Below are 70,334 nucleotides of genomic sequence, written 5' to 3'. Positions count from 1 at the left end.
AAACTTATGCAAATTGTATATATTGACTTTTGAAAATATATATATATATATATAAAGTCAAGAAACTGAATTTAGACCATATACTCTCATACTTTGGATGTATTAAAGAAATTAATTATAGTTTTTTTCAAAAAAAAAAAAAAAGATATCAAGATTAATACAAAAATCATTTGATAAAAGAGAGTTTAATTTAGAATTATATATGTGTGTGTGTGTGTGTCCAAACTTGCTCCACCTCTCATACAACCTTAAAGAAATGAAATGGAATGGTAGTGTGTGTGTGTGTATATATCATAAAAGATCTATATTGAAAGGAAAAAATGAAGTAAATTAAACCATCAATTTGTGTAATTGAAATTTGAGAGAGAATCATTTTGTACATAGAAATAATGGAATGAAATTTAAAGTGCTTTAGAATCCAAATACTTGATCAGTAGAAGCATTCAAAAAAAGAAAATATTTTTTCTAGTAACTCTTGAGTATACACTAAATATAAATATAAGTTAAACTTGGTCTTACTTAGCAAGTGAATTAGTAGAAAATGAGGGAGAAATGTCATGTGAAAGGAAGAAAACTCAAATTTCTACAAAATGACATGTTTTTCTTTCAAAATACATGTTATTCATTAAGTATTAAATTGTTGAGGTCAAATATATTAATAGAGTGTTTGTGTTAAGGAGTTGCATAGTTATAAGAAGTAAGGATTTAAGAAATCTAGTAAAATGTGATCTCTTCGAATCTGCAGTGTAAGGAGTAGATAAGTTATGTAATTGATTTTTTATAATGATGAGACTAACAAACATTTTAGGCCGAAGAAGAAGAAGAAGTTACAAATCATTACTTCTCAACTACTACTTTCAAAATTCTTGAACCAAATACATTTCGAGAATTTGAATTTAAATATATATCAACGTAATGTCAACAAAAGTGGTAAGGATCGAAACAAACAAACAGAAGTAAACAAAAACATGAATATATATATATAAATGAATAAAGATTGATTTCACATGATGTAGGGAGTACTGGTCAACAATGTTGTGCCTAGATGGAGATGGGAAAACAAAAATGTACAATTGTATAGTAGATAGTACATTTGTACGTGCATGATGGTGTGATGATATATATGGCCATAGATTTCATTTCACAGCCCAAAAAAGTACAGTGCCAAACTCCAAAGAAAAGGTTTTAACCAATCAATCAATCACAGCAACCACTTTTCTACCTTCTTCCTACACACCCTATCTTTCACCTCCTTTCTCTCTCTCTCTCTCTCTCAAATCTTAATGCTATGTGACATCAACTTGCTCCTTACCACCAAAGCTTGACCAAACCTGTCAACTCCAACAAAAGAAATCATTCATAGAAAGATTAACTTATAAAATAGTTTGACAATAATGGTTTCCAAAAATCAATGCCAATATTATTATAGACCTTTCATAAACGTTTCCTAAACGTAGAAATACTGTTAAAATATTTAAACACAGTCTACGTATTTCTATGTCAATCTTGTTTTTTCAAACCTAATCCAAGCATCTTAGTCACTATCCGACGTTTCATGATACAGACACGATGTTGATTTTTTGTTGGACATTTTTAGAATTATTTCTACTGTGAAGGCAATTTGAAGGTGTTTATGAAAGGTTGGGGATATGCAACTTTTAGAAGAAAAAAAAAATTAACCATAGGCAAAACTCATCTCTGACCCCTTTTTGCATGGTTTGTTAATTAAACACTTGTTCTAACTCTATAAAGACATCAATCATTTAATTTAATAGTGATAAAGAAACTGATAGAACCATCATATATATTTACACTATCATTTCAGCTATAGTTACTATTTAATTAAGCAAAGTAATTAAAACATAGAAAAAGGCATAGAAACAGATGAATGAAGGTAAACAAAACCAAATTGTTAATGAAAAGTTCAGTTTTTTTCCCTGAGTAATGCAGAAAGGAAAATAAGGAAGTAGTGATGAGAATGATGTGGGAATCTTAAATTGAAAGGCACAAAGACAACCACATGGTCTCCAAACAAGTACTTTGAACCTTGAATTCAAGTGGGGAGCAAAAAATTTGTAGCACTAAGGATTGTGGGGTGTCCTATTTTAAGTATTAAAGCTGTTTTCCACATCTCATTTATAACCCTTTTGGTAGAGGCAAAATGGATCATTGCATCTTCATTGAATGGTGGTTGCTTTTCTTTCATTATTAAATGTCATCTCCAATTCACCCTTTCCAAAACCATGATCACACTCTAATTAGAAAATTTGTATGCAACTCTAACAAAAGTTTAGTCTTATACACATTTTTTGTTCTTGGTTTAATGCATTTTTAGCTAGATTTAGTTGAATAACTTAATTTTTTTTAGTGTTTTTAAGAATGAATTTGGTAGGGATTGGTAGGGTTTGTTCCACTTTTTTACTTTTATTACCTATTATTCAAGCTCGTTAGAATTTAAAATGGACTTACTAAGAGCCTCTCGAAAATGTCTAAGTAAACCTTAAAAAAATCATTCCGAACATGTTCTAATCTAATAACTATGTAAAATATTTTTTTTAAAGAAAAATCCTTTTACATTATTTTTTAACCTACGTAAGTGTTATGATTAACTTATGTACATCTACACGACAAACCTTCAGATCCTACTATATTTGGTGTCAAGAAAATTAAATTTTAGGTAGATACAACTTGACTGACCATACCCTTCTAGCCAATCCATGATGGATTTCATAATCTTATTATCAAAATAGTAAAATCAAACTGGACCACCAAAAAAATATAAGGGGGGCCATGTGTCTGAAAAAGGTGTAGAACAAAGGATTCCTAGTCACTCAATCTTTGAGAACAAAAACAAGAAAAATAGGGAAAGTAATGATGAAATAAGCTACACTAACCATCCAACTAAAACCTTTTTAATAACCAAAGAAATAAATGGTCACATTCGGTTTAGTGGAGCAACAAGGACACTAAATTCTAAAGAAACCACCACAACCAAAAGCAATAGTTGTTGTGCTATTTCTTTAGCCAAATCGTGGGGGCATTTCAAAATGTCAATTTAGTACAAAAACATTCAAAGTCAACGAATCCCGACCAAAATATCTATTAAAGAAATACTAATCAATAATCATTAATTCATTTAAGACTGACCTTCTTTTCCTTTCCTTCCAATCACACGATCATTTCTTTAACCTCTCCTTTGAACAATACTTTCATGGGCTAAAGCCCAAATGATGTACCTTCGTCAAAGCTAGCCCTTTCCCTTCCAAAGGCTGTTAAAAGAAATTTTAATTATTTATTTTAATACGATAGTTAACTAAACCCCTAATTTCAAGGGAAAAAATATATTTATCATTGAGTTATGTTCATTTGTTCAATCTACTAACATATTTTAATTCTAAACACCTTTTAGGCTATAATAATTAAATGTTTCATACTTTTAAAAGTCATTTCCTAAATACTACATGCCTACTTGTAATATCTATTTCAAAAACACTTTCATGGTACTATCAACATACCTCATTACCTAAGAGCTAGAGTGATAAATTACTTTCTAGTTTCTATGTAGTATCTTTAGAGGAGAGCTTCTTGATTAAATTTTCAGCGCGGGTCTAAATATCTTTTAAAGTTTTTATAACTGCTTTTAATCATATAACTAAACTTTGAAATTTCTTGAGTTCTAAAAAGTATTATCATCGGGAGTGAACATGAAGACCAAAATATCGAGCTGATCGATCAAACTGAAGTCGGTCGGTTGGTGTCAGTTTGAAAAAACTCGTTGATGATCAAGGTTAGTTTAAACATTTACTAAACTGGTCATAGTTGGTTTAGTGGCGATTTGGTCAGAAAACCAGACCAACAAAGCGAATGCACACCTCCACTAACCCACCAAGGTCCAACTACAAACAGTTACTAATTTACTCGTATGATTTCCATCAAAGGCGGAAAAACCAGCCAGGTTATTTAAGCAAGATTCAACTTTATATTTTATATATTTTATTTCTGTTATTTTTAATGATACTTTTCTTTTCTGATATCAACCACACGTGAGGCTGAAAATTTGAGCCTTTCATCTTTATGTCTAAGTTGGCTAATATTCAACTTTATACAAATATATAAAAAAAATAGGAAGAAAACAATGAACATTTTACCTTCTCTTCCACCTTCATTTTATAATGTCGACAACTTTCGGTGCACCTATCGTCTTTCCCTCCTAAGGATTTTGCTTTCGGTTCCTTCGCGTTATCCAATTGTCCATAAACAGCACGTCCTCCTGTAAAATTTTCTCGACAAACAAATCATTTCAAGAGAGACACACAACGTGTTCATAAACCATAGTCATGGATACATTTGATTATTTTAGCCCTTCCCTATGAAATCTAAAGAAAGTCAACAATAACATAACCATTCTTTAAGTCTGAGCAAAATCTCTTCCCTTGTTCAAAAAGTTGCTATATTACTCCCTCAGCTTTCATGAATGTTCCAAAACTACCATTGGTATAAAAGTCCTTGGGAGTTGCACATGGAAAGACTTGGAACTATGTACCACCAAGACCTAAATGATGAAGTAATTTAAATTTTCGTTCTAAGTCATTAACACTATTTCATGTCTCAATCTCCGTCCGAAATTCTAAAAAATTATACTCCTAACACATTTCTTAGATGCTTTAGAAAGTTTTAGAAAGTTCAAGTGCGATATTGCAACTTTCGAAAGCATAGGTATTTTTTTAAACAAGTGACAGAATTCAATGGTTTTTTTTAAATATAATTTGAACCTTTTTCCCCAAGTACTAGTCAAATATATCTCACTTCACTATGAAAATCGGGTTTGTGACCCTTAATCAAAACTAGAACTACGACTATTTGGTTAGGATATTCTATAGCTTGGGTACATTCTCTTGTCAATCAGCTCTCTTAAGTAAATGCCACTGCTAACAAGCTGTAGAGGGCAGTTGACTATCCTTCATGAGTGAAATGATCCCTGGTTCGAAGTCCTAAATTATGTATTTATATTTGAAGAGCGAAAGTGTCTAGCCCAAACGAAATGATGGAAACTTCTAGTATTAACTGGGACCAACAATTTTTCTCTCCAAAACAAGGTCACTGTGATGATAGGGTGATAATAACTACAACAATCAACAAAAATACTGGTCTTAAACGAAGGACCAACATCTATGGTATTGTCTGCTTAAAAAAAAACATTTATGGTATTGTGGGACTGGGACATGAAGAAAGAAAAGACCTTTGTAGGGAAATGAAAGATGTCTATGACTACTGATATGGTTCTTGCTTCTTGGTGTTTTGGAAAGAAGATATATTTCATACAATTGGGTAGGCTTTTGAAAAATCTAATGGGAGAGGGAAAGGAAACGAGAAGAAATTATGATTTGATGAATTACTTGAAGTTCCATTGACACGAGGGTGTGGTTTATCCTATTGTCCAGAGAATAAAAAGATATACACATAAAGACACTAGAGGGGTGTTTGGAGAGGTAGGATGTAATCAGGATTACTAGGAAGAGAGATGTTGGAATACCTGTCGAATCAAGGGTGGTAAAAAAATGTGATGGTAAAGTGTGAAAATGATGGAAAATGGGGTTTAGTTGAAAACTGCAGAAACAGAATTGAATTTTTAATAACAATTCGAGTTCAAAAGGCCCAATCCAAACATAAATCTTTTATTACATTACATTATATTCCAATACAATTATGGATGTCCAAACATCCTGTAGAACTGTCAAAAAAGTAAGAATGGAGCTCAACTACTCCCTTGTGCTTGAAACAGGTAATGATATGAACAGAGGGATGTCCATTTCTAGAAATTGAGAGCTTCTCTGGCTGGACAGTAAAGGGGTAAGGAAATCCGATCCCAAAAACTAGCCTAATGATGTTTATACAGAAATGTTACTTCCGAACTTAGAGGGGAAAAAGTGCATGTATTTAAGAAATCCAAACAAATTAAAAGCCATGCATAACTGTAATCCCAAAAGAGACACTTGGATCTCACTTACCTCTTATTCTGCAAACCAGCTGTTAATATTTTCCACATAGCAGCTCTATTAAACAAAGATTTTGACATTTCCAATGCCAACTTTCACTCTTCAGTGCAGATGAGATCATCCCTTCAGCAAGAGTACAGCACAATTCACAGTCCAAGGCTAACCTGTAAAATGTGGAAGGATGGAAAAGAAATTCAATAGTTGATCATTACAAAATCTACACGCACAAAATCAGGTTTGAAGAAAGGAATTACAGAGAGAACGTCGCACTTCTTCCACAAGCTTGACTTGCACCTTCTTCAACAGACATGAGATAAATGGCCTAAAAAATTTATATGAGAATACAACAATGGACCAATGGCCATATGACAGAATAATATCACCTCTTCCACCAAATGTACCAGTGTCAAGTGTCAAGAAAACATGAGAACCATTTCAAACGAAGATTTTATTAGATTAAGTTTCTACTAGATACCTGCCAATTCGAAGTTCAAGAGTTTCTGGAATAACACTTGGCGAAGGATTGCAGCCACACTTTTATCAAATTTGCTAGCCAATTCTATCATTCAAATAAAATTATTTTTCTCACTTGCAAGTTTGTCTAATTCTATTGTTCGAACAGATATAGAACTTGTTTAGTTAGTGTAACCTTGAGAGGTTTAGGACGTGATACAATATAGATAGCAGTTCAAAGAGATGAATCATTTAATGATTCAACTTCAATGCACTCACATCATTAAGATTAAACAATGAACCACATCCGTCGAAACAAACTTCAACACTGGAGATTGTTGCATGAGAGTTTTTAGTAAACATTTTACTTACGAAATCCCCCCCCCCCCCCCCTCCCAAAAAAAAAAAAAAAAAAAAAAGAGGTGATTTGAAGCTGTCAGTCAAAAATAATTATAAACTTTTTTGGGGGCAAAAATAAAATCATTATCCTATATATACCTTGCGTATGAGGGAATTATGGGATCAAACATGAAGATAAGGAATAACTAGGGGCTTCACTGGATTTGACAAACGTTAATTTCAAATATCTTCACTGCAAAGCAAGAGTATCGGTGACCGTCTCATATATACAACAAATATCGCTTTCATTTCGTTTAATGGAAATTTTTACTTCTCATGCCCATAGTGGACACACCTACGAACCTCCTAACTGTGTAGCTGAAACATGACAAAATTTGCCAGCGTTATTATCCTTTCTGACAAAAAAACAAACAGTAGAAATTATCCTTTTCAATTGTGTAGAGGTGTCTTGTTGTACTCCAAAAGAAGTAGGAAGATGATGATCTTCGGCAGAGCAAATGGGGGAATGTCTTGGCAAGTGACAAACCCCTTCATGTTCCTCAGTGAAAGCTTCAAGAATAAAACCCAAAGCAGCTATCTCCGTGCAAAAATCAAAGCTGGTGAATGGACCAACTCCATATAAAAAAGAATAGGTTTAGAGAAGACAATCCTATCTTCTTAAAGGTTCTAACTGAACTTCCATAGTTCCTGAAGGATGAGATTCTTTTCCTTCAATTGAAATAGTCGGACCCAAAAGATCAACAGAATCTTCATCATTACCTAGCACCCAATTGCTTCTGCCAATTGTTCTGTCCCTCCTCCGCTGCCTCTCCCGGTATTCCAAATAAATAGCCATCAATGCAATTATCATAAACCAACTAATCAGAGCCCAAATAAGCCCATGGACGTTTTCACTATCGTATCGATCACCTAGATGCTTCATTCCAGTGAACTGTGCTGCAATACCAATCCCAATCGCACATCTGCCTATAATGGCATGTGAATACTCCCATAAAATCCTTTTGGAGGAAGCCACCTCCCCATTGGCTGGTTTGTTAGGTCTGATGTATGCATTTACTGACTGCATACATGCTAAAAGTATAGCAGCAATCCCGAATTTAACATGTACTGAGCTGACATAAAAACCCCGAAGCTCAGCAACAGCAAAAAGAAGGCCAAGTAGGACAATTGACAAACCTGAATACTGCAAGTAAACGTGAATCTGAAACCATCCATCACCCTTCACGTGTTTCAAGTATCTAGCAGCCAATATCCCGCCAGGTAACAAAATACCCCAAGCAAGGAACATCATGAAACCATGAACAGCTAATACTGGTTGTAGATCCTGTTCGGCCTCTGCAGAACCACGCATAAGCAGCACCCGCATAGGCCTACTGCTCCGAGAAGAGTGCATATTTCTTTCGCTTAAATGTTCATCAACCCATTTAGCACCCATTGCCCATACAACCTTAAGTGGAGTGGTGGGATCGATTACATTTTTACACTCCGGTCCGTGACCTTGAGTACAGGATGGCTTTAAGGGACGGGTAAACTCCAGAGTAATGATACCACTCTCTGACTTGCATCTCACAAAAGTCAAATTCTCTTTTGTCGGATGTACATTTAAAGCTTCCCTTCCATCAATCCAGTAAGTACTGACTCTACCTTTACCAGTTTCATCCATCCAACCCACATAAGCGTAGCTATTAATCATTCCACTTCCAAATCCAATAGCAAGATAACCACTCTTTTTCTCACCACGAGCCGCAATAGTTATAGAATCCTCTGACAGCGTCCAAAAAAATGTAACTTGCTGGTCATCCAAAAGAACACTGTTGTTATACATGTCTGACAAACCACCATCCACAACCTGCACTTTCCAACCCATTTTTGGTTGGTAAATTGAGTGGTAAAAAACTTGGTCTGGAGTATTCCTATCAGGCTGCCAAGTTAATTCCATGGGGCTGGCTTGTACTCCTTCAGCTTCGGGTCCTCCTGCATAGATAGTCTCAGACATGTTCCTCAACGTTGCATTTCCACCGAGCAGGTCAGAAGTAATGTAGAGTGCAACATCATGTCCGGCTTGTATTGAGAACTTCACTGGCACTCCCCTCTCAACTCTCAGTAGAGGAGCCTCCTTCTTATTGATGTAGAGAACTTTTGCAGGGTTGGGAGGATTTGGATAATACAAAGCCGGACCACTTGTTACAACAAGAGGTGCATTTGCATCTGCTATTACAACATCTTGATCCTCGTTGTCTTCTGCAGCAAGCGGACCCAAGCAATCATTCACATGCTCTGAAACATTGAGAACCAGATGCCCATAAGTCCCGCCGTGATTCTGAGGAAGATAGAATGGCCGAATTGCATCAGGTGGTTTCATTGGTCCCATAGCCCAAATGACAGTCATATTTTCAGTATGATTAATAGGCATATCATACTTCCTATCAATAGTAACCAGAGGCCTTTGATACCGAAGGAACGATACCCCATCTCTCCTGTGCCCATAAATCAACTTAGTATTGTTCACCACAACAGGATCTGAACCTTCAAAAATTGTATCTGGGCAAACACCATGCACCGTACCATCCTTATTTATCATACACTCGCTGAGCTTTGTGATGTAGAAATCATCCACAAGCGGCACTCCGTCCTCCTTGAACCCCATCACAGCAACATCCGCCCCAATCATGAGATTAGAACTCTCACTCTGATTTGCCCACCCAAATGCCATGTAGTTTGTCATCGGTATTGCCGCCTCCAGCCCGATGTCAATCAACTTATCCTTGGTGTTCAATGTCCATCTAACCCTGTAGTTATCAGCCAAAACTTTGCAATTCTCAAACGTGGTGGGCTCAATATAAACAGGTTTCATCTCTTCCCCTGAATTACCACCTTCCGACGGAGATGGAGCCATGTTAGGACTACCCGCGGATCCATTTTCCGGTCTCTGTAGAACAACATGTCCAAAATCCGAAGCAGCAGGAAGGTCCCAGGCGGCAATAACTTGGATCTGATCCCATTTAACATTCTTCTTCAAACGCACAACGAATGAAGCATTTTTGTAAGTCTCATTAAGCTTTTGATCAGACACAACAAACCCAGACGTGAAATTAGTGAAATCAAGAGCGATCGCACCCCACCAGTGCACGTCGGTACCAGAAAGCATATCAAAATTCGAAACCCTAAAAGAACAATCATCAATTATCCTAAAGGAACCTCTAAGTTGATGCTGTACCATTTTAAATTCGGACTCAAAATCGACGAGAGGACTTGTTTTAGAACAACCAGATCCAGCATCCGCATAGCAACAAATAATCGAACATAAAAAGATAAAACACCCAACGAAAATGGGTGTGTGATGCATGAGGACGAGATTGGGATCCAAATCACCTTCTCTATCTCGCTAGGATCAGAAACACCACCCAGAATCTAGATTATACAATGTTTTTCTTTGTCGAAGTTGTGAAATAAAATGAATCAAAATTGTAGCATTACCAGAGATCTTGGGCGGTGATTAATGGAGTCCCGATCGGAAATTGAATTGAATTGACAAATTGGAAGAACTGAAGAATCAAGGACGGTTTCTTAGAGTGGGCATTGGACGGCTTTTTGCTGGACACGTTGATTTGGGTTAGTGCGTTAAGCAATAGCTACAAACTCAAGGATTGTGTACAAATAAATAAACAAATGGGAAATTTTTCCATTCATAGATCTTAGGCTTTATTTTATTTTGTTCGTCTAAGTTCAAGGAATTCTTTGTGGAATACAAAATGAGAATTTAATTTCACACTTTCTTCAAATAAGTTTTCTTAAAGCGATATCGTTAGATATAACTTCGTCAATATTGATCGATAGTATCATATCCCACTAGAAACGTGTTCCTTCCTCACGCGATAGTCCTAACGCTCTTAAATTCAGAACTTTAACTTAACTTCGTGTGAACATGCTATGCGATAGGAACATAATACTTCAAGTTAGAAATAACTTAACAAACTTAATTCGTTTCTTAACCTAATTTATTTCAGATGCAAAGCAAAAATTTTAGTAAATAATTTTAAAAATTTTGTTATTTACGGTAATTTTATGTTTTTAGAACAATTAAATGTGACTTTGAAAAAAAAAAATTGTTATAACTATTTTAGAATAGTTTCTCTCAGATTGTTTTGAAGAATTTGGTATTTATTGGTTAATTTTCAAACTTGGTGATTATACAATTCGAACATAATTTCATCGAGGAAGATTAAAACACTCAATTATGTTTAAAGTTTAAATGGATCGATACTACTAATCGAGTTTAGGATAAAATATGAACTTTGTATTAGTCGGTTTTTGTATTGTAGTGGAATTTTTGGTAGGTTTTTTTTTTTTTTTTTTTGTCTTAAAGAAAGAAATGTTAATTTTTAGGTTAAAGACGAATTTGGAATAAAATATATTTTAATTGTTGTTGAAATAAATTGATGAAAATATAACTTGTATTAATTAAAATATCATATGAGTTTCATACTTCAATTAGCTTCATGAGTTTGATGTATATGTTGAGTATACAATTGTTGGGTGGGAGATCGAGATTTTCAACTCTAAGATATAAATTTGTATAAAAAAATTGCTAAAACTAGACTAAATTTGGCTATATTTAATTTACCTATGTCATCAGTTGTTATTAAATTCTCGATTGACAAATAAGTCCATATAGAAAATTGTCAACCTATTTACAATTTTCGTGTAACTTGTTTTTCGTTTTCAGTACAATAATGATAGACGGAGGATTGAACCTTCGATCTTTAAAGACAGAGGTCATGCTAATACCATTAAATCAATTTTAATTTGACCTACGTATATTTTATCGATACTTGCATTGGAACTGCACATGTTAAATCGACACAGACAACCTTATGACATAAATTTAAAATTTGAGAATGCAATTTAAAATTTTGAAAGTTACGTTGAACAAATTAAGAATATATTGAACTCTAAATCACCGTTTAGATCGCAAACATTGTTTCATAGGTGATGCATTAAATATTTAAGATTCAAATGTCTTGGATATAAATATTTTGGATGATCAATGTTTGAAACTGAATTGGAACATTTTCAAATATAATAAAAAAAATAAAATTATTTATAAAATATAAGAAAATTCATCCATTTTTTAAAAATTCACTTAAGGCTGTTTTTTATTTTGCTACATTTGACATTATCTAATTATCTAAGTTACTATTAATATTAATTAATTATTTAATCGATAAAATAATATTTTTTAACTAAACATAATTAAATTAAAGTAAATTGTAAAAAGTATAACATTTTACAAAACCCATTGGATTTTATTGGTTTGTTGTATGAAATTTAAATAAATCGTCAATTATTCTTAGTTTTTAAGAAATAATTAATTAAATTAATATAAATTTATTAAAATATTGATAATTAAGCATGATAATTTATATTAATTAATTAAAGTATCATAAATCATCAATCATAAAGATATGAGTTGAAACTTATTAAATGTGGATAACATATTTAATATTTATATTCAATGAGTAAACTTAATAATAATAAATAATCGATGTTATTAGATTATAAATTACTTAACCTATAGTTAATTTTACTGTTCATCTTATATACACAAAAATTTCACAGTTTTGCATAATATTAAAAAACTTACATCGGGTGAATTTTAAACTTCATTGGATAATAACAACCCTAATTTTAAAATATAAAATTATTTGAAATAAACAAATATAAAAAACGCATGGGTGTTCGCAGTTTGGTTCGGTTTGAAGCTAAAACTGTATCGAACCGAAAAATGAAAAAAAAACTTATTTGAAATCGAACCGAATGAAAATCAAACCACCTATTCATAAATAAAATCGAATCAAAATTGAACCACTTATGCATAAACATAATTAAATAAATAAATTAAAGTAATTCCTACAAATTTACAAACACGAAAGGGAGGGAGCATTTGATTTGCCAAAGGAAGCATGCTTTTTCGCCAGAAGGAGAGCACGCTTGCGTGTTGTGTCGCACATTTTTTTGCCGGAAGGAGAGTTCGTTTGCGTCGTCGGAGGGAGAAGCACACTTACGTTGCACGTTTTTTCGCCAAAAAGAGAGTGCACTTGCATATACATTTCTTCGTTTTTTCGTTTGGCTCGTCTATGTGATATCGTTACGTCTTCCAAACTTCCAAACTTTTTACCCTAAGTTAACTTAATTTATATATATATATATATAATTATTTTAAATAAAACGGTTCGATTCAATTTTAAAATTGATTTTAACATCTTAAATCAAATCGAACCGCATATGAATCAATTTATTTAAAATAGAAATCGAATTGAACTGCATGCATTTGATTTTGATTCGATTAGCGAATCGGTTCAGTTTTTAACTTTATCTTGAACCCCCTCTAATTGTTATAATAATTTAATTTGTATTTGACGTAAATTATTTTAATTTTGATTATAATATTATACACTCAAAATAATTTTAGTTAGAAAAAAATAATAAATAAATACCGAAAAGAAATCGTGGAATGATTTATATTCTTACAGTCATTGTCCCAAATAACAAAAACTGATATATGTATGTTTGTATGTTACCGAATTTTCTAGAAACTATTATAGAATGTGTTCAAGAACAGAGACGAGCATTCTCCAAGCTTCCATTACTTTCATCGTCAGGCTCTTTTTATCATTTTTGTCCCTCTGGCCTCTCTAACTGCTTCTCTTTGATCGGAAAAAATGGCGACCAGAAGAGTTTCGAAGCTCACTAGGTGTGCTTTAGCCGCCATTGACGCGCCCAAGCTTCCCCATTCTCGCTTCCTTCTATCTCGTTCGTGTTCTTCATCTTCTTCTCTCGGTAATTTCATCGCCCCTCTTTCTGTTGCCAAGATCTTTGGTTCCAGACCCGTCGATGGTTCTTCCATGGCGTCGGCCAAGTATTTGGCTACGATTTTCACTCGGAATTTCCACTCTACGCTTCCTTCTCGTTACTCTGCTACGGCTTCTTCTCAGGTTTGATTTTGATCATTTTTTGAATTTTTTGAATTCTTTTTTTTTTTTCTTTTTTTTGCTTTTGGGGTTTGATTGAGGGTGGAGTAAAGAAGATGACCTATTGATTGATTTATCATCCATATTTGCTGGCGGTGTCTATTTATTCGACGTTTGTTTTAGCTTTTTTGGTACTGGAAGTATTGAAGAGGGTAGAAATTGACTGAAATTTTCTAAACATTGATTTAATTGATGGCGTGGTCTTGTAAATTGATGGAAAAAGTAAATGTCAATGTTTAACGAGTGGGTTCTTTTTGGAGAGATTACACCCTTCTCGGTCATCATTTGATAACCATTAACTTGTTCCTAACTTGTTTCCATTAATTACCTAAGATCAAACATCTAGCTTGATAAGATGAAAATCATTCAAAAACATTATTAGAAAATAACTCAATTTTCAAAAATGGTAATCAAACAAGGCTTTAACAATTCAAAATTACGGCGTTTCTGTTTATTCTCAGCATCCACTAATGAGATCGACTGAATTTCACTCTTTGCTGAGAAAACCCATCCTCCAGTGGTAATTGAAATCTAGTAGGGGATTTTTTTCAATCCATTTCTATGATTGATCGGAAAATATCAATGTCAGTTGTATGCTAAGTATAAGTTGTTCAACACTTCTTTTTAAGCAGATAAATCAGACAGACTTCACTGAGATGGCATGGGAAGGCATAGTTGGTGCAGTTGATACTGCACGGGCGAACAAACAACATGTTGTGGAGAGTGAACATTTAATGAAAGCACTTCTTGAACAGAAGGATGGTTTAGCAAGAAGAATATTTTCTAAGGCTGGACTTGACAATTCGTCAGTTTTGCAGGCTACAGTTGATTTTATATCTCAACAACCAAAGGTATGTCTAAATAACATAGTTATACGTAATTTTTAAAGTTAAAAAGCGACAAATAACCATGAATCCTATGACAGGTTACGGGTGAAACTAGTGGTCCAATTATAGGCACACATCTAGCTTTGCTTCTAGACAATGCTCGGAAACATAAAAAGGAAATGGGAGACGATTTTCTATCTGTGGAACATTTTGTGTTAGCCTTCCATTCAGATAAGAGATTTGGACAACAATTATTTAAGAATTTGCAACTTAGTGAAAAGGACTTGAAGGATGCTGTTCAGGCCGTTCGTGGAAATCAGAGAGTGACTGATCAAAGTAAAAATTTTAATCGAACTTCATTTGTCAAATACTCTTGTATGCTATCTGTTTGTTCGTTCTTTTCAGTTGATTATATTTTTTTCTTTTGTTTTGAACAAAGATCCTGAGGGAAAATATGAGGCTCTTGACAAGTACGGGTCTGACTTAACTGAACTTGCTAGACGTGGTAAACTCGATCCAGTTATAGGAAGAGATGATGAAATACGACGATGCATCCAAATTCTATCAAGGAGAACTAAAAACAATCCCGTGATCATTGGTGAACCAGGCGTTGGGAAAACTGCAATTGCTGAAGGGTATGTTTTTGCCTTAGTGGATTTATTTTCCATTATTGTCTAATTTCCTGCTCCATACTAAATAGGTGATTTCATTGTTTTGCACCTGAAATCTGTAATTTGAGTTGGCACTTTTTTTATTGATGTGGATGCTGAATTCGTTTGCTTGCAGATTAGCTCAACGCATTGTGCGCGGGGATGTTCCAGAACCATTGCTGAATAGAAAGGTTACAACTTAATTAACCAATGACGCTTTGTGAGACTATTATTAAAACTGAAATTTTCATTTGTTGATCATAAGCATGTTCCTGTCATTGTTGTAACAAAGGGTCCTGTATAATTTTAAAATAAAGGTAAAAGGAGGTTACTGTAAATCTAAAACAAATTTGGGGAATTGCTTTGGATCTCTTACTACCATATTCTACTGTTTTTGTGCGTCTGTGGAAAGGTTATCATTATAAATTTTCTATAAACTTTCACTGCTTTGTCTTGCAATGTTCGCTCAAAGTCCTCTCGAAGCCTTGTTCTTAAATATTAGAATAACAGATAAATATAAAATGTGGCTTAGTTATTTGCTTTTCTTAGGTTTATGGTAGTGTTGTTATTTGTCATTCGATATGTTTTGGCATCTTCATTTAACCATTGTTTTGTACTGTTCCTTAGTCCTTGTTTTCTTTCATTTTTCTCAATGTGTTTATTTTACCCCAAACTAATATATTGCTTTTGGTTGCATTTGCAGTTAATATCTCTGGACATGGGTTCACTGGTTGCTGGTGCAAAATACCGCGGAGATTTCGAGGAAAGATTGAAGGCTGTGCTAAAGGAAGTGACTGCTTCAAATGGACAAATTATCTTGTTCATAGATGAAATTCATACAGTTGTTGGTGCAGGTTTGTTTACCGACTCATTTTGTCAATTATTTATCATTATCCTGGATTCACCTCATTAGTGTGTTTATGAAGTTGTCATCATGATTTTGATGATTGGATATGAATCTACATAAACGGGTAATGATTTTCATGCAGGGGCTACTGGTGGTGCTATGGATGCCAGCAACCTCTTGAAACCGATGCTTGGTCGAGGTGAACTACGATGTATCGGTGCTACTACATTGAATGAGTATAGAAAATACATTGAGAAAGATCCTGCGCTCGAACGTAGATTTCAACAAGTGTTTTGTGGCGAACCATCTGTTGAAGACACAATTTCTATTCTTCGTGGGTTACGAGAGCGATATGAGCTACATCATGGTGTAAAGATATCTGACAGTGCACTTGTTTCAGCAGCGGTTCTAGCAGGCAGATACATCACAGAACGGTTTTTGCCTGACAAAGGTTACTATATGGTTCATACTTAAAATTTTGTGTTTTTCTCAAGTCCCTTTCTCATTGTCTGTACTTTTCTCCATGCATAGTATTGCTCTTTTTTTATGAACATACAACCAATGCAGTCAATCAAGTTTGAATATTTTTATGGACGTACACTTTATTAGAAAAACAGTCAAAAAAATTTTGTTGTCCCTTTGAGCTTTGAGTTCATGAATGTCACTTTTCTTTGCAGCCATTGATCTTGTTGATGAAGCTGCTGCAAAGTTGAAGATGGAGATTACCTCTAAGCCTACTGAGTTGGACGAGATTGACAGAGCTGTTCTGAAATTGGAGATGGAGAAGCTCTCCTTAAAAAATGACTCTGATAAAGCCAGCAAAGAAAGGTTAAGCAAATTAGAGCAAGATCTGAGTTCACTTAAACAAAAGCAGAAAGAGTTGAATGAACAATGGGATCGTGAGAAATCTTTTATGACCCGTATAAGATCTATCAAAGAAGAGGTAGTTTTAAATTACTTAAATTTGATGTGCGTCTCCATACTATATTATTTTCTAATCCGTCCCAAGTTTGAAAGATCTTACTGTTTTTACGTTAGAAAATGGACGGTCATTTTCATTGGGTTCTATTTTGCCTTTGGTAGATTGATAGAGTTAACCTTGAGATGGAAGCGGCTGAAAGAGAATTTGATTTGAATCGTGCTGCTGAACTCAAGTACGGAACTCTAATATCCCTTCGCCGGCAATTAGAAGAGGCTGAAAAGAATCTTGAGGATTTTCGAAAGTCTGGAATTTCTTTGCTTCGTGAAGAGGTCACAGATCTTGATATTGCTGAGATTGTAAGCAAATGGACGGGCATACCTTTGTCCAACCTCCAACAATCCGAGAGAGACAAGCTAGTTTTACTCGAACAAGTCCTCCATCAGAGAGTTGTTGGTCAAGATATTGCAGTAAAATCCGTTGCAGACGCCATTCGACGTTCAAGAGCAGGACTCTCTGATCCAAACCGACCTATAGCCAGCTTCATGTTTATGGGTCCAACTGGTGTGGGGAAAACCGAGCTTGCAAAAGCTTTGGCTGGGTATCTCTTTAACACTGAAAATGCTTTAGTTAGGATTGATATGAGTGAATACATGGAGAAACATGCAGTATCTCGCTTGGTAGGGGCACCACCGGGTTATGTTGGTTATGAAGAAGGTGGCCAATTGACTGAAGTTGTTCGTCGAAGGCCTTATTCTGTGGTACTTTTTGATGAGATTGAAAAAGCACATCATGACGTCTTCAACATTTTGCTACAATTACTGGATGATGGAAGGATAACGGATTCTCAAGGTCGAACCGTTAGTTTCACAAATTGCGTCTTGATAATGACGTCAAATATTGGTTCTCACTACATCCTTGAAACTCTTAGTAACACAAAAGACAGTAAAGATGTAGTTTATGAGTTGATGAAGAAACAAGTTGTCGGATTGGCAAGACAAACTTTTCGGCCAGAGTTCATGAACCGAATCGATGAATATATTGTCTTCCAACCTCTGGATGCCACCCAGATATCCAAAATTGTTGAGTTACAGGTAACCTTTACATTAACGTTTATACTCGATGAATTTTTCACTACTTTAACTATCATCTGATTTTTGTTACGTCATGTTAAATTCTTTCTCACATATCATTTTTGTGTTTCAGATAAAACGGTTAAGCGACAGACTTAAACAGAAGAACATCAATCTTCATTACACTGAAGAAGCTCTTGAGCTTTTGGGGACGCTGGGATTTGACCCTAATTATGGAGCAAGGCCAGTTAAAAGAGTAATACAACAACTAGTAGAAAATGAGATAGCAATGCGAGTTTTGAAAGGTGATTTTCAAGAAGATGATTCCATTATTCTCGACGTCGAAAGATCTTCATCTGCCAAAGACCTGCCTCCCCAAAAAAGATTGTGCATCAAGAAAGCAAACAACGATTCTACCTCGGAGGCTATGGTCGCCAAAGATTGATTTCAAATGCAAGATTGTGTACTATGGTAAATATTAGGTGATGTAGTTTAGATTTTGTTGGTTTCTTCACACTCTAACATGTTGGAATTTTGGGTATGAGAAGTTTCAATTACGATTGAAACTTGAAAGAAGTCCACAAATCATTTCCCCACAACTAACAAAAGTTGTTTTTATTAGAAAAGAAAAAAGGCTTTGTTTCAAATCCAAAGACAGCGAATATGTGAACTGAAATTAGAAATTATACCAATATCGTTGTAGGCTCGAGTTTCACTTCTTACATTTAATGTATGAATCTGTTGTTCATATTGTGTATGATTCTGGGGCATATTAAGAAACAGATAGTAGATACGAATCCAAAATTGATTACTGAAAAAAATTTAGAAAAACTTGTATCCGTACATGATTTACTGGGACAGATGGCCAGAGAGAGAGAAATTTATGAATTTGAAGTGTCCTTTGCTTGTTGGGATATTTTATTTAGTTTGGTGAATAAATTGTCTGTTTGTGGTTGGTGATCCCATTACACCGACACAACAAATTTGACCAAAGTGAATAATTTCAAATTATCTTGTTTTCGTATTCAAATTAATTTAAAAATATTCTTAAGGCATGCATTTTCTTTGTTATTTGAACTATTTTGTTATTAGTTCGTATAGATAATTATTTTGTTTCATTTTGAGTGTAATGTGTTTGGAAGTGAGTATAATTCAACAATAATTAAGAGATATATAAATATATGTAACTATAACTTCCAGAGAGTTAGTATATATTGATGCTATAATCACTTTGGTGAAAGTAAATTAATTGGATTTATATTTACATGGTTTGGGTAAATAGAAGCACAGTAAGTAATGGGTATTGTCATATTCCGTAACAAAGTAGAATATGGTTGGAGAGGACAAGGAATGGACTCCCATTCATGTAGGGCCTCTTCTTTTATTTAATTTTTCTCTTCTTTTTCCTTCCCCTTCTTACAAATTTAAATTTATTTAAAAATGATTTAAGTAATATGATAAAGATTTTAGTCTTTTTTTTTTTTTTTTAAATGATACAAATATTTATAAAATATAGTAAAATTTTATACATATTATTATTGTAGACACATTAATAAACCATGATTAAAGTATCTATCATTATGAAATGTAAATGTTTTTTATTGGTTTTATCTTTCAGTTTTCTTTGATTTGATTTAAGCATACTTTAAAACTATTGTTTTTATCGAGTTCCAATTTATTACGTGGAAATATGGACAACTATGACTTTGAATATTTAGAGTTATAGATATATATAATTATGGATAACCATGATTATTTTGTAAATATATTTTGTGGATATTTAGGAATATTATAAGTATTATGTTTGTTTCATAGTAGAAAAATTTTACTTGGGAATGTATCGAATTTATACAATGTTCCAAGATGCCCTTGCAACTATTTATTGATCTAAAATTAATTTGACAAAGTTTGAAAAGGGCATCCAAAACTTTTTATTTGCTCTCTGCCCTCAAAGCCTAGGAGAATCTTCGAATATCAAAGTATGTTGAGATGTATTACTATACTGCAAAAACAAACACGATAGTTTACATGTCTGCTCTATAAAAATCTACTGCTATAAAGGAGCATATGCTTTATATGATTATCTAAACAATAAAATTAATATCCATCTCTCTCTATATATAAATATATATTACAACTTTTCAAACATCTTTAAAGATGAGTACCGAAAAATAGTGTCTATCGACTAAACTAAAGTCTATTGCACGAGGGAATGAGATATTAGTCTTAGTCGTTGTCGTTTTGGAAAAATTCAAATAATTTTAAAGAAATAAATTGATTGACTGACCAAAACTAAACACTTTTATTTTCAACGATCAAAGTCGACTTAGACATTTACTAAACCAATCACGACCGTTTTCGTGGTGGTGTGGTTGAAAACTACCTCCGCTGATCAATAATCATCCATACATTCTTAATAACTAGAAACTAAAAAAAGTACATTTTAGAAGAACATATTCTAAAAGTTCCGATAATTATAAAAATACATATTCTTCGAAACTCGAGACATAAAAGGGATAATTAATTATTTTTTGTTATTAATTTTATACAAATTAAAGCATAAAAAAATTGAATAATAGTGATTGAAAATAATAAATGAAATATATATAGAAGAGTCCTCCTAAGAGAAAAAGTATAGAGTACTCCATCATTTTTGCCGCTAAACTTGAAAGCATTTCCTCTGCTTTTGAGTTCTTAGTGTGGAGCTTTGTAAAAACCAAAAGAAAATTCCTCTGTTCTAAGAGATTGAAGAACACAGCAGAGACGAATCAATAATGCTTCTCCGTTTTCTTTTTCTTCTTCTTCCTCCGGTGATTCTTTTCCCCGTAATTTAGTTTCCACAATCAGTTCTTTTCAGTTTCCGATATGGCCAAGTGTCAAAGAAACGACGTTGGATCTGTAGTTTTTGACCGAGCTTCCACTTCCTCTCCCGCCGGCAGCCATTTCCGCCTATGCGCTCCCTTCTCCACCGCTTCATTCCGTAGGAAGATTTTTGACGCTGTTAGTTGTGGCGGAAGTTCCCGCTATAACTATCATCACGACGGCAATGTTGGTGGCGGCGATGGTACTGTTTCCACAGCCATTAAGTCTTTGTCCGAGATTGTGAAGGAAAGGGAGGCAGCTGGGCCGAAACGATCCAATGCGAAGTCGGAGAAGTTGTTCGATCTTCTTAAGTTGGAGTCGTCACCAGAATCGAAACCGGAGACGAAGAAGAAGGAGGAGGTGCTGGAAGAGTTCAAAAGCGTGGTGAAGAAGTTGCAGGATGAGGATTTGGAGGAGAGGAGAGCGGCGGCGAGTGGAGTTAGGTTGCTTGCTAAAGAGGATGCAGAAGCGAGAGGAACGCTTGGAATGCTCGGAGCCATTCCGCCGCTGGTTGGAATGCTTGATTTGGAAGACGATGAATCTAAGATCGCTTCGCTTTATGCATTGCTTAATCTTGGAATTGGAAACGATTTGTGAGTTTTTTCTTGCTCTCTCTTTGACCGCTTTGCACAAATGTTTACTTAAGGCGAGTTCTTGGAATCGATTATTTTTTCTAAATCTCCATTTGTTCTTCATTCTGCCCCAGGTTTTTTATTCTCCCGTTTTTATTTTCTTCTCTTTGGTGGGAAGGGAATGGTACTGATGAGTCGCTTTCAGTATTTTCTCTAAATTTTTCATCGACTTTCGATTCATCGATTCTTTTAATATTCCGAGTTCTATTAACTTCTGATTCCATTGTATTCTTTCTGTAGTTTATGTCCATATTTTGTCTGTACCTCCCTACACTGCCATCCCCCCTTCCCTCTCGGAAAACGAGACATAAAAAAGAAGCGTAATAGAAGGATAGTGAAACTATACGAAATGTTCTTGAGGCGTTGAATTGCGTAGTTTGGTAACCCTTTTTCTAAAACTAATTGTGAGGAGAGAGAGTCAAAATTAAAAATAGGTTAAATTACTTCTTATCTTGTTTAAAGAAAAGTTAAAATCATAAAAATTATCCATACTATTTATTTTTACTCATATTCTTTCAAATGTTACTAACAATATTATTCATATGGCACGACTAATTTAGATTAGAAATTTGGATCACATCAACCGATATCCGTAATACATTATCCCAGGTCTTATTTTTCGTCTAAAATTCTAGAGGATCCAAAAGTTAGTCTTCAAACTTTTATAAAATGTTAGTGGTAATTTTGCATCTTTTAAGAGTAGTGAGAAATTGTTTAAACAGCGAGGAAAGTTTGCTACAAATTTTTAATCTGCATCCATTTATTGTGCTTTTTTTACCCACCTCTTCGTTCTGTTGCTCACCTTTTTTTTTCTCCTTGACTACATTTTCTTGAATCTTGTACTGTCTGCTTCCATGACCATCATAGCCTTGTCAAACTCCCCTCCCCTGCCACATTGACGATCCTCTGTTTTTCCTGTCTAATTTACATACATCGATTGACAACTTTATATCCGGAGTTTATTAAATCTTTGGATTTTGCTTAATTTTTAACCCCACTTTCAGGAACAAGGCAGCCATTGCTAAAGCGGGTACTGTTCACAAAATGCTCAAGCTGATCGAATCTGAAAGTTCCCCAAATCCACCGGTTTCAGAAGCCATAGTTGCAAATTTCCTTGGGTTGAGCGCTTTAGATACGAACAAACTGTTAATTGGCTCATCGGGTGCAATTCCATTCTTGGTAAAGAACTTATACGACCCACATCAAGAAAGCAGTTCACAAGTCAAGCAAGACGCTCTCCGTGCGCTTTATAACCTCTCTATTTCCCCATCCAATATTCCGTTCATCTTAGAAACCAAGTTGATCCCGTTTCTTCTAAACGCATTGGGAGATATGGAAATAAGTGAAAGAGCCCTCTCTATTCTAAGCAATGTAGTATCAACACCAGAAGGTCGTAAAGCCATAAGCACTTACCCAAATTCATTTCCAATACTAATTGATGTCTTGAATTGGGCTGATTCACCAGGCTGCCAAGAGAAGATATCCTACATTTTAATGGTAATGGCACACAAATCTTATAGTGATAGACAAGCAATGATTGAAGCTGGGATTTCATCAGCTTTGTTGGAACTAACTCTTTTGGGCAGTACATTGGCTCAAAAGAGGGCCTCGAGGGTTTTGGAGTCTTTGAGAGTTGATAAAGGGAAACAAATCTCGGATCATCTTGGAGGAAATTCTTCTGCTCCAATTTGTGGTTCTTTAACTTCTTTTACTAACCCAATTCTAGGGTCTGCTGAAGCTTTGGAAGGATCGGATGATTTGGTTAGTGAAGAGAAGAAAGCTGTGAAGCAATTGGTGAGGCAAAGTTTGCAAAACAATATGAGGAGAATTGTGAAGAGAGCCAATCTGCCTCAAGATTTTGTGCCTTCTGATCATTTCAAGTCGCTCACATCAAGTTCCACTTCAAAAAGCTTGACATTTTGAGTTCTCAACTACCTGGAATCATGGCGTTATTGAAGATTCTGAAGTTAGTTTCTCTTTATAAATCCATCTATCTTGTGTAGTTTGAACTTTATTGTTATTATTTTTTACCATAGGGGTTGGTCAATTGGCCTTTATTGTTTATCATAAAGTTAAGAAATTAAAAATATATTAAAGATTTGTCTTATAGATTGAGTCAACTACATGTTTTAGTTAGTTCCTATCGAATGCTTTTGCAGTTTAATCGAAGCTTCTATCTAGTCTCTTTTGCTTTAACATTTGCCTATTCAATTAGAGGAGTTAAAATCACCTAAAAATACACTATTAAAATTTCTCTATTTTTAGGTGCCTAATTCCTCCTCTAAACTATGCAAAACCCTTAACTTCTTCCAAGTTCATCATAATTTAGAAAAGGTTAAAAAGATGGGAACTAAATTGAAATTGAAAAGACATCTCTAATAAATTGAAAAGACATCCCTCATCAGAGTTTAAATGCACACGTTATTATCCCAATAAATTCGAATTTATAGCCTCAATTCATTCTAGGCAAAAGCAAATCCAGTGGTGAAGTTAAGTAAAAAAAAAGAGGAAAAAAATGAAGTTATCCAATAAATGTACAAATACTGCTATTGAAGTTAAAGTTGTTTATCCTAACGAAATGATCTCTAATAATATTTTATCATTCTAGCACGCGTATTTATTAGAAAATTACGTGTTCTCCCCTCTACTATCTCCCTCCCTCTAACTTCAACAGTGTTCCACAGATCAGTAGTTCCATTTCTACCCCTGCAGTGATGAAAGAAAAGGTTTTATGTTTATGAAATCAAAAATCCAAGAGAAGAATAAAATTAAATAACCAAAATTCATGGGATCTACCTACGGTCGAATCACCGGTAGTGTTCGTACCATAGGATCTCCAAACCACTATGGATGAATTAGTGATAGAACATAGTGGAAGGCTCTTAGAATTTTTGAGATCCGAAGTATTGTAATAAATTACTGGTACCCTTTGTCTCTCATACAGGTCCCCATAGAATTTAATATTTACACATTACTCACTTATTTCTGTTACAAACACTGTCGGTCTATTTTAATTTATTTATTTTATTTTTTAGTCCTCCTAGAAAGAAGGAAACCTGAGAAAGCTCTATTTTTATTTTTCTTGTTTGAAATTGGAAGTGGAAGATGTCGTTGAAACAGGGACTGCCTTTTCTTGTCTTGGAATATTTTACTTTTTGATTTCATAGCATGTGGCTCTCTAATATTTTACTCTACTTCTTTGGATCTCTCAAATTGAATTGGATAGACTTTAGTTCTTGTAGTTAACTTAGATTTTCCTACTCATGTTCTGTTTATATTTGTATATATATGGTTCCATTACAACTTCATCCGCTGAATCTTATGATTGTATTTAGTCCTTAAATTTTGTTTTCAATGGACTATACAATAAATTTAGTATTAGATTTATGTGGATCAGAATTGTATTAGATAGATGAATTGAAAGTTTAAGAATCTATTAGACATTTTTATTTGAAAAAGGTGAGTATCCGTTAGACATTTCTCTTAGAAAGAAATGAAAGAATGTAGGCTTCATGCAAAATGGAGTCTAACAAAAGAGTAGGAGGAGGAGCAAGAGACCAAGAGAAACTAAAAAGAAAAAGGACTTAAATCCAATAAAATCAAACAATTTAGACTCAATAAGTTATGGACTTAGGAAATATTTTAAATACACCAAAGACAAAACCTGTACTTTTGTTTCATATGGGTGTATTATATTTTAGTTTGTTTCTGCAAAGTTGTAAATTTGAATAAAAAAACTATGTCTACTTTCTTGTCTTGTTTGCAGATCCACACAAGATTTGGAGTATGGAGCTGATAAAACTGGAAGAGATTAAAAGAAGAAAAAGAACAATTTACGTTTTTTGGTCTCTGAGATTTGGTTTGGGTCTGAGTTTTCAAAAAACTCAAAATTTTATTCTTGAGATTTGCATTTGGTAGCATTCGAAGTCCATATCAACTTTTCGTCGTCATTAATTAATAGAAAAACTGAGAGAGATCAAGAATGCTATCAAATACAAACTTTAAGAATGGTTGAGTAAGAAGACTCGAGACTCTAAGTATAACCTAAACCAAACTTCGAAACCATAAATGTAATTTCGACCCAAAAATAAAGCTGAGCAGCACGTATCTGCACTGCACGAGGTTGGTGAATGCATTTATAGCACTAAATTTTACTTTCACCTGCTGACTGCTATGTATTTTGTTATTCAATGCCCTTCCATTTCTTTCTCTCCACTGCTTTTAAAGCTTCTTTTGACTCTTCTGTTTTTCTTTCTTTGTTTCTCACTTTTAGCATTTAGTATCAGGAAATATAGCCCATATCCTTCTTTGAAAAGTATGAGTATAAACCTATCTGATTCTTTGTCAATGTTGGAAAAGTTCTACTACCACAATGGTACATACTCTTTCCACTTTCCATTCATTAAAGAAGTACTTAGAACACATAATCTTAGATAGGTGACTATCATGGATTGAACTTATCTCCTATTAACCTTTAATCAAACTTATATCTTTGATCCATTAAGTGTTCCTTTTTTATGATGGAAGTCAATATTACCGTAATATTCAAATTTTCCCTTAGAATGAACTAATGGGACGTTGACACAGTGTCTTCTCCTTTACCTTCCCTACTCACGTGTCAACAAAGACTTCCTTGTTCCTTGTATTTCTATAGACTGCTTTTATGACTTTATTTATATTATATTTGAAAATAAAGTACAAATTTGGTTCCATGTCAGTATGTTTAAGTTTTAATTTGGCCCATTTTAGTTTTGATTTTTTATTTTTCTCGTTACACCTCTAAATGTTAAAAGTAAACAGCCAAAAAACTTAAAGATGCAAAGACAAAAAGAGAGTTTATGAACTTAATTTTAAAGACCAAATAACTACTAAAAGAGACGAACTTAATTTTAAAGACCAAATAATTACTGGAAGAGATGCGGAAAAGCACTCCCTCCCATTTCTTACTCGGCCTTACCCCATCAGTAATTTGATTGCTACAGCTAGCCAAATTATAGTTTTTTAAAGAAAAAAAAAAACTTGTGAATTGTACTCATGCAAGTATATGTGTTAATATGATTTGTGAGATTTGCTTAAACTATACGGACCATATTAAGAAACTTCAAACCCATGAATTATTTTCTTTTTTTCTTTTTTTGGGGGGGCGGTTAAATGATTATGTGGGCTGGAGAAGAGAACATGTATGGTTGAAGTATAGTATCATAACAGTGCTTCTTTTAATGCAATGAAGTGCTCTTTATAGATTTGGCTGCATCCTATTTAAAGTTGATCTGCCAAAACCCTTCATTCTTTATTTTTCCATTTTAACTTTTGGGGTCTCTTAATTTAGGACTGTCTTTCTATAGTCTATAATACCATAGGGGCCTTTCAGCACAAAATAAAAGCGTCACTCGACTCCCAACTTTACTCAAAAGATTTTGAGTATATTTATTGAAATGAGCTGTAATTTCCACATTGCAAGCTTTTGGTGTTTAGGCCAAAAGTAGATGGGACTTGCAATATTAATCAGTTGAAAGGTGTAGGCAACAAGTATGTTTGGGAATTATATGAAAATGACTCTTTAGAAAGCTAGTGGTATAGAGCAACAACAATAACTATTATTGATTTTCGCAAGCATGTACATATATTATTCCATATTCTTTATATATATATATATATATATACATATAATATTCTTTTAGGATAGGAGTTGTTATATCTTTGGCTAAGAACAACCCATTTGTCTCATTCTTTTGATTGTGAAGTTAACCTGTAAACTAATGAGGATCATGGTTGGTAGTTGAGTTCTTTATGATTGTCTTATCTTGTGCATGGAAAGGAAAAAAGAATGGAACTTTTTAGAATTTGACACTTTGTTTAATTCATTTATATTGGAAGGTTTAATTTCAAAATTGAGTTCTTCACTTTTCAACATTTAAAATAGATTCATAAACTTCCAATTATGTGTTTAATAGGTTCCCTAGACTTTCAAACTTGTCTAGTATATATTATTAATATTCGAGTGTTATTATCACGATGTACGTTAGTTTTGATTGAAAAAGAAACAAAGAGGAAAAGAATTTGCCAAATTGTTGTAGATCGATCTATTTCTCTGTCGTTGAAGAATGCTTTTATTGATTTCTTTACGTTGTTTTGGGTTGAATGTTATGTATGAGAATTTTGAAACAAAGTTAAAAGAAATCCACAAATTTTTTGCAACGGTTGCTTAAAAGGAGAGAAAGTGGGATAAAACATTGATCTAGGAAGAGGAACATTCTTCCATCAGCGGATCGACAAATATTTTGATCGGAGTCTATGAACAGATAAATATATTATCACCATCGGACCATAAGGTATGTAAAGTTTATAACTCAATACTATAATAATCAATGTAGAAATATGCTACTGGCTCTTTCGTACACCTGTTTGCATAAATGATAAATGGGGATACTCTTCTTTTTCTTTTCTTCTTCTTTTTTTTTTTTTTTCTTCTTTTTATAGGCTTTTATTATTTGCTGCATATTCCATATGCATATATATAGACTTTTACTGCATTATCGGATATTCTCTTTTATGGACATTTTACTTTTTGGATAAATGATAAAAAGGGACAAATATGCGTTCGTGTGTTAGGAATGGTTGCGAGAGGAAAGTTGGGTTTACACATTTTTATGGATTAACTGCCGAATTTGAATAGACAGAAGACTTCTGTTTAGATTATTATTGGACCAATCCATTTGCACCATATACATTAGGGAAATTGCTACTAATAGCCAAAATAATTTATTGTTTTTGAAAAAATCTGCATTACAAATTTTCGAAACAATATTGACGATACGGTACTTAGATCGAAAATTTTATCTGATTGTAACCTTTTTGTTTCTAAAAATTAACTTTTCAAGTGTATTTGATAATCAATTCATTTTCTTTTAAAGAAAATTTTGTTTTCAAAATTATGAATGAAAATTCAAAATGAAAAACAACTTTAAAAACATACATTTTGTTTTTCAAAACTAGTAAACAAAATTAAAATTAGTTACCAAATGTATTATTTTTGTTATTAATATATAAAAATTTAAAAACAGAAAAAACAAATATTGAGAATTAAAAATCGTTATCGAACAAAATCTTAATAAATACTCTTTTATTCCTTATTATTATTATTATTATGGTAAATGTATGCTCATGACGGAACCGTAAAATCATATGATCATATGCAAATTTCAAAATAACAAACAAAAATACTCTTGATAACCACTCCCTTTTATTTGATGAAAGTGGAATTTTCTTTAAATAAATATGAAAAGATTTTACAATATATAATATACATATTAATGTATTTATAATAATAAAATACACAATATCGTAAAAAAAACATAATATATAATTTCTATAAAAAAATTTCAAAAATAGAACATTTAACAAAATATTTACACTTTTATAACAAAAATCAAATATAATAAATTTTATGTTTTGTTCCATATAAATAATTGGTCAATTTTTTCTATTTTTGAAAAACTCTTAAACCTATTATAGCTCTTTTGAGGGAAAAAAATCCAATACATTGCACAATCATTTAACTTCTAAAATTAAACTTATATGCATTTATTTGAAAACAATTCAAAAATCAAGTAATTTGCAAAAATTTGCTTTTATTTTCCATTTTTTTTCTAATTTATTTAAGAATTCAAACAATAAAAACTATAATGATAAAATTATTGAGAGGAAAAAAAAACCACAATTAATTGAAAAATAAAAACAAAATCGTAGGTTTAAGGGACCATCTATGATCTATCATCGAGGGGCGAAGCAGAAGTCCAAACCGTAGAAGGAAGCGTTGAGCCATTTGAAAACGGAAAGGCCATTTTCATTAAATTTCAATTTCCCCCCCAAGTAATCGTAACATATTATCAATGAATAGCAACAATCTATAGACTCCATTGACCATTCTTTAGAACTCAAAGACATGATTATACAACCTATAGAACAGATCCTGTCCAAATATCGTCATGACTTCAATGACCGATCTCAAGTTAAGGAACCAGCTCAACTTCATGTAAAACAGGTAACAATCTCTCTCAATATTTCAAAAAACCTAGTAACCTAATTTTGAAAGTTAAGTACACGGTTACCTTACCAAAATGGTTCTACTTCGTCTCCGTAACAGGAAGATAAACACCTTCCGCAGCAAGCCAGACGTTGTCAGCACGCTTCTCCCGGACTCCGCAGACCTGCAAAGGCAAAGAAAATGGTTGGGATTCGAATTGTTGCTTCCAAATGAGTAGCAGACAATGTTTGCATTGAGATAATCATTTGTTATTCACCTCCTGCTGCCCTCCAGCAATACGGCTGTATTTCTTGTCGTGACTATGTAGGTAGCCACCGGTATCAATATGCTGAAGCCGAACTCTCTGTTCTTGCTTCCATGTCTTTCCACTTCCTTCGATCATAAGCCTATACAACTTTTGCAGGTGAGGAACTAATAATGTGTATGTGTAATAATAACAACAATAATAATGTGTTTATAGAGAAAATAATTATCATACCTCCAGTAATCACCAGAGTCGGAGTCGGAATCCCCACCAAAGCAACTAACCTGCACCAAGGAATCCAGAACCATCAGCAAACATAGAGACCGTAATTAGACTTCAAAATTCAAATTTCTCATGTTCTGTAACCATATGACATAGCATACATAACTGGGTTCATGACCCTCTCCTCCACAATTGGACTAGGTTTGTTGACTATGTGTGGCATTCCATTGCCATTACAAAGCCCAGAATTCTCACATATCGTGATCTCTAATACAAGGCTAAAGTCCTCAAATCCCGTAATCATACAGCGAGGCGTGCATATCAAACAAGTCAATTGCCAAAACAAGTCAAACAGTGGACGACAATTCACACCGTTTAAGGAAACTTAGATACCAGTCAAAAAAGTAAAGGTGATGTAGTGTAATTGCCAACGGAAAACCATTGCATGATCTGGAGGAAGAATGAAACGGTTATAAAAACGTGGGAAGAGTGACGAGAAGAGGGATGTCAGATGAAATAGTATCATATCATAAGGTTAATTTTTGAAAAACCAATGTTGTGTAAAATATTATGGCGTCCTTGAACTTGGTTTCTTCGGTAATTACAATAACAACGAATCTAGCCCAGAACAAATATTCCTAATAGCAGAATAGAATACTCAACCAACAATCTTTGAAATCTGTTAAATGCCAGAAATGCAGTACTATACGTACATCTAAATGAACTGAATATTCTGAAGGCAAATTCATATACTAGGAAAGTTCGTGCAAGTAAAAGACGAATGAGAAACCTCGTATTAGTTCTACAATATGAACCACGTATGGTCCACTATGTTTCCTTTGTTAACTTTGATAACTAAATTCTCAGGAATATAATCCCAAGTTCAACACGCCTGCAAACAGGTTAGTAGCTTTCTTCCTCCACCAAACAACAAATACTGGCCTTGATTAATGCCCTTCAACTTTTTGTTTGAGGTAAAACTAACAGTGGGTGGAGGATTGAACCTCCAACCTTTAGGAACGAAGGTTACACAAATACCAAAACTCACTTTGGCCGGTTAATGCCGTTAAGTTATGGCAGTGTTGAGCTTTCTTTATGAATTCAGTCATCATGAAATCAACACAAGCGACCAACATAATTGAAAATACAAGAGAAACATCAAACCAACGAGCAAACACAAAGGGATGCCGTGAAATGAATGTTACAACCAACATATTATCATGAGATCATCCAGTAAAAAAAAGTGATAAAAATGAATGTTATAATTCAATTACCTCTAGATTTCCCGATATTGGGGAGGCGTGCAAGTGACTGTGTAGCCATTTCCTTGTCCTCATGTGTTGCAATCTGATTATTGTACCACTTTTAATGGTGTCTCCCTGTTTCGCAGATGTCCCAGGCTGAGGTCTTACAATCTGCCAATGATAAACTCGTTAGATTGAAAGACAACACTAACATTCTAGTGGGTGGTGGGGGGGTGAGGGGACAGTATAACATAAGTTTCATCACCAAATCAATCAGCAATAAGAAGAGTAGCCATCTATTTGACTGCTAACAATTTTTGTTGAAAGGAAAGCAAAGGAGAGAGACTTACCCAGTAGCTATTGGAATCGTCAACATTTGGAAACCCAGTGACCGACTGTTGCCCACTGCCAGAACCATAGGGCACGTCATGGGAATGCAAACGGAATTTAGTTTTCTCGTGCATTAGCTTTAGAACTGACCCGTAAGTAATCTGTCCAACAAAGGCACCAATCAACAAAATGGTTCAATTGTAGGATTCAATTACTCAAGTTAAGTTATGCTTGACCGCTGTAAGATTATGAAATAACAGGAAAGCAAATGAAGATCTGCATAAGAGATGGATTCATGTGAAATTTTTCAGTAAATAGAATACAATGTTAAAAAAGTTATGACGATTTCCAACTAATTATCTATCAGCGTTTGAGCAGATTCCTTCAGTTTCATGCTCATAAGTTCAATTCGAATCCACATTGCTGTTTTCCTCACTCATTAATCATCATATCTTCTCTCAATCATTACATTTGATCGGTTCTAAACCAAGCATGGAATCTCCCGAAAGAAAATCCATCTTCTTAAGTAAATTTCTTTCAACTTCCACACTCCTAAGTTCAAATCGAACCAACATTATCCATTTCATCACACGTTAATCATACTATTTCCTATTTCATATCAATCTCGTCGTGTCTTCACCAATCATCTACGTAGTGAGCTAATGACCTAGATTTCTAGTCAGAGAGAATCCAGCGCAAACGAATCAATGCAAACACAAACAAAGCACATTAAAAAGGTTAACTGATTCAAACCTCAACGCCCTCGGAGGACGCAGCAGAGGCAGACGACGGGGAGCCATGGTCAAGATCGAGACCGAGAAAAAGAAAGAGCGCAAGAGCGAAGAAACCAATGGCCATAACGAAAAGCAAGGCGATGAACCAATTACGCTGCCAGAAAGGCAAATCGGAATGCGACGACGGAACTCTCTCCCTGTAGACAATCCTCGTCGGCACTGACGATGGAGAAGAAGCAGAAGCCGAAGGTTTTCTCCGAGACAGACCCGAGGACCCTGAAGAAGCCACGGTTGATCGGAATAACACAACACCAAAACGACGCCGTACGATCGAAAAGAAATGGAAGAAACTATTCGACTCCGATTTTGGGTTCGATCGGTGAAAAACTGAGAATTGGGATTTAAATATTTCTTTTCTTTTCTTCTTCTTTTAATTTCCTTTGTGAAGACAAATAAATTAATTAAATTAGAGTGACTTCGGCGTGGTTTGGGTGACACGTAAGAATACTTAGTCTGAACGAATAGGAACTTTACACGTGTCTTCTCGATGAGGTGGCCAGTTTTTATTGGATGCAATGGAGTCTTCTTACCGGTCTCAAACTCTGATGTGACGTGGACTCCCTAATAATACGGACGAGGACATACCCATTTTAATTTGAAAAATTATTTTAAACCACGTTTGTGAAAGTATTTATGTTGTTTAATTATAAACTTATGATTAAATATGTCATGATTGAACTTGGTATTAATTATAAGTTACTCGTGTTCCAAAATAAAATTAGAGACAGTAAAATTAAGTTTTCATTATAATTGTTGGATGATGTTCACATGATTTGGTCTATGGACTAACTAGACATATGCTCATAAAGTCTACTAGAAATCTCTGTAAATAATGAAGTTGAACTTAAGTGTTTCGCTTCTTTAACGAGCGTAGCATCAAACCATTGAGATCAAAGTGTAGTGTAGGCATCCAACCATCGAGATCAGAGATGCCCACAGGATAGGGTTGGAACCAAGATCAAGCGTAGGCATCCAACCATCGAGATTAGAGATGTCCATGAGGGTTAGGGATGCCACTCCCTATCCCTGCCTCTTATACCATTCCCCATCCCCACCAATTTCCCTATGAGAACATATTCTCGATTTTTTTAAGTTCAATATCATTTTCCAATCCACATTTTGTAATGTTGTTTTTTTTTATAGAATATTATCAATTTTATTATTTAAAAACAATTCAAAATGTCAAATTCAAATAAAATTTCAACCACATACATTTAGAGATCCATCCATAAAATTCAAAAACCCATAAAAAAATCAAATATCAAGAAATGGAATTGAGAAAAACAGTAAATGAATAATATCAAAATATGTTTTTTTTTCCTAACTATTTTACATATTATTAAATAAGTATATATATATATATGTTTGGTGCAGGGCGAGGATAGGGTCAAGGTTGGGTAATGCATTCCTCGTTCCCGGCCTCGTGTTGCCAACGTAGAAAAAAAAAATCCACTCCCTCCCCCATTCCCTAAGTAATTAAAGCCCCGGCCCCGCATGTTAAATGGACATCACTAATCGAGATCAAGCATAGGCATCCAACACCAAGATCAAGCGTAGACATCCAACCACCCCACCGAAGTCAATCGTAAGCATTTAACACCGAGATCAAGCATAGGCATCCAACCAATATCAAATCTAACATCCAAGTGATAGAGAGTCAAAATGATCGAATATTATATATCAAACTACATCGCATCAAATCAACATAAATACAACTTCACAAATTAAAATTCTTTTGAAATCCCACGTGAACAACCATTGTCATTCTTATATCGAATTCTTAATCAATTTTAATCAAGGTTGTTTTTCTTGTTTGGAAAGTTGCAAAAATCAGTGGTAATTGTAGTTATATATATATCCTTAAACTTTTCATTACTGTAAAAATCAACCTCTCATAGCTTATGTAAGTAATAAAATTAAGTCAAAGAGTCCAACTATTACAATGTTGGATGCAATTTTTACGATTTATTGTAAATCTAATTTTAACATTTGCATAAGTTTAATGGTTTAATTTTTACTATTGAAAGCCATAACACATCCACGCATCATATCGTTATTTAATAATAATTTAATAAAAAAATTAATCTCCGATGCTAAATTTAAAATTTATTAAAAATACATAAAAAAAAAACTATCATGCTTCCAATTTACTTAGTTAATTTAGTTTTTTCCCCTAAAAGAGAGGTTGTCTTATTTAACTTTTTTCTTTTTTAATCAGGACAAAGGGAGATGACGTGAACTTCTTCTATACATATAACTATTTATTTCCTTGCCTCAAGTGTTTTTCCATGCAATACTTCTACTTTATCTGCCACTTTCACTTCCACTTCTACTCCCACTTTCAATTTAGTAACTCAATTGTTTAGTGACTATTTAGTTCATTGACCAAAGTTTTACAGACGAAAAATCAATTACAATCTACATAAACGTACTTACTAAAAGTGTTTTTTTTCATATAATACTTTCATTTTATTAGTCACGATAACTATATCAATATAACCATACTAATTCTTTGTTCATTTTATAAAACGTGTCGGATGAAAATGAATCACAATCTATAAAATCATGCTTACTACAAGTATTTTTTCTTGCTACGATGAATGTCTTAGAACACATATGCAAATAGTATATCAATCTATTAACTTAATTTTTTTAATAACTATTTATTTCTTCATTGTGGATATGTTTGTTAGAAAGTTGGCAGAATCTGTCAGTTTTCGATGTGAAGTTGCCATTTCTTTATCGAATCTAAAGATTGTAATTATGTTTGATAGATAGTCGGTTGAATGTGGCAGTCAATTTACGCTTAGTTTATAGATTTTACTATTTAACGAATTAAGTCCTTATAATTTAAAGTTTAGAACGATTTATAGAGCTAAGATTTATTTTACCTAAATAGAATCAATATTTTTAGGACTTTTTCAAGAACATATTAGACTTCAAGATTTTTTTTTTCCTTAAAATAAAGAAAAGCCCAAAATATTCAAAAGCCCAATTGAGAAGGTCAATAGCTCCACTTGCTTTGGCTAAGGGCTAACCTTCTGGCCCTCTTCCTCAAAATTCTATGTATCGAAAAGCTGATGAGTCATGTAAGAATTAAAGATCGTCTTCTCTGTTGAGAATCAAGGTGAGACGATGGACTTAGATTAGCCCAACCATGATCTGACTAAAATTCTCCTTCTTCACTTCCCATTTACCGCTTTTTTCTGTTAATCTTATTACAGGAGACTCCACTGTCTCTTTGAGAGAGATTAAGGGCCCCTTTCCTTCTCTCTCTTCACACCTTGTTTTACTCTTTTGGTTTTAGTCTCTCTCCTGACTTCAGTCGTGGGTACCGGCAGATTTCCGATAATACATCGTTTCTAAGATCCGGTGGTCTTTGGTAATTCCTCATTTTTTCTCTCTCCCGCTACATTAATACCACGAGTGAGTTTGTTTAGTTCTTTCCGCAGCTGGTTTTTTATGAACTGGGGGTGGTTTTTTTGTATCTCTTTTGTAAATGTCGTTGATGGGGTTGTGTAAAATTGATGAATTTGGTCCTGGGGTGTGTTAGGTTTTCTGGCTGATGATGAAATGCTTGATTGATTTATTTTTTCTTTTTGTTGAGAATTCATCGTCGTTACCGCAGTGGCATTTGGTGGCCATGCGTTCGTTTTCTTTGCGTTTGCGTGAGAGATTTAACATGCTTGGCTGCATTTCTTTTCAGCTCACGTGGAAGTCTTTGTTTTGTTAGATATATATTCTTTTCATGTATGGGTTTTATTCTTGAACGGTACGTGTATATGTATGTATGCAAGAAACTGTTCATCGCGTTGCCTGTTGGAAATATAATTATGTCGTGGTGTGTACTGTAGAGCTTTTCCATGCGTTCATGTCTGTTTGGATCTTTTTATGGTAATGTATTTGCATCTTTGTTTCTATGGAGGTAGGATTTTATTCCAAGGTTCCTTCCTTCTTAGGCGTTTCACTTGGTCTATACTAAGAGAACCCTAGAATTGAGAACTTTCTTACCACATGTATATTTTGAGCTTAAGAATTTTCTTCCGCAACTTTTCATACTGTTATTGAAGCTATCTTAATATCACAGATGTTATAACCTCGCCAAGAGGGATTTGTTCCTTTATTTTTTTCATTTCTACAAAGTAGTGTTGTGCTCCTGCTTACTGACAAACATAATGATTTGTTGGTGCAGAATATGAGTAGCCTGGTTGAGAGGCTTCGTGTTAGATCAGAACGAAGGCCAGTGTATAATCTTGATGAGTCAGATGAGGAGTTTGATTATAAGCGTAAAAAACCTGGCTCAGCGCAGGAGATTTTTGAAAGATTAGAGAGGGATGACAAGGTCTGTTTACTTTTCTGACTCGGCACAAGAGATATTTACTTGGTTATTTTATATATTATAGCTAACTAATTTTTGAAGGCCTCTCTTATTTTCAATTTTTCATTTCATGTACGTATGAGCCCAATGAAAATGTGATTATTCTTAAAAACCATTTGTTCATGTAGAGTGTCGGTGGTAAATCGGACACACTTATTGTTTTTTGTCCACTAGCCTGCTGACGTGTGCCAAGTTACATTCTCTGTGTAGGCGGTACAAACTTACATTGAAGGGATGGAAACCTTTTAATAGCTGTACAAAAAAACATAGATATGCTTAGCCCATTCTTATAATCTCTCAAGCTACCCCTAATTAACATACCAAGGACTATCAGAAAACCTGAACAGTGAGAAAAATGGTCTTTGTTTGAATGAGAAGAAACTTACAGTGATTGGTATCATGGTATGTATAAAATGATTATTCTTATCCTAAAGATGTATAAAATGATTATCTTGGGGTTATTCCAGAAAGTTTCGATCATCGATTGGCAGTATCAAGTGGAATCATAATTTAATAGAATTCTGTTTTGGAATGGTTCTCATGCTCTCCTGTAGTATTTACTGCTCTAGTAAGTGAAGTGATACCGTTATTTTGTTCTTATCATGTATATGTTTCCTAATAGGATTTTCTAGTCTCTATTTCAATTTGTATCTGTATGTAATTTCTGTCGTTCTTGCACATCCTTTGGCAGAAAGAAGATGCATGCCAAGCTTGTGGAGAAAGTGAGAATCTTCTCTCTTGTGAAACCTGTACATATGATTACCATCCTAAATGTCTTATTCCACCCTTGAAAGCTCCTCTCCCCAGCAATTGGAGGTGCCCTGAATGTGTATGGTTCCTTTTTCTGGAAACTTAATTTTCTTTTTGTGTAGACTTCGTAGCTACTATTGTCAGCCAATTTTTTCCTGTTTATTTGCATCTCACAGGTTAGCCCTCTAAGTGATATTGACAAAATATTGGACTGTGAAATGCGGCCTACTCTTGCCGGAGACAGTGATGCTTCAAAGCTTGGTTCAAAGCAAGTTTTCGTGAAACAATATCTTGTGAAGTGGAAGGGGTTATCTTATCTACATTGCACATGGTAATTTATTTGATATTTTCTTTCTTCTGCTTTGTGTTTTTTTTTGTGTGTGTGTGTGTGTGTTTGTAGATATCTATATACCTTGTAGTACTACTACTACTTACTACTTACGTTCTTCCCTAATTCGTGTCATATCTTTTATTCGGTTCCCCTCTATTTTTAATTGTCAGGGTGCCTGAAAAAGACTTTATAAAAGCTTTTAAGACACATCCTCGCTTGAAGACTAAGGTAAACAATTTTCATAAGCAAATGTCATCGAACAACAATGCTGAAGAAGATTATGTTGCCATTCGACCTGAATGGACGACAGTGGACCGGATTCTTGCTTGCAGGTTTATTATTTTCTTGGAGTTCTTTGCATAGGTTCCTTTTTTGCTATAATCTTTTGACTGCCATTTCCATTCAAATCAAGATTTTGCTGAATCCTTTGACCTTTTGCTTGTGTCTTTCTTAATGACTATTTTTGCTATCTCCTCCTCCTCTTCCTCTTCTTCTTCTTCTTCTTCTGCAGAAACTGATTTATGTGAATGCTGCTTTTCAATGCAGGGGAAATGATGAAGAAAAAGAATATCTTGTGAAATATAAAGAACTTTCTTATGATGAATGTTATTGGGAATTTGAATCAGACATCTCTGCCTTTCAGCCTGAAATTGATAAGTTTCATAAAATTCAGTCTAAATCTCGCAAACAATCTTCGAATAAGAACAAAAGCAGCCATGTTGATATTGGTGAAGTAAAGAAAAAACAAAAAGAATTCCAACAATATGATTCTAGTCCTCAGTTTCTTTCTGGAGGTACAATTTTTTTTTGACACTCTCTAGTGTTGCATGCTACATTTTTCCCACATGTGATAAGTTGGCTTTTTGGTCCAAATGAAGGAACATTACATCCATACCAGCTTGAAGGATTAAATTTCTTACGCTATTCTTGGTCCAAGCAAACTCATGTGATACTTGCTGATGAGATGGGGCTTGGTGAGTTATTGGTCCTCTCGGCATAAAGAAGTGTAGAAAGAGGTTCCATTTGACCTTTAAGTAAAGAATTTTTTTTTCTAATTGCCTGCAGGAAAAACCATACAGAGTATTGCCTTTTTAGCATCCCTTTATGAAGAGAATCTAGCTCCCCACTTGGTAGTTGCTCCACTTTCAACTCTTCGAAATTGGGAACGTGAATTTGCTACCTGGGCTCCTCATATGAATGTTGTATGTATCTGTTGGTTATTAATTCCTCGTAATGTTTGTTGGGTTGCATTATGTTAATATGCACTTGCTGCAGGTTATGTACGTGGGCACTGCACAAGCCCGTACGGTTATAAGGGAATATGAATTTTACTTTCCAAAGAATCATAAGAAGGTGAAGAAAAAGAAATCTGGCCAAATTGTTAGTGAAAGTAAGCAAGATAGAATCAAGTTTGATGTTCTGCTAACATCATATGAGATGATTAACTTTGACGTGGGAACACTGAAGCCTATAAAATGGCAATCCCTGGTAAGAGTCTGCCATTAGTTTATCTTTACAATGAATTCTTGATTTATGATCGTGTATTGCAAACTATGTTCAAGTTTGAGGTATCATAATTGACTTGCTTTCTCATTGCTGATTTCTCTATAGATTGTTGATGAAGGCCACCGGCTTAAGAATAAGGATTCAAAATTATTTTCTTCGTTGAAACAGTTTTCTAGTAGCCTTCGGGTACTCTTGACTGGAACTCCTCTTCAGGTTCGTTCTAGGTTATATTAATGCATTAAAGAGGTCATCTGGTTTTGGCTTTTACTCGTATTTTATTTGGTTTGAATTTCTTGTTGCTATTGTATATAGCTTTTTTTTTTTTTTTTTTTTTTTTTTTTTGTTGATAGAAATAACAACTTTCATTGAGAAAAAGATGAAAGAATACAAGGTCATACAAAAAACCAGTCCACCAAAATACCCCATCTAAAAGAAGGGGGACCAACCAAGTAAAATGTTACCAATGAAATAATTAGAAAAAATCTTCAAAATCAAAGCCTAAAGGGAAACATGAAAAGGTGAAATCTAATCAAAGACCAAACCTCACTGGGGTGTGTGCTGTTATTTGGGACATTTGGGTGGAGAGGAATGACTGGGTGTTCCGTGGCAAGGGACATTTAAGGAACAAAACAATGTTGAGCTAAGCCATACATCCATTTGATGTTCAATCTCTTGAAGTGTTTACATACGTAAATGCATAGCCAAATTTATATAGGGGGTAAATACCTCAATTTTTCTCACTGTTACTTTTTTGCATTTCAGAATAATCTTGATGAACTTTTCATGCTCATGCACTTCCTTGATGCGGGGAAGGTTAGTAGGACACTCCAATCTAACCAGATATAATGCATCTGTCGGTTATAAATTTTTCAAACGTGATCAATGCATTTATTAGGATTTGATCATTTTGGAGGCATATGTTCTTTCAGTTTGCAAGTCTGGAAGAGTTCCAGGAGGAGTTCAGAGATATTAATCAAGAGGAGCAAATCTTGAGGCTTCACAGAATGTTAGCTCCTCATCTCCTGAGAAGTGAGGCTCTTAAATTTTGTCTAGTGACAAATTGCCTTGATTGTTTGGATTGCAGATATTTGTTTTATACTCTGGTTTATCATTTTATGCCTCATTTTTTTGCTTTAATTCAGGGAACACTATTTACTGCTAAACTGTAATCATATTATTTATCAACGAGTCTTTCGGCATTTATAAAGTTGCTTAGTTTATTGCTCTCTTGTAACTGTTTCTAGATACTTGCAAGTAATTCTTCATTTTCTTGCTGATTTCATTTTGAAATATGGCCCTCCTTTACTTTTTGTTTCATTTTAAATATTCTAGGACGATAATTTTAAAAGATAATTAATATGTGTGCTTCAATGGAAATGTTAATGTTGGCATCAAAATGTAATAGGGTTATACAATTCTCAATAGTCTTGGAAGAATAGTTGAGGAGCATCCGAGTTGGTTTAGACAGCAATTTTTCTTGCAGTTTACTTTTCTTGCGTCATTAGTTTCGCACTCTGTTTTTATCTTCTTTAGTTTTAAATCATTTCGAGTTAGAAGTGTTTTTGCCAATCTTTAATTTTGTTTTTGCCAATCTTTTATTTTCTTGCAGGGGTCAAGAAAGATGTCATGAAGGACTTGCCCCCTAAAAAAGAACTTATTTTGCGTGTTGAACTAAGTAGTAAGCAGAAAGAATATTACAAAGCCATTTTAACCCGTAACTATCAACTATTAACTCGCCGTGGTGGTGCACAGGTAACACTACAAGTTTGCTTTCTCTAATATTCTTTTCTCTTCTGTTTGATCCTCACAAGATTGTTGAAATTTAGAACTTTTCTATCAGATTTCTCTTATCAACGTTGTTATGGAATTGCGAAAGCTCTGCTGTCATGCCTACATGTTAGAAGGAGTTGAGCCAGATATAGAAGATCCTGAAGAAGCGTATAAGTAAGTTTCTATCCCGGTCTTCTGCTTTCTATGTTAAATAGTCAGATTGGCAAGTAGAAAGCTGTGGTTTCTCTATGTTTGTTTCTATCTTAAGTTCTTAATGCTTCATCTTTAGTTTCCTGAAAAATTTTATATGGCTTATTTATATATACTATATATTGAACATTGTGGTATGCTAACAATCAAAAAGCTGAGTTAGAGCAAGTGCTAGTTCTTTTATCGAATTTGAATTCCTATTGGCTGTATGTAACTTCACAGACAGCTTTTGGAAACTTCCGGGAAGCTGCATTTGTTGGATAAGATGATGGTGAGACTTAAAGAACAAGGTCATAGAGTTCTCATATACACACAGTTTCAACACATGTTGGACTTGCTGGAAGATTATTGCAGTTACAAGGTATGGTACATCTTTAATCAAGGTCACAAACGTTATCTTAAAAAAGCAGTAGCTGTTCTTATTGAAGGAAAAGACAGAAACTGCTATGCTTTTGAGTTGAAGTCTGATTCTTTTGATTATTTTTCTGGGTCAGAAATGGCAGTATGAAAGGATTGATGGCAAGGTTTGTGGAGCTGAAAGACAAATTCGAATAGACCGGTTTAATGCCAAGAATTCCTCTAGATTTTGTTTTCTGCTTTCTACTAGAGCTGGTGGTCTGGGAATAAATCTTGCGACTGCTGACACAGTTATCATATATGACAGGTGTGATAGTATTCTCATTTTATATTTTACCTTTCATGTTTATCTATTCTGGAAAATGTGTTGCTATGATATTACTATAGAACTTCAATAGAATAATAGTTGTCTTCACTTCTTACAAAAGGTGAATGCTTAAGAAGTGAGATGCTTGGCTGCGACCCTAAAAACCAATCAGTATTACGATATCAGTAGCTTGGAACACTAATAAAAAATGTCTTGGATTCAATATTTCTAGATCTCTGCCTCTTGATGGGTGATGATTTCAAGCTAATTATAAGGATGGTTTTCACGAGAATTTTTATGATTATCACTGAATGGTGAAAAACTTTTTCATTTTTGCTAGGTTTTTGATTAGTTGTCACTCAACCAGCTTATAATTTTCCATTCAATTCCATTCCATCAGTTTTATTAATCGATATCATTCTACTAATGTCCATCTGTAGTGATTGGAATCCCCATGCTGATCTACAGGCTATGGCTAGGGCACATCGGCTTGGGCAAACTAACAAGGTCTTGAATAATCTGTTTTGGGATGTTGTGACTTGCAGCAGCTGCTTGTTTATACTCAGTTGCTTTGTTTGATGTCACAGGTAATGATTTATAGACTAGTAACTCGAGGGACCATTGAAGAAAGGATGATGCAAATGACAAAGAAGAAGATGGTCTTAGAGCATTTGGTTGTGGGAAGGCTGAAGGCTCAAAACATTAATCAGGTATAGAAATTATCTCTGTGTGTGGTTCTTTGGGTAGAATTACAACCCATGTTGAATTGATACTTAGTTCTTTGCTATTAAAAGGTGAACTTGAATATCAATGACCGATAATATATTTGAATGTGGACATTTTCCCAAAGTTGAATTTACAGTAGGTAAAAAAGGATTGACATAGCAATTTGTAGGAGAGAATATTTACAAGAATAGAAAATTACAGAAAAGGGTTCTAAGTTGAAAGGTTAAAAAGTTTGCTGCAACTACAATTTTTTATAGTATAAATTTGGCTCTAACTTCTCAACATTCTCAAATGTTACCTTCACTTAAATCTAAAATTCTCTACTCGTATCATAGGAGGTATTCCCTGAAGGACTTATCTCTTTAATTTTGGCCACAAAGAAGCTGTTAGACAACTTATTTTCTGTTCTTTTGGGTAGCGTCAGTTCACACTAGAGCACCCAAGAGGCTTGACCCAACAATTGAAGAAAAGAATCAAAAAAGAAAATATGATATTTATCTTCCATTGACTGTTGTATGTACATGAATACATAATTCAGTTTTGTTGCTTGGTTTACAGCTCATTTGGGAAGTATTTTCTGTTTTTGTTGTGGCCAAAGCTCAAGATGTTAATGAAGTTGCTTAGGGAATTTTGAAATTCTATGCTATCTCCATGAGTATTTGACTGAACATTTTGTCCATCTCTTCTCAATTCAGGAAGAGCTAGATGATATTATAAGGTATGGCTCCAAGGAATTATTTGCTGATGAGAATGATGAGGCAGGAAAATCTCGTCAAATTCATTATGATGATGCTGCAATAGACAGGTAGCACTTAACTTCTATAATCAAACAACAATTTATTTTCACGTCATTAGATCTTATACAGCTAGACTTGCCATTTAACACAGACTACTGGACCGTGATCAAGTTAGAGACGAAGAAGCAACTGTTGATGACGAAGAGGATGATGAATTTTTGAAGGCGTTTAAGGTTTTACTTACAGTAATTATTTTCTTGTGCAGTCTTAAAGATTTGGTAGTTGAGCTGCATGTTTATTCTTCGATATTTTTAATTCTATATCAAGGTCTCCCTACAGTTTTCACCCTGTACAATCGTCAATGATATACCAATTACACTTTCCTTTCTTCCCTTTCCTCCTAATGGTCTTCCCCTAGCCGATGGTGTTCCAGTTTACACACTCCTGGAATATTGGATGGGGGCGAGCAATTAGAAATCTTATTGAAACATTCCAAAGCAATCAGAGAAGTGGGAGATGAATTGAACTACAGAAAGATCATGGGGGTGGGCAATTACTGAACAATGTTCTCTATAAAAAGATGACCAGAGGCTTGGGGGGATGAATTTCTGAATTTATGAAGTGTTGGCTTATCTGTTTATCCATTATTGTTGCTTGGTATTTTCTGGTCTGTTACCTCTACCGAACATGCCATAAACTTGTTATTATTTTAATCCTCTTTTTGGGTGTTATCATGCTGTACTACTGTTAGACCGATTTATTGTCATTGTGTTATACTGCCTTTCAGATCACAGTATTCATTTGCAATTTACGGAGCAAGCATGCCATAGCTTAAATTGGGAAAGTAGAAGCATGGAGTTTATAAAAGCACTAAAAGTGCCTTTTTAAATTGGCAATATTAGGTCAAAATTTTAGACAACAGTAAAAAGTGTGTTTAATTTTTTTTGATAATCAAAAGTAATTTTGAAAAATTCTAAAAGTATATAAAAGAAGAGTTAAAACGCTTTTAGAGGAACCATTTCACCAATTATCTTGTGCAAGTGGTTATTCACTTGGTGCTTCACTTAAAACACTTTTTTTAGCTTAGCGAAACAAACAATTATAACAATCTGAGGACAACCCACTGTTAAAACTTGAAAATTCCATGAGATTTACTTTTACATACCAAGTGCTTATAACGTCTGCTTCATTTTTGTGTTTTCTCGGGCAACATATATTTGTTCTCATTTTGTGAGTGATGCAGACATAATTTATGTGCTGCAGGTGGCAAATTTTGAATATATTGATGAGGTGGAGGCTGAAGAGGCAGCAAAAAGGGCATCCATGGAAAGTCAGCCTGTTGCAAGCAACGTGGAAAGAGCTACCTATTGGGAAGAGTTGTTGAAGGATAAATATGAAGTGCATAAGATAGAAGAGTTTAAAGCTTTGGGTAAAGGAAAGAGGAGCCGTAAGCAGGTCAGTCGGAATAGTGATAGTATTACATCATTGATATATGCAGTCATAATTGATGCAATTTATCTAAATAGTGCCACGTTACTAAGTTGTAAAGCAACTATTTTCTCTCTCTCAAGTTTCCTCGTGGTTGTCTGTCAGTTGAAAGATATTCGGTTTTCTTTTTTCTGCTTCGTTACAACCACTTCATTAAAAAAAAAAACTAACCATGAAAACCTAACAGACATAGGGACGATGTTTCCCTTCCCCTAACCAAAAAGGGATTACAAGAAAACCTTTCAATCTAGACTGATTTATACAGTTGTGTAGTTGTCCATTTAGAGGCCAGGAACTGTACAAGGTCATAAAAGTAATCAAGCGAAACATATTTATCTGAATGAATTCTAGGTTTTATTTCCTTCCAGAGTAACCACAAAATAGCCATCGAAACATTACTCCATAGCACCTTAGCTTCATCACTAAACCTCCTCCATTTAGAGAATCCACCATCCACTTCTTTGTAGACCGAGGCATGTACCAATTCAAACCAAACAGGCTATCAGAAGGATCCCAAACCCTTCTGGTAAATTGCACATATTCTGGGAAATGGAGACGATATCTCTTTTGGGCCTTTTCTTGAGTAAATATACTTCGTGAGATGTGGTCAACAAAAAGAGTTTCACCTTTTTGGTATCTTCCAAATGGTTGAGTAACTTAATTTATTCTAGAGTTTTTCCTTCTATTTTAACTCCAAATAGGCCGACTTCACTGTAGATTATCCACCTATTTCTATACTCCACACCAATTGATCTTGGACATTAGACAGCTCCAAAATAGAAATAAGGATACCCATTCTTCCAACTTTCTGTTACTCCATTCTTCCAACTCTGTCACTTTAAGTCCCATCTTTGGCTATTGGGGTTCCACAACTGATGGATGGTGGACCTCCATCAATTTTAGCATTTGATATACTAAAAATGGAGGGAAACATCGGTAGTTGGGAAGCTTTATGTTCATTAGAAAAAAAAAAAAAACGAAAACGACTGAGCAGAAAGTTTTTTTTTTTTTTTTAATAAGAAACAGACATATATATATATATATATTCAGAGAACAAGAGATAAACAGCCTAAGGACATTGGACAAGAGGGCCCTCCCCTAGAGAAACTAAATTATAAGGGCCTTCCAATTGTTGAAAACTATCGAGGAGAAAGTTATGAGTTAGATAAGGACTTGAGCATATACACTGTTAATTTTCCTTTGTGGCTATGTAATTCCAATGATTTTCTAAATTTGTTATTCTCTTGACCAGTTCTGGAGCTATCATGATATCTATAAATTTTTTTCTTAGGCTTTTTCAGTAAAAAAAAGAAACCTTTAAAAGAGCTCCTACATTGGACTCTTTCCTCCTCACTTGGAATTACTATTCAGTCCATCTGACCACTTCTTATAAATCTATAAGTGCGGAAGTGAAAACATAAGAATAACTATCATGTTTCATTTAATTTCGTAGAAATTTATTTGCTACTCAGTTTGTTTCAAATAGTGTTTAAGTCTCTACTTATCGAAGTTTGGGTGATTTGAACTTGGAAATCTGTAGATGGTATCTGTTGAAGAAGATGACCTAGCTGGACTCGAAGATGTAAGCTCCGAGGGTGAGGATGATAACTATGAAGCTGATTTGACTGACGGTGAAGCAAATTCTTCTGGTGTTCCTTCTGTGAAAAAGCCGTATCGGAGGAAATCTCGTGGTATGTTTTCCTATCTGCACTCTTTGACTCTGATTGCAAAATAATCTCTTTTCTTATTGTTTTTTACTCATCATGGTTTGATTTCCAGTGGATAGCACCGAGCCACTTCCCTTAATGGAAGGGGAAGGAAGATCATTTAGAGTTCTTGGTTTCAACCAAAATCAAAGGGCTGCATTTGTGCAAATTTTGATGAGGTTCTTGCTAACATTTTTGCTCTTTTTATTATTATTTTTTTAATTTTTGCTGTCTCTGCTTTGGTTTTTTTATCTTTAACCTGTGAGTGTTTGTCCCTTGCCGACTTTCTTGTGCCTGTAAGAGAGGTTGTTCCAATGTTCGTTTTTTCAGTGTTTACTATTTTGTTAAGGTTTGATTTACTTAATACAGGTTTGGGGTTGGGGATTTTGACTGGAAGGAGTTCATTTCTCGGATGAAGCAGAAGACTTATGAAGAAATAAAGGAGTAAGTGATATGGATTCTACTTTATGAAAGAAACCGTTGGTACTGAATTATTACCATGTCGAGGGTCTTTTTTTTTTTTTTTTTTTTGGATATGATGTTTGTTCTCCTAAAAAATGGTTGAAACGTGGATAAATAGGAAGTACAACACCATATAGTCTCCCTCCCTTTCTCTCTCTCAGATCTCTGGTGGAGGCCTAACTTTTACCTATCATCAGATAGTATTAGGTTTTACATTTCTTTTGCTGCAAATGCTATTAAAAGAATAAGTTGCCCTTATGGATGAGATTTAGAGTTTTACTTTATGAGAGAACCAATGGAAAAGAAAAACAACGGAATAGGAGGTTTTGCAAGTACCTCTTTTTTTAATTTCATTTTATTTTCCAATATGAAACCAATAATATATATGTAAAATTTGTGGGTGTTCGTTCATATTGGGAGCATGAATTTAAAATACCAAAGATATATTGGATGTTCGCTATCTTTTCCAGAGTGTGAAATTTCTTTTACAGCAATTTCGTCTTTACTTCATGAAAAAGTATCACTTTTCTGGATGTTTGATGTGTTGATTTGCAACAACTGCTTTTTGTTCAGATACGGGACTCTTTTCTTATCTCACATTGCTGAAGATATCACTGAATCCCCCAACTTTTCAGGTATTGTATCCTTAACGCTGCATCTGTTGTGTGTAAGAAAACTAAAGTTTCACCAAGGCAGTAGAAAGTTTACAGAAAGGTTACACAACTAATTCAGCAGAAAACCACCCCCTCCCTCAAGACACCTACCAGAGAAGCTTTGCACAAAATAAAAGATGGGAAATCAGAACTTAATTAGTGCTCGAGATGTACAGTAGGTTTAATATGAAAACACCCCCTTGATATTATTCGAAAGAAAAAAAGGTGGGACTCCCAACGGTAATGCTGACAGAAAATGAAGCTTTAACATGCACAAGGTTTCAAATATATTGCATTCTTGATGCTTTATTTTTGAACTGCTGTGTCTTGCTTTTACTTCTTTGTGGGATACTAATATCTGTATATTCTGGATGTTATGTTTAGATGGTGTTCCTAAAGAAGGACTCAGAATACAAGATGTGCTAATCAGAATTGCAGTTTTACTCTTGATAAGGGATAAAGTAAGCTGTAACTATGTTTATTCTCTAGTTATATTGTTTTAATTCTTCATCTTTTAGCTTGAAGATTGGGAGTTCTATTCTACAAGTAATGGACTATTCTGGGGCTTTCATTTTTCTGTGGTCTGAACTGTGGCTTAAGGAACGATAGATTATACCCTATTTAATCCTATAAAATCAACACTCTGGACTCTGGAGTATCATTTGGATGGAAAAGATTAACGTGGTTTCAGTTTGAAAGGGAAAAAATTGGTGGGAGATGGAAAAATCAGTTAAATTCCATGGCTTTGATAGCGAGTACAGGAATTATAGATCGTCTGTAGTCAACACAAATTGGGGAGTTTCAACTTTCTTGAAATTCTTATTTCAGAACGAGAGACAGATCACATAATGTTAGTATTTTTGTTTTTAAAAAGGCAAGAAATGAGGAAATTTATCCACAGAAAAAAAAAGCAACCTAAGGGCTGGGGGCTCAAGTAACGCATCATGTTAGATGGATTTTTTTTTTGTTACATCTGAGTGTTCCTTTATTTTGATTTTGTAGTAATCGTTCACATTTTATTTTTTTGCTAATGCATGTTATGTTACTTATGAGATCGTTTCTTGTTCTTTTTGTTGGAATTATAGGCGAAAGTTGTCCCAGAAAATCCGAGTACTCCACTATTCACAGATGACATTTTATCTCGTTACCAAGGACTAAAAGGTGGAAAACATTGGAAGGAAGAGCACGATAGATTGTTGCTGCTTGCTGTTCTGAAGTATGAGTTTCTGCAAGCTTTCGCCTTACTGTATATTGTACTGCTGTGAATGAGAGTTATCTATACATACATACCAGGGTTTTCATAAATGTCTGAGAGATTCAATTATGCTAAATCCTCTTGTGTAGCATAGGGATGATGGAATAGGTAAATATAAGTTTGACATCTGTGCATGTTAGTCATAGATGAAGATGCTGATAGGTCCCTGTTGCTCTTGCATATCAAGTAGTGACTAATATTATTAGGTGATCTATTTGATGGGCAGATATCTATTCGTGAGACTTGGTTGCAGGCTCATTTTCTTTTTAAAGCTTCGATCTTCCAGCACTAATCTTCAAATTTTCAAATCTCTAGGCATGGCTACGGTAGATGGCAAGCGATTATTGATGACAAGGACCTCAAGATTCAAGAGGTGATTTGTCAGGAATTGAATCTTCCCGTCATAAACCTACCTGTTCCTGGACAAACTAGTTCTCTAGTTCAGAATGGTGGAAACACACCAAACACTGAACCAGCTGGAAGTGAGTCTAGGGAAAAGGAAAATGGTGGTGGAAACGATCCTTCATCTGATGTGCAGGGAGGAGGAACTGATACTGCTAACCAATCTCAGTTGTATCAAGATTCATCTATATATTATCATTTTAGGGATATGCAGCGACGACAGGTTGAGTTCGTCAAGAAAAGGGTGCTTCTGTTGGAAAAAGGGCTGAACGCAGAGTACCAGAAAGAATACTTTGTAAGTTCTGAACTCCAAGGCAGTGTAGCCAAATGAATGACACCATAGACTCTTATGGCTGCTTCGACATTTTGCTTTACTTTAACATATTATTAAAGGAACTAGAAGGGGGACGAGAAGATTCTAGTTTAAGTTGTGGACTCAGGTTGCTAAATTGAGTCATTAAAAAGGATAAAGATACTAGTCGTGGTCTGTCTTAGAAACTTCCAAACCGAAGGGGTTCTTGTTGAGTTTTCGTAGCTTGGTTTGCCTTATGCTAGATTGCCACTCTCATCTAGATTATTTTTTCTTTCATTCTATTGTTGGCTTCTGAACATCATTTTATCAAATTCATTTTTTAGTTGCCATAACACGATTACTAGATATCGTCTTCTTCTTATGTCCTTGTTTGTCAAGTTCTATTTATATTGTTATGATAGATATAAATCGAAGTGGTTAATTGTTGACCTATATTCTACAAAAGTTGGTACTTTTGTGTTACTTTCTAGTGAAGCCAGCTTCAATTCCATGTGGACTCATTTCTTTTCTTTACCGTCCCTCCCTACTCCCAGGGTGACTCGAAAGCAAATGATATTACAAGTGAAGATATTGAGAATGAGTCCAAGGTTTCAAATTTGCCAGGTGCTAGCACTGTGGAGACCGATACTCAAAAGGCAGATCAGTTGCCTCAAGTGGATCCAATTTGTAAGCCTCTTTTCTCAAGTAATTCGTTTCTTAAGAACAGCATTCAATCTGAAAACGTTGGTCTCTTTTCATTTTCTTAATGAAATGTTTTATATCCCTTTCTAAGAAACATGAATTGCATTCGTGTGCACCATCTGTATATTTATCAAGACTACAGGGTGGAAATGACAATGGTCGAAGGAATCATTCGTGGATACGGATTTATTAGTGAATCGGACTTTTGTACATGGACCATCTTTTGAACACACTTACTAAAAAGAAAATCCAATATTCTTTGGCAGCAGACTAATGTTGTATTTTGCCTGCGCAGCTTCAAGGGAAACATCTGCTGCTTGTGATGACAATCCCGATAGATTGGAATTAAGCCGGCTTTACAATGAGGTAATCCCTTTTGTTCATTAAACAGTTAACGGTGTTGCTTGATGAGTGATTCTTCACAAAGTCCGGTTTCAAGTTTTTCATTTGCAATTAATTTCCTTAAGCAGATGTGCAAGGTTGTGGATGAAAATTGTAGAGAGCTGGTGCATGCGCCTATTGGGAGCCACCATGCAGCTTCTGACCTGAAAAATAACCTTCTCCCTCTGGAGAAAATTATTGAAGACGTGGACCGAATTCTGTCTCCTCAGCCAAACCCCACTAAAGAACAATCGACATCAGATTCTGTTCGGCAACCTGCAGTTGTCGATTCACCGAGCACCGATGTTGGTCTTAAATCATCACTCACAAATCAAAATCCAGATAGTGAGAAGGCTGATGTTGCCACAAACATGGAGGTAGATCCCTCAACAGAATCTGAATCTCAAAAAGAAAGCAACAAGTCAATGCAGATAGACCTTGATCTGATTACCGAAGAGCCTGAACCATCGGCTAGTCATGTTCCAGCCTCTGAAGATCCAAATCCCAATCAACCAGAATCTGCAAGTCTACCGGAGAGAAGTAGGGTCGATGAAATGGAAGTAGAAGGGAGCAAGGAGATTGGCGCGGCAGAAGAACATAGCATTGAAGGCCCCAAGGCAGGGGTGATTGTGTTAGATGATTAGGGAAATACAAGTAATTCACCATTAGTTTGTGTTTTGATTTTCTCACCCAATGTAAGAATTGTAACAATATGAAAGGAAAGTAAAGTGTCGATTATAAGTAATAATACGGACTACCATTTGGCTTTAGAGCTGTGTTTGAAACCATTCCTACCATTTTAGGTAATTTTTATGCACTCTTCAACTTCGGGGGTTGAAATGAATAGATGTTTCATTAATTCATCTTATGGGTAGAGGAAGGTCACCAGTAAGAGGGTTTATTTATATAGTTTATATAAACTAGCCATTAAGAACTACAACATATAACATTTCAAGGTTCTAAGCAATCCCTTCTTTTATCATTTAGTTTAGCTTCGAGCTATTATATACTATTATGTGTAGTTATCTCTCTATTTTTGTATTTATTATTTCACTACTCATCCCCATCTCCATTACAATCTTTACTATTTCTTATTTAGATTACAATAATTTGTATCTCAAAAACAGTGATTATATCTAAATTGAGATAGTTTGCATCGAACTATTATAACCTACCGATTATAACAATCAATTAAGAGCGTCATTTTCTCCTTTTGAAAAGAATTAAGAGTGGTAGTCGGAGGTTTCTAGTAATGGTTTGATGAAATTTCAAAAATTTTACACTGAAATAGGTTAAATGTTTAAAATGTCCTTAGTGCCATTTTCTTTTTCATCTTTGTATTATTTTAACTCTCTCGATTTCCCCATGGCCTTCCCTTTCAAATATTCTTCTTTGTTTTCCCCTTTCATAACATTTTCATTGATGATATAGCACCTTAACTAGTTAATATGTTTGGATTGTGAAAGTTGAGAGACAAATGATTTAAAATTTCAAAAACCATGGTACTACTTTTTAACTTTAAAATAATTTTGTGAAATGGAGAAGTGTCCAATATATCTAAATATAAAATAAGGTGCTCATGCAACTACTTGAAACAAAATTAAAATTATCAAGTGACAAAAAATGTCAAGTACACAATTATTAATGCTTCTTCACAATACATACATCTTAGTCTTGTAAATCTATACATTTAAATTTAAATTTGTGTATTGGGTTTCAATTATTGACCACTACTACTACTCTTATCCACCCTCATTATCACAAATTTCACTTATTTTTAATTAAAAGATAAAGATTTCTTAGGTTAACAGCAAAGTGATTTCAACATATTCTTCATTAAAGACAATGTGTAGAGGTAGCCATTCATTTTTTTAATGCATTAAGGGCTTTAAGAATTAGGCTATAATAATGGAGGCAACTCCCCTTTCTCTTCCACTTACTCCTCTAGACACAATTGCCAAACCCAAAAAATTAAACTAAAAAAATAATAATAATAAGAATAAAGATGTGTATATGTATTATCTTTTCTAAAGCTCTTCCCACCATTCAAATTTGACCAAAAAAAGAACTTGGGGTTGTGGGTTTGGCTTAATTATTAATTAATCAACTAATAATTATATAAAGACAAAAATATGTGTTTTCTACCATTAATTCTCCATGAACATACACACATTGGTTAGTTCTTTGAGCTGACAGACCAGACAGGGATTCAATTGATAATACCATAATATAAAGTTCTTGTCTTTTTGGAGAATATTAATGATTTGTTTACATTATTTCATGTGGGTGTTTGTAAAAATGAAATTTTTGTGTATAGTTCATCTAATAAACCACCAATTTTCTGTCTTTTTTTTTTTTTGGAGAATTCTAATGAATTATCTTCATTCTGTCAGGTGGGTGTATGTAAAAATGTGATTTTTATGCATAATTGAACCAATAAATCATCAATATCCTTTTTTTTTTTGGAGAATTCTAATGAATTAATTATCTTCATTCTTTCATGTGTGGGTGTATGTTAAAAATATAAGTTTTGATGTATAATTCGACTGACAAATTATCTTACTTCACTTTGGAATGAGGGTTGGTAAAAATTAATGAGATATTTTTATGTAAAAATCCAATGAATAAACCATCAAATAATTGTTGTGTTTTAAACCAAAACAAACAAATCAATCTTTCATCAACTCTATCAATTATAGGTATATAGTGTGTGTAAAATCCATTAGCTAGTTTAATAATTTGCATGCATGGCTCCAATTACTATACTTTATTTATTATATATATCCATATATATGAATGTATATATATGTTAGCTAGCTATTAAGAATAGAATATAACAAGTGGAAGGTGGTGGAATCTTAGGCCAAGAAAAAAAAAAGGGAAAAATTAAGAAGAAGAAAGTGTATAAGAGGTGTGGGAAAAGATGATTCTTGTTGGAATATAAACAAAAACATTAGGTGGAGAAGTTAATTAAAAAAGAAAAGAAAGAAGAGAAAGAAAAGAAGAAAAAAAGTAGATAGAAATTAAAGGGCAGAATATAAGGGTTAGTGTTGGGAAAGTTGAAGACATGAAAGAGACAAAAATCACTGTGCTTTAATTCCACGCTTCCATTCTTTGCTTTTCCCACAAACACCATTTTATTTATTTCACAATCCAACCTGTTTTTCCAACATCTTCATCCCCACATACCCATCTAATAATAAAACCAACCTTTTAACTTTAATATTATACAAAATCAACACGAAAAAGGCAAAGATCGATATATAGATATACGTTGTTCACTTAAAATGTATTAGGAGTCATGTTCATGTACAGAGAAAGAACAAATGTTTTCGTAATAAAATACGACACTACTAGATTAGAGAGTTTATATAATTGCACTTGTTCACTAAACCTTAACATCAAAAGGATATATAACTACATATGCTAAATTATGAAAACTAAAGAGCTTTCACCCAAATGAATTCAATGCATTTCAACTGTGTGTCTATCGACATAAGCATTTGTGTCACTAAAACTTTAGTTTAGAACGTTTAGATTTTTTTTTTCTATTTTCTTTGATAATATGTAAAGTGAGAGAGATTCAAACCTCTAACTTTAAGATCGATAACATACACATTTTTATGTTAGTTGTGAGTTATGTTCATGCGTCGGCAATGATGGAAGTATTTTATAGTTGTATATATCCTTAAATTTGTAATAGTTGAATTAATTCTTGATTAAGTATAAATATATATTGGTTGGTTTGTGTGATGACTTGATATAATTTGTAGTTTAAAACACATTTTTTTGGTCCTTACTAATTTATTTTCTCTATCTGCATAGGTCAGAAATTTCATTCATTTTTAATCATATTTTTCATGTTATAGGAATTAAATTATTATAAATTTTAAAATAGAAGAAGGATTGAACGTTACTGTGAGTATTTAGAAACAAAGAATGTATCTTCATTCTAGTTTAGATCATTTATCGTTTGGGACGATTGTGTGATGAGTTCATTTCGATACGAGTAGATTTAACCCTTTGTAATGATTTAATTCATGAATTTGTGTTATTATGTTACAATATAAATAGATATCTCACGACATTACATTTCAACTTAATTAACGAATTTTTTTTCTCGGCGACAATAATAGTTTAAAGTTTTTATATTATTGCATGACCACTCAAGTAGAAACATGAAATTATTTAAAAAGCTAACCTAAAATTAAAACATAAACCCTAGGTGGTTTTTTTGGCCATTTGCTTTCTGTCTTGACTTTGGTTTTAGCTTATTCTCTGCCCTTTTTCAATTCTCTTCAACACACTTGCAAGTTTGTAAATGGCTTTACTTAATTCAGTTTATGCCACAATAATTTTAATTAACTAGGAACAAAATATGAAATAATTAAAGACAACTTATACCTAGTTTTAACTCAACACATTTATCTTTGATTTTGACCTTTTTAAGGGTCAAAAGTTAAAAAATTCTGTCTATGTTGAATATTAAAAAAAAAAAAAGAAAGAAAGAAAAGAAAAACCCTATATGTTAAAAAAGATGGTTGATTTTTTCTAGTTCATAGCAAAAAATTGACTTTTTTTACCCATGAAACAAAGAAAATTATAGAATGAGAAAACTAGGGTTTTGTAAAAAATTAAAGAGGATCGGAAAAATTCATAGTTATGATTATTTAACCATATAATCATGATTTAGGGCAAAATCGAGTGGAGGGTCATCATTTTCTCGTCGGGATTCCAAAATTCATAACTTTTTAGTCGAGAATATTGTAAATATAAGACACTTTAACCAATTGAGCTATGCTTCAATTACGATATCATTCTCTTTGTATTCGTGTCTATTCTTTCAACTCTATTTCAGTCAAATTTCATAAATTTCGAGTTAGAATATTTGTATGGTAACAACATGATCTATTATTAACATTAGTAACATATATAACTAGTTGATTAATTAGTTTGATGTGTACATATTATAAAAGTGGACCAAGAAATTCTATTGTTTTAGGGATTGGAGTGGACAGAATTTTAAGATTACATTTTTTGGCTTAATTACTGGTTTAGGGTTTGATTGAATCATCCATCTTTTAAACAGTAATTAGTCAAAGATATTGGGTATGTTATAATGATCAAAGGTCAATGGATATGTGTTGTTATCAATATGATTATTGATTTTTAATTTCACCAAAAGTAATTATAAGTTAAACATTATTTTATATAATAGAAAAAAGAAATTAATTTGAAGAATTTTGTACTCGAAATAGATAATTTAAACCTATTATACTTCAATTATTCCCATGAGACAAATATATGTTGAAAAAACAATAGAATCATTATACCTTATATTCATCAAAATAATTAACTCAAATAATGAATGAATTCCTATAGATCGTATTACGAACATTTGCTTAATCATTTCCATATTAAAGATTTGCTAATCTTAGAATTAGCTTAATTATATGCACAAAAACCCTAAACTCTAATCATTGACATATGAAAACCCTACTTTTTACATTTATTCTTACAAAATTGAAATAGATGTATATAGATAGCATTAATTAAGAAAGGAAACAAAAAGAAAAAAAGAATTTATTATTGTTAATTACCAAACATAATGTAGGACCTAAGTTAATGAAAATAATTATTTAAAAAATTAGATATGAACCCCAAATTCCTTATATTTACCCTTCAAAACCTTCCTCTTCTCCACACACACTAAAAAATCTCTTCAAACAAATCATCAAAAAAAGAAAGGAAAAAAAAACAACAACAACAACAACAATAATAATGGCAAATCCCCAAGTTTCTCTTACAAAATCTCTCATTGTGATTCCAAAAACCTCAAACCCTCCAAAATTTTTGGAGCTATCAAATCTAGATAGGCAGTGTCCATTACATATGTACCTTATTTTCTTCTATAACCCTTCTTCTATTTGCACAAACTCATCACTTGATTTAGTGTTCAACAAATTGAAGATAGGTTTAGAAGAAACCTTGTCGATTTGGTCCCCAGCGGCCGGTCGGTTGGACCGAAACCCTAACGATGGCAAGCTGAATCTCCGGTGCGATAACCGCGGTGCAATTCTAGTTCAAGCAATCACAAATGTGAAGATTTCAGAACTTGGAGATCTCTCAAATTATAATGACTTCTTTGAGAAGTTGGTTCAGAAGCCTGTTTTGAATGGCAATTTTTCTGAATTCCCTTTGGTTGTGGCTCAGGTGAGAAGCTGATCATCTCTTTTTATTGAAAACAAAAGTTTTTCTTTTTCTTTATTTCTTTCTTTTGGGTAAGAAATTAAAAGTTCAATGAATCAAACAATAATCAAACAAAATCTTTCTTTGATTATCGTTATTATCATTGTTCAAACACTAGGTTTATTATTACAATTTTCAAATATAATAAAATTGACTAAAATATATACAAAAATATAGCAAATATTTTGTTGTCTTTTTTAAAATTTAGGGTTTGGGGAAGAATTTGGTTGGTTTCATATATATATATATATAAAAGAAGATTTGATTATTGCATGGGACAAAGAAACAAAAAGATGAAGAAATTGAAAAGCTGTTTGGTTTAAGACAGCGTTTATGTTGAGTCTTTATAGGGCAAAGAAGACAATTAGCTTTGGATTACACAATCAAAAATACATTCCCACACACTCTGTAAAGTTCATTTTATTTTTCTTCATATCCATTATTCTAATTAATCTCAAACCACCAAAAAAAAAAAGTTCATTTTAAATATTGATTTTTTACAAAGTTAAAATCTCTCTATACTCGAGAAAATTTAGAATTTAGAATTAGAGAAGTAGAAACAAACAGAGGTAGAGATATTTGAATATGAGGTAGAACTAAAGTTCATTTGAGTTTTGTATATATATAAAAGTAATTAACTACTATGGATAATTTTGCTTCACTCTTGTGATCTATATAATTATTAATCTTTTCTTAAAAATTAAGATACTAATTAATCTTTGATTATATATAACTTTTAAGCATGCATTTTAAATTGCTTTTAATGTGGATACACAACCCTTTCAATCACAAAACAACAAATAAAAGATTATCAAACTATAATTGAAGGATAGATAGAAAGATAGAGTGATCAGTTGTGCAAAGATGAGTACAAATTTTCATAAAAGTAGTAATTTTTAGCGTATTAATCTCTTGTACAAATTTCAGAACTTGATTTGAGTTTTTAAAACACGAGCAAAAGAAAATGTAGAAAACAATCTTTCAAATCGTCGAGATTAATAAAAAAAATTACACGATTCTGAAAAAGCTTAGAGACGAAACTTATAATCGGAAACGAGCAGTTCTAAAAGACAAGAAATGATGCTAATTATGATCATTTGTGTGATTAAAATCAAGTAGGTGACGAGATTTGGATGTGGAGGATATGCAATAGGAACAGGAATAAGCCATTCACTATTTGATGGACCAGCTGCATATGACTTTCTAAGTGCATGGGCAACAAACTCAGCCATTTTCAAGGACGACAATTATAAGATGCAAACAATCAGTCCGGTTCATGAGAGAGGGAGGCTTTTGACGGGTACTGTTGCAAATCGGTGCTCGGGGACAGTGGCGATCGATCATTTGTATAAGTTGATAATGCAAAGTGCAATGGGGAATGAGGAAGTAGGGAGAAAAGAGTATGTTTGTAGAACATTTAGAGTGAGTAAAGAGATGATCGAGAGGTTGAAGATGAATGCTTTGGGGGAAATCAATGGTGGTGCTTTTGCTTGTTCTTCATTTGATCTTATTGCCGCTCATCTATGGAAGGTATATTATACTTAATTATCAAATTACTAACCTCTTTAATTTTGTTTTTATGTTAAAATATCATTTCCCTTACTTTAAGACTTATATAAACATTTTTAGTACAATAAGGATAGGGAGATTCAAATAAAATTGAAAGGAAATTTTAATCATGTGAGCGAGTAAATTTTGAGAGTTTTCTTTTGGTAAACTTTTTGTTAAAATTAGTGGACTAACATAACGAGGTTGAAAGATTTGTAATTTGAACTTTTGATTCGATGACATTTAAAGTCTACGATAAAAATCGATTAAGTTTTGAAAACACAATTGAAAATTTATTATTTTCTTTGATAGGAAATAAAATCTTAAAGAAGCTTTCTTAGGGCAAGTGGAAATTATCTTTTACTATCTAACAAAATAAACTATAATCCATAAGAAAATGAAATTACTATTTGCTTTTTTTTTTTTTTAACGTTTACTTCCTTTTGTTTTTCTTGTTAATAATTTGGCAATTTATGATTGAATTTCAGTTGTTTTGTAAATTGATTGAACCAATGATTTATTACTAATCTTCAAATAATCTGACAAGGTATTAATTAGGTTAAAGATTTGATAAAATTAAGATTTCCCTAACATTTTCATATTATTGTATTAATACCTATATTTACTGTTTAGTTAAACACTTATATAAACATTTTTTTTTTTATAAAAAGTGGAATAATCGAACCAACATCTGTTTTCGCACGACAACGGTTTAAGATAACAAGGGCTGAAAATATTTTCAAATATGTAGATGTTATAGTCTATCATTGAAAAACACCAATACATATCCATGTCTATTGCTGACGTTTCACTTGCTATATTTGGAAAAAAGCCTTATATAAAATGTTTGAAAGATATTGTCTTGTGTGTATAGGCCAGGACCAAGGCTCTATCTGTGAGCAAAGAAAAGATGGTATGCTTACAATTTGCAGTGGACGCCAGGAACAAACTCATGCCTCCTCTCCCTAAAGGCTTCAGCGGCAATGCCTTTGTGCTCGCTTCGGTAGCCTTAACTGCTAAACAATTGGACGAAGAAAGCTACAAAACAATAATTGAAATGATTCAAAAGGCCAAGTCTCGAGTTGATAACGATTACATCAATGCATACCAACAAGGCCTTGAAGGACCTCAGGCTTCACTTCCTCCTCTCAAGGAGCTCACTGTTGTATCAGATTGGACCAGAATGCCATTCCACAAGATTCAGTTCTTACATGGAGAAGCTGCCTATGCATCTCCATTGAAGCCACCAATCCTTGAGGTCGCTTACTTTCTGCAGAACCCCACAGATGGCCAGGCGATCGATGTTCACGTCCCTTTGCTTGAACATACTTTCGATGCTTTCTCTTCCTACTTCTTGACCAGGATGCAGTAAGCTTCAAAGTTACTTTTCTTCTTCAAGGTTTCTTTATTTTAGGATATCCCTCTAGTAATTAAGCTTCAAAGTTTGAATAGCACAAGGGTTTTGTTCATTACAGAACAAATGGTCAAAAAGTACTAAGAAGAAAAATGTCATTCCTGCATAGAATAAGAGAGAGGGCAAGCTTTTCTGGTCTAATCAGTGTCTAACATTCAGATGGGTGTTGTAATAATTTCCATCTAATCTAAAATAGATATCGTTCCGAGTGTCAAATTAAAACACAACAAATCACACCGTGTAGTGAAGCAAAATCATTACCCATATGAATTACAATGTACAATTGTTGGCCAACATCAATAGTAATAAACAGTCATGGAATCAAAACGAAACAGAGGCTTCCTTGTGTATTTCTGCTTTATCAACCAGAAAAACAGAATATGTAGGAAGCTAAATAAGAACATGGTCAGAGAGCTAAACCTGAAGGCACTAAATACATTAAAATCTGCTTGAGGCAAAACTAGAAAACACTGGCTCCGTTTCGAGGATTCTTTCTTCGGGTAGACTGGCTTCACATGCATGTTCCAATGGGATAGTTATCACATCCAAACTCTCCTTCCAATAATTTTCCATCATCTTGTTCCTGCATAGTATCAAAATCTGTCTGTAAGTTCCCACTATATTGTTAAAGAGAAGAAATAGCAAACTAAGCTCAGATGAAAATAACATCGACAGTACATGTTTTGGTCAACACCAAAAATGGAAGGGAAAAGAAATGAATCCCTAAACCCTACCTTATAGGCTAACATTCCCATTTTGTAAAACATTCTCTCGGTTTCTAACTTGTCCAACTCACAATTTCGTTACTATCCCTCCTTAAGCATGTGCCATTGAACAGAGGGTTATTGGGTTTGTGAGAAGTTTTTGGTTTTTATCTTCTTCCCACTATCAGGAGTTTCGGTAATTAGTCAAGGCGCTGTACATATGGAAACAACTCTCATCTCCGTTTTTTTTCTTTTGCTTTTCTGTTCTTTCCTTTCTACTTGAACAACAGGAGATTGGATTACTTGCTGAGGTCGTTGCTCTGGATTGCATAATTTGATAGGAATAAGGGAAAGGAAGTTTTTTTTCCTTATATTAGACAATATTAAGGCATAAAACCAATAATCCCTTCCCTAGCACTTAGGTATACTTTTCTAAATAGAAATGTTATCCTTTCTACTTGAAGAAGGTAAAATATGAGAATTGGATATTGAGGTAGAGGTATCATATCAAATGGGAAAGAATAACAAGTTCAGTAGATACAATTGCAATTCGCGAAAGGGGAAAGAAATTGCCAGATACTGGGGGGAAGGAGTTATAGCTCTTTCTATCTTTCAGCACCATCACTAAGCCTTGAGGACCAAAGCTTAGTAACTAAAGCCTAAAAACTAGGCGACACAGTAAGAAGACAAAAAGAAAAGATGTTACCTGTTTCATCATTGCACATGCTATGTCTTCCAAGGAGCCACAGTTGCTCGATGAAAATCTGGATTGCATCTTTTGCTGATGATCATACAGGTACCCTTGTTTCAACATGAGTGATGTCTCCATGGTTGATTTCTTGAGTCGATCATGTTCCACCATTGCATGATCAAGAACATTTGCTTGAGCAGTCACATTAAAATCCTTGCTACCAGAGAAGATTGCATTAGGATTTTCCAAACGCTTGGACAAAGTCTCTGCAGCACCATTCACTGGAATCAAAGAATTAGACGAGCTACACGCCATAGTTGTGTGGTAATAGGCATCCTCTTTATGATCATTCCAATCCTGAACAGGAACCTTTGATATCATTTGATCAAATCTGTTGCTAGTTGTAGCTGCTTGACGTTGAGAATCTATTCTCGATTCATGGGACTGAGTAGATAATGAAGTTATAGAAGATATGTCAGAAAGACAATTTCCTATATGCAATGCACTGGTAGTATTATCTCTCAACTGCCCATGGTAGGAAGTAGCAACATTAGAAAGGTTGCCAGATGGAATTGTATTCAAGTGCACCCTAGATGAATGAACAGCGTTTGACCAATTGTCACCAGTGCATCTAACATTATCTAATGAAGGACGTGAGCTATCTGAATTTGAAGATACTACCGCAATAGAAGACTGAGTTCCAAATTTTCTACCACCATTCACTTCATGATGCTGGACTTCTGGAATCGAGGAATCATTAGTTAATCCTAAAAGAGGATTACTTAGAGTACTGGAAGACATGTTTCCATTTGGGAGGCCAATGGAAGCAGGAAATACTGTTCGTTCATCAAAAGCAGAAGAGAGATTGTCCACGTGAGTCCCATGCTTAACATGTTGGAGTTGATCAAGTTCTGATGGCTCAGGCATTCCACGGAAAATATTCCCACTGCGGTTTCCAGAAAGCACGATTGGATGAAAGGTAGACTGATCATTGCTAGAATTGCTCAAATTACCCAGTTGGACTGTTCCCGGGGAAGAAAGGCCATGCATACCCATACAAGCAGGCGTATTCAATCGACCGAACATCCCAGTGGTTGGGATAGATCTATATGAAGTGTTTGGAAACTGTGGAGGTCCAGTCAAAGAGTGGAAATTCCCAATTCCGCCAAGGGAACCAATTCTCAAATAAGAAGGATCTGCGCTGCTCAATGCAGTCACCATATTAGCTTGCTGGTTTGCCACACAGCTGATCCTCTTTAGATAAAGCCTGTATTTCTGTGACCCATAGAACTAGAGTTAGGCTTCAAAAAGTAACGATTGACATGATAATCAAATCACCGGACAATTACCTGGAGATGGCTAGCTACATTTTCTCGTGTGAGCTTTTCAACATTCATCAAGTCCAAAATCTTTTTAGGCACTGCCTCTGTATCCAGAAAGAGATTAGACAGGAAGAACTATTAGGGAAAGAAACCAACATAACAATAGATAGATTTACAATTTAATAAGAAATCACATTCTGAAGTTAACAAATGGTGCATCAATTATGACTTATCAATACTATATTCTGAAGCTAAAAATAACCGATAATAATAGGCAAAGGGGCAATCTAGTAATCCAATTCTCATTCTTTCAAAGGGGATGTTTGGAACTGGAAGTTCTGACTAAAGAAATTTACTTTAGCTCATAACATTTTGTTTGAACCTTCTTTGCCCCAACAGAAAGAGAGAGGGAGAGAGAGGATGAGAACTCACTGTCTATGCCCAACTGGTTAACTGCATTTACAAACTTCCTATGTAGCTCCACAGACCAAACAACACGAGGCTTCTTCTGGGTTGATGAGTCATCATTATCTTGCCCATAGTCCTGGTCATCATCTTCATTATAGTTCTGGTCCTTCCTCTTTTTATTAAATTTCCCATTTAGATCTGCTGATTCTTCACCATTCTCAGAATCAGGCCTGTCCTGATTGCCAGAATTCATTCGGTCCTTTGGATCAAATTTCTTTCTCCTGATTACATGCTGCCAAATGTTCTTTAGCTCCTCAATGCGAACAGGCTTCAACAAGTAATCACACGCTCCATGAGTAATTCCTTTCATCACAAGTTTGGGATCTCCATTTGCAGAGAGCACTAAGGACACATTGACAGATCAAATTGAAACAAACAAGCGATTAATATCCTGTAGTTTTACCTTAAATTTGAAATGAAACTAAAGTATAAAAGTACAGAATATAGTAAGAAAACTTCATACATTTTTCCTAAGTAGCCAAGCTTTAAAATAGAGATCTAATAAACTTAGAAAATTTTAAATTTCATAATTTATCTCTTCAAAATAGACCTTCGAAATTTTCATAGAAATGCTCCAAGGTATGAAAAGAGGGGCAAAGGTGGCAAGATGAAGTTTGGTAGGGCTGTTCAAGACTTACTAATGACAGGCAGGTCCATCTCCAGCCCAACAAGCTCTAGCAGCTTAAATCCATCCATGTCAGGCATGTGGACATCACTGATAACCACATCAAACTTGTTCTTGTTTTCTCTCAGCAACTTGAGTGCCATAACAGCCTGATTAGTTGTAGTGACTGCAAGATCCAACGAAAACAATTAACTTACATTTGATGAAGTCTTCAAAGTACAAATAAATCATTCAACCTATAGACCAACAAAGGAAAAAATCCAGAAATACTGCAGGCTTGGTAAAGATCAGAAGAAATGATTGATGAGCATTGAATCTAAAACATTAATTACTTAACAAGATTCAGAAACTAGACAATTCCATCTAAAGAAATGGTATGCACCATGTATAAATGCAACCAATACATGAAAATCCCAGAACCTAAAAGAGCAATCGAGTATGTAATGACACTCAATAACTAAACTGAATGAGAACAAATCGTATGACAGAGAGAATTTAAGAGCCAATTTCATGCAACACATAAAAGGAAAATCCAACAACAGGATATTATAATAAAAGTATGTTGGAATAAGAAGGGAATCCAAAACGCTCCAAAATTAAAGTTCAATATCACCCTTATTCCCTTGCATTCAATCAAGTCAATGGATCGAATAATTTGACAACCCAAGAAGCAACAAAGCAAAGATCTCACCAGAATGACCAGTAAAAATTAAAAAAATAGAGAGACACAATCTTAACAAACAGAATCATTAAACAGGCAAGTCGAACGGAATACAAAGAAACAAAAGGGCAAAAAACAGAGGAGGGGGGCATACCATGATACTGGCATCGACGAAGCAAAGTCTCCAAGATCAAAAGACAAGTGGGATCATCGTCAACAGCAAGAACACGCATTCCAGTGGGAAATTGGTCAACTGGGTCTTCGAGTCTAGGCTCAACCGTCATCGTTAACAGTTCTAAGAGGCAAAAACTTGGATTGGGGTAAGGTCTTGGGGCGATTGAGGAAGACCCAGATGAAAAAAAAAAGAAGAAGAAGAAGAAAAAAAAAAGGGGGATATGAGTGATATTAAGAGATGGGATTGAAGGAAAGAGATTGAAAATTGGGTAATTGAGGAAGTTTGTGTGAAGGAAAAGAGAGAAAAGATGAAATGGGGGAATGGAATCTGAGATTATCTACGGACAGGGAGGAGAGAGAGAGGAGAGCAAAGGAGAGTTTTGCTGAAAATGGAACCTCTCACTCTCACACTCTGCTTTCAATGAGGATGCGAAAAGAAATGGAATTTCGTTTCTGCGATTTGGAATTCCGGCGCGTGTCTTATACGCCGACTAGGGGTTGACCCAACTAAACTTTTATTTTTATTTTTATTTTTTGATCACATTAAAATTATTCCCTTTCTTTTTTTTTTTTTTTTTAACATTATTCCTAATCTTATCTTACAAGATCTAATTGATGGTATTAAGTGTATAATTTCCAAGATTTTGAATCTTATTTACGCCTCCACTATAAGGATAATTCACAAATTTTAGATGTAAATCAATAAATTAATCTAAGATTAACTTTTTCTTTTGTTTTATAAATCACAAATAATAAAATTGGCGTTAGATTTTTCACAATAGGTACAGTACAAAATCATTACACGTCTCAAAGTAAAGAGATTAAAATGTAACTTATTAAAGTTTATGGAGTAAGTTATTACAAATACGAATGTATTGAGATTAAATTGTTGTTTTTATGAAAGCCCGTAAACCAAAAGTATTTTTAAAGTCTAATTTTAAATTCTTAAAATCCTTGAATCTATTGATAATTATAAATTCACTCTCGCCTATTAGTCAACCATGCATTACAATAAGTACTCTCAATTCTCTAGCAATACAATCTTCTTTTAGTCTCTTATTATAGCATTCAACTATGTTTCTTATTGGTGGTTATCTACCCAGGAATTAGTTTCCTACTAATTTTCTTAACACTCAACTGTTGTAGCCACCGATGGATTTAGCAGAGGCCCACGGGGGATTGGAGCCTCCTCAACTTTATTGTCTTTATATAATATATATAAAAAGAAAATTACTTAATTTTTAATATTTATAGTTATCTTAGTGACTACTCTAACTGTCAACCCCTTTCCAATCTAGGTTTAAATTCGCCACTAATCGTAACCTCGTGATTGTCTCGCACACACTCAAGAATATAAAAAAAAAAAAAATTAAAACTTTAAAACAAAAATAAACTTTGAATTAAAATCCAAATTTTCTTTTTTTAGGTTTCCTTAAAAGTTGTATATAAGAAAAAATAAAAAGAAGACAATAACAAAAAAAAAATGGAAAACACAAGGCAAACAAGAAGGCTACAAATAGGCATCACATTCAATTTTCCTTTTTTTCTAAAACCGTGGGAACAAAAACCGTTTTTATTTGCAGATTCCCAACAACGAATAACGTATAAGATTCCCAAAAAGGCTACGATCATGTGCGCTCGGGTGCATAACAACTCCTTCTTTGCATCACCACGTGTCCACCTCCATATCCATTCATCTTGATTCCTCTTCACTAGAAAACAAAAATAAACAATTAATATATATTTTCCTTTTTTTTTTTTTTTAATAATAAAGCTTTTAAACAAAACAGCTTTATCTTTTTTTATAAAGTGGTGTGTGAGAAGGGAGAGGAGAAAGGGATGCCTTTTGAGATCAAAGTTTGAGTAATTTTCAAGGGGGAAAAAAATGTGTGTGTCTTGGAAAACCCCAAACTCAAGTGTGCATTTTGACTCTCCTAAGACCAAGAAATATTGTCTCATTCATCTCTACTCAAATCAAACCCTAACTATTTTTATATTCTTAACTCTTTGGTGGTTTCACCCGTTTTTGTTTTTCGTCTTTTTATTAACATGATAAGAGTAAAGGGGATGGACGGATTTGAATTTAAAATCTCTGGATTAGTTGAATAACATCCTGATGACTCATCGATTTTTACTTCTTTTTTTTTTATAATGGCGTGTGGTATCATACAACTTTTTACTTTAAATTAAGAAAAGCCGACTTGATTGCACATCTTGAGTGAAATATTATTTTATGTGAAGTGTGGATATATTTTGCATTTCTAATTACTATTGAAGTAAAGTGGAGGATTGTTTGTTTCTTTGAGTTGAACATCAATGGAATTGGCTAAAAGGGAATGATTTGTAATTTATTACAATGCAATGTATTAAAAGAATTACAATTGTAGCAATTAATATTAGAAAGATTCTTTTATATATATATATAATCTTATAAAACATAAAGTTTTGAATTTTGTATGATTTAAAATTAGTATATTAGAACATGAGAAAACGTAAGTTTGATTAGATTGTTTCCTCAAAGAAAAAATAATATGGTTGATTTACTTTTACTATAATTAGAATCGGAGAAAGGGATTATAGACTATAAATATGATAAAATATTAATCGCACCAAATTTATAAACGCTTGAAATTTAACCAAATATTTGGTGGACAACTAAAACTAAATGTTCAATTATACTTGTTTTGATATCATGTTAAATCACTGATAAACTTAAAAGCTAAAACTTACATGTAAATGTGAAATGTGAGTATTTTTTTTTAAAAAAAAAAAAACAAATGAGTTTTTTTTACAAAGATATGAGATCGAACTTGAGATATTGATATTGACAGTACAAATGAGCCGATCGAATTTTACTCATGTTGTAACAAACACTACCTAAGGACTTTATTGATGTTTTTTGAAAAACAAAACGTCCATAAGTGGGTGCTTTATGGACTTTTTTTTTCTAACGTCCATAAATGGGTGATTTATGCAAAGGCAAACCAATTTTCAACTTTCTTGACCATTTTTTAGTCATTGACGTTTTTTTTTTCAACGTCCATAAATAAGTGATTTATGCAGAAACAGGCTAATTTTCAATTTTCTTAACGTTTTTAAAAAGTCAAGTAATATGTACTTTTCTTGATATTTTTAGAGGTACGTTTCATAATTTAACTTGAAAAATGAGCAAAAGGAGTATAATGATAGGGACTAAAGAGCAAAAAAAGAAAAGTGAAAGAAAACCAAGGTGATAGGGACTAAAAAGCAAAAAGCAATTCAACATGATATAATTGGAAGAGACTAGAATTTTTATATATATAAAAGAAAAGGGTTTGAGATGAAAGGAAAGATGCATTTACATACATACATACATACATACATATATATATATATATATATATATATATATATATATATATATATGCATTTCGCATGGTGATGGTAAAAATGAAATTAGAGAAAAGGGGAATGGAATTCCAATCCAAATGATGAAAAAGGATGTAAATTTGGGCACTTTTGTTTGTGGTGGGAAAAACCCAAACACTAAAAACACACCAAAGCATGCTGATTTTAGATGCCCCCATTCAATACTTTCTTTTTAATTAAATAAAATCATTACTTGATGTGATTGGAATCTTTTTTTTTCACTCTTAAATATCTCTGTATTTACTTTAAATTTTAGAGTTTTTTTTTTTTTTTTTCTTTTTCAAGGTTATTACAAACTCAAGTCCAACGACCACAAACGACGAAAATTAAATCCTCGAACTTATAAATCAGTATGATTTATATAAGCACGTAAATTTGAGTGACTAATTTTAAAAATTAGATAAATTTGATAGCTTTAATTTTTTAGTTTTAAAAGTTTAAGGGTATAATTGTAATTTTAAAAATATTCACAATTCTAATTTTTTTAATCTTGAAAGTATAATTGTATCTATTACTCTACGAATGGTTTTTGCAATTTGTCATTATTATAATTAATTTAGTAATATTTGAATTTGGCTGTTATAATAGTTTATGTTTGGTAAATTGCAAAAAACTCACCCCTAAGGTATAATGACAGTTTCAATTATATTCTTCAACTTTCCATTTTAAAAAATTAATCCTCAAATTTATATAGATGTTATAACCAAACTTTCAAACTTACGTAAATGTATAAATTGTAACATGTGCATGCATTTAAAGGTTCTGTTTTTACAATTGATAAAGTTTAAAAGTACAATTGCAGTTACCGCTATACTTCAAAGGTGGTTTTTGCAATTTACCTTATTATTTTAGTTTATATTTGTAAATGAGAAGAAATGTTGGTTACATAATAATAAACATGGTTGACCTTGAAAATTGTCAAACAATAGTTAGATTTAAATATTGAGAAGGTGTTTGGGACAATACGTGAGTTATTATATAGTCCTATGTTATTCTAGTTTGATTAGAATAGTTTGTGTTAAGGATGTAGATTATTTTAGTTTATAACAGTATACGTTTGGTGCGTAAACTATTTTAGTTTGATAAGAAAATAGTAAACACGTCAGCAAAGAATAAGAAAAAATGATAAATGTTAAATAGTAAAAATTGTAGCAAATAATTGAGAGTAGACAAATAAACCAGTAGTAAAAAGTGGTTATATTATAGTTATAGACAAACTTTACTCCAAACGACTTCTAAATATATTATAATAACGCATCGAAGAACTTCATATTCTCTATCTAGAAAAAGAAAAAGCCTTTTTACTCTAAATTGAGATTATTACTCTTTTGTATGAAACTTTTGGAATTTAAGAAGAAGACAAATGGATTGGGCTTATAAGGTGGGTGAGTTTGGTTTAATGGGGTGATAGTGGCTAAAAGATTTTCTAAATTAATTAGATATTCATAGATATGGTGATGTTACATTATATATATATATATATATATATTATATACTATCTATGCTTTTCTCTTTCCTTTTTTCTCTCTTTTGGTTCTTTGTGTTTCAAATACATTAGTGGGTGTGAAGAGGATCTTTATATTGCACATCATAGATTCTAATCATATCATCCTTTTTTTTTTCCCTCAAACTAACTTACATTTCAAATTTTGTTTATATCATAAATTTAATGCTAAAAATTAAAATTCTAGTTTTAATTAAGATTTATAGTTAGGAACCAGACGTTGTAATTTGATAATAGTTTCGTACTATTTTATGTAATCTATACCACTTTTTAAAATAACTTCATTAAACTATATATAAAATTTTGGATTTAACTTAAGGGCACGAACGAGCGATGTGGGTTTCGTACTATCATGATGTGATTTGATTTTTGTGTGTGATATCAAACGAGATTATGAATATATTATATTATAAGTTTATTTGGTTTAGAATAAGAAGAAGAAAAAGAAAACATTTGATGAGTCAGCATAGTAATCTAATTATTTTGAAGGTAGCCAATAATGGTGTTTGAATGAGAAAGAAACAGCCAACCATATGCAAATGCAACTTCAAAATAAAAAAGTGCATAAGCATAGCACTAAATCAATTATATATTATGAATTAATTATATACACACCCTAATA

At 33.6% G+C, this 70,334-nt stretch overlaps 7 protein-coding genes across 12 annotated transcripts; 4 read left to right on the top strand and 3 right to left on the bottom strand.

Annotated features, from left to right (window-relative positions):
• Positions 1-866: 866 nt before the first annotated feature.
• LOC103493758 (cytochrome b561, DM13 and DOMON domain-containing protein At5g54830) lies at positions 867-10,512 on the bottom strand. 3 transcript variants are annotated; one of them, XR_007822563.1, is made up of 6 exons: positions 10,287-10,510; positions 6,251-6,318; positions 6,009-6,160; positions 4,149-4,270; positions 3,148-3,269; positions 867-1,331 (listed from the first exon to the last, which is right to left on the bottom strand). XR_007822563.1 is itself a non-coding variant. In XM_051087807.1 (2 exons), the coding sequence occupies exon 2, from the start codon at positions 10,153-10,155 to the stop codon at positions 7,459-7,461; it is 2,697 nt and encodes an 898-aa protein (XP_050943764.1). In that variant the 5' UTR covers positions 10,156-10,194; positions 10,287-10,464; the 3' UTR covers positions 6,985-7,458. The 3 variants fall into 3 exon arrangements, 1 of the variants encoding a protein (XP_050943764.1); XR_001763180.2 differs by having other exon boundaries at positions 4,149-6,160; positions 10,287-10,512; XM_051087807.1 differs by lacking the exons at positions 867-1,331; positions 3,148-3,269; positions 4,149-4,270; positions 6,009-6,160; positions 6,251-6,318 and adding an exon at positions 6,985-10,194 and having other exon boundaries at positions 10,287-10,464.
• Positions 10,513-13,405: 2,893 nt separating this feature from the next.
• Positions 13,406-18,904, top strand: LOC103493760 (chaperone protein ClpB4, mitochondrial). 2 transcript variants are annotated; one of them, XM_051087806.1, is made up of 10 exons: positions 13,406-13,804; positions 14,473-14,691; positions 14,766-15,042; positions 15,107-15,302; positions 15,454-15,508; positions 16,021-16,171; positions 16,307-16,615; positions 16,842-17,107; positions 17,248-18,177; positions 18,290-18,904. In XM_051087806.1, exons 1-10 carry the CDS (start codon positions 13,532-13,534, stop codon positions 18,599-18,601), a joined length of 2,988 nt encoding a protein of 995 aa, XP_050943763.1. In that variant the 5' UTR covers positions 13,406-13,531; the 3' UTR covers positions 18,602-18,904. The 2 variants fall into 2 exon arrangements, with proteins under 2 accessions (XP_050943763.1, XP_008452863.2); XM_008454641.3 differs by having other exon boundaries at positions 13,407-13,804; positions 14,766-15,003.
• Positions 18,905-20,787: 1,883 nt separating this feature from the next.
• Positions 20,788-28,280, top strand: LOC103493761 (U-box domain-containing protein 15-like). 3 transcript variants are annotated; one of them, XR_538510.3, is made up of 4 exons: positions 20,805-21,611; positions 22,655-23,616; positions 25,417-25,772; positions 26,980-27,301. XR_538510.3 is itself a non-coding variant. In XM_008454643.3 (3 exons), exons 1-2 carry the CDS (start codon positions 21,022-21,024, stop codon positions 23,571-23,573), a joined length of 1,509 nt encoding a protein of 502 aa, XP_008452865.2. In that variant the 5' UTR covers positions 20,805-21,021; the 3' UTR covers positions 23,574-23,616; positions 25,417-28,280. The 3 variants fall into 3 exon arrangements, 2 of the variants coding, with proteins under 2 accessions (XP_008452864.2, XP_008452865.2); XM_008454643.3 differs by having other exon boundaries at positions 25,417-28,280; XM_008454642.3 differs by lacking the exons at positions 25,417-25,772; positions 26,980-27,301 and having other exon boundaries at positions 20,788-21,611; positions 22,655-23,846.
• A 1,194-nt stretch (positions 28,281-29,474) lies between these two features.
• LOC103493763 (stromal cell-derived factor 2-like protein) lies at positions 29,475-32,910 on the bottom strand. Its single transcript, XM_008454644.3, has 6 exons — positions 32,491-32,910; positions 31,758-31,898; positions 31,438-31,578; positions 30,176-30,225; positions 29,954-30,083; positions 29,475-29,860 (listed from the first exon to the last, which is right to left on the bottom strand). The coding sequence occupies exons 1-6, from the start codon at positions 32,593-32,595 to the stop codon at positions 29,777-29,779; spliced, it is 651 nt and encodes a 216-aa protein (XP_008452866.1). The 5' UTR covers positions 32,596-32,910; the 3' UTR covers positions 29,475-29,776.
• Positions 32,911-35,615: 2,705 nt separating this feature from the next.
• Positions 35,616-51,714, top strand: LOC103493764 (CHD3-type chromatin-remodeling factor PICKLE). The gene is made up of 31 exons (XM_051087805.1): positions 35,616-35,913; positions 36,724-36,873; positions 37,601-37,738; positions 37,836-37,990; positions 38,161-38,322; positions 38,537-38,784; positions 38,869-38,964; positions 39,056-39,192; positions 39,266-39,478; positions 39,602-39,709; positions 40,259-40,309; positions 40,426-40,525; positions 41,106-41,248; positions 41,337-41,440; positions 41,699-41,837; positions 41,971-42,140; positions 42,581-42,647; positions 42,728-42,850; positions 43,562-43,671; positions 43,755-43,836; positions 44,867-45,058; positions 46,632-46,782; positions 46,871-46,976; positions 47,167-47,241; positions 47,833-47,894; positions 48,297-48,373; positions 48,998-49,128; positions 49,483-49,864; positions 50,416-50,548; positions 50,859-50,929; positions 51,034-51,714. The coding sequence occupies exons 2-31, from the start codon at positions 36,727-36,729 to the stop codon at positions 51,586-51,588; spliced, it is 4,428 nt and encodes a 1,475-aa protein (XP_050943762.1). The 5' UTR covers positions 35,616-35,913; positions 36,724-36,726; the 3' UTR covers positions 51,589-51,714.
• A 4,948-nt stretch (positions 51,715-56,662) lies between these two features.
• LOC103493765 (brassinosteroid-related acyltransferase 1) lies at positions 56,663-60,386 on the top strand. Its single transcript, XM_008454647.3, has 3 exons — positions 56,663-57,157; positions 58,313-58,723; positions 59,616-60,386. Exons 1-3 carry the CDS (start codon positions 56,726-56,728, stop codon positions 60,111-60,113), a joined length of 1,341 nt encoding a protein of 446 aa, XP_008452869.2. The 5' UTR covers positions 56,663-56,725; the 3' UTR covers positions 60,114-60,386.
• Positions 60,387-60,396: 10 nt separating this feature from the next.
• LOC103493766 (two-component response regulator ARR12-like) lies at positions 60,397-65,234 on the bottom strand. Its single transcript, XM_008454648.3, has 6 exons — positions 64,781-65,234; positions 63,979-64,131; positions 63,305-63,682; positions 62,900-62,976; positions 61,566-62,825; positions 60,397-60,738 (listed from the first exon to the last, which is right to left on the bottom strand). Exons 1-6 carry the CDS (start codon positions 64,908-64,910, stop codon positions 60,667-60,669), a joined length of 2,070 nt encoding a protein of 689 aa, XP_008452870.1. The 5' UTR covers positions 64,911-65,234; the 3' UTR covers positions 60,397-60,666.
• Positions 65,235-70,334: the final 5,100 nt, after the last annotated feature.

Source organism: Cucumis melo, chromosome 7 (assembly GCF_025177605.1).
Source record: "Cucumis melo cultivar AY chromosome 7, USDA_Cmelo_AY_1.0, whole genome shotgun sequence".
In the NCBI taxonomy this organism is placed as follows: Eukaryota; Viridiplantae; Streptophyta; class Magnoliopsida; order Cucurbitales; family Cucurbitaceae; genus Cucumis; species Cucumis melo.
The sequence above is the reverse complement of the archived record's forward strand: the minus strand, read 5'-3'. Positions and strand labels throughout refer to the sequence as shown.

Bases quoted from the DNA above. Each gene is read 5' to 3' on its own strand.
- LOC103493758 (XM_051087807.1), bottom strand. From the start codon at position 10,155: ATGCATCACACACCCATTTTCGTTGGGTGTTTTATCTTTTTATGTTCG.
- LOC103493760 (XM_051087806.1), top strand. From the start codon at position 13,532: ATGGCGACCAGAAGAGTTTCGAAGCTCACTAGGTGTGCTTTAGCCGCC. The intron at 14,692-14,765 runs GTATGTCTAAAT...ATCCTATGACAG, and splicing joins TTATATCTCAACAACCAAAG to GTTACGGGTGAAACTAGTGG. The intron at 15,043-15,106 runs GTATGCTATCTG...TTTTGAACAAAG, and splicing joins TTCATTTGTCAAATACTCTT to ATCCTGAGGGAAAATATGAG.
- LOC103493761 (XM_008454643.3), top strand. From the start codon at position 21,022: ATGGCCAAGTGTCAAAGAAACGACGTTGGATCTGTAGTTTTTGACCGA. The intron at 21,612-22,654 runs GTGAGTTTTTTC...CCCCACTTTCAG, and splicing joins CTTGGAATTGGAAACGATTT to GAACAAGGCAGCCATTGCTA.
- LOC103493763 (XM_008454644.3), bottom strand. From the start codon at position 32,595: ATGGCCATTGGTTTCTTCGCTCTTGCGCTCTTTCTTTTTCTCGGTCTC. The intron at 31,579-31,757 runs GTAAGTCTCTCT...TATCATTGGCAG, and splicing joins ACGATTCCAATAGCTACTGG to ATTGTAAGACCTCAGCCTGG. The intron at 30,084-30,175 runs GTATGATAATTA...AAAGTTGTATAG, and splicing joins GACTCTGGTGATTACTGGAG to GCTTATGATCGAAGGAAGTG.
- LOC103493764 (XM_051087805.1), top strand. From the start codon at position 36,727: ATGAGTAGCCTGGTTGAGAGGCTTCGTGTTAGATCAGAACGAAGGCCA. The intron at 40,526-41,105 runs GTGAGGCTCTTA...ATTTTCTTGCAG, and splicing joins AGCTCCTCATCTCCTGAGAA to GGGTCAAGAAAGATGTCATG. The intron at 43,837-44,866 runs GTTTTACTTACA...TATGTGCTGCAG, and splicing joins AATTTTTGAAGGCGTTTAAG to GTGGCAAATTTTGAATATAT.
- LOC103493765 (XM_008454647.3), top strand. From the start codon at position 56,726: ATGGCAAATCCCCAAGTTTCTCTTACAAAATCTCTCATTGTGATTCCA. The intron at 57,158-58,312 runs GTGAGAAGCTGA...AAAATCAAGTAG, and splicing joins TCCCTTTGGTTGTGGCTCAG to GTGACGAGATTTGGATGTGG. The intron at 58,724-59,615 runs GTATATTATACT...TTGTGTGTATAG, and splicing joins TTGCCGCTCATCTATGGAAG to GCCAGGACCAAGGCTCTATC.
- LOC103493766 (XM_008454648.3), bottom strand. From the start codon at position 64,910: ATGACGGTTGAGCCTAGACTCGAAGACCCAGTTGACCAATTTCCCACT. The intron at 64,132-64,780 runs GTATGCCCCCCT...TGGATCTTGCAG, and splicing joins TCGTCGATGCCAGTATCATG to TCACTACAACTAATCAGGCT. The intron at 60,739-61,565 runs GTAACATCTTTT...GATACTATGCAG, and splicing joins CATGTGCAATGATGAAACAG to GAACAAGATGATGGAAAATT.